Below are 70,822 nucleotides of genomic sequence, written 5' to 3' on the forward strand. Positions count from 1 at the left end.
GTTTGATTTCGTTGTGTGTGTTTGTGTGTGTGTGTGTGTGTGTGTGTGTGTGGGGGCATGCACCTAATTGCAATTAAGTTTATGCTGCCTGCGTACCCAAAGACAACTTTAATTAATTTCCGAGAATTTTTATAGGATTTTCTGCCATGGATGATAGTGCTGTGTGTCTCTCTGTGTGTGTGTGTGTGTGTGTAATTAAAAAGGACGCTAAGTGGATAAATAAATACGAGTGAGGCAGACTACAGTTTTTCCTGCGGGCACACGATGTTTGCATTTTGTCCGTTTATTTGTTTGATTTTATTTATTTCTTTGACTACCGTCTGTTTGCCTTTCATGTTTCTGCTTTTATTTATTTATCTTTATATTTATATATATATATATACGATATACGATATATGTATGTGGCTTTTTTTTGGGTTTTTCTGTATCGTTTAAATGCAATTCATTAGTATTTGGAATACGTCTCTGGTTTGGTTTGTGTTTCAATTAATTTACATTTCTGTCGAACAATTTTCGCAATAGAGTTATATACAGTGCGGGCGAGTCAGTTTGTTCTCTTCTCTTCCGTCTCCTCTTCAATCCAATAAATTTACTTTCGTTTCGCTATCAATTAAATTGTGTATTTTATGTCGCTTTTGCTATAATTTTCGTTTTTTGTTTGGTTTTCTGTTTTCTGTCCTTATGCAATTTATTTTGATATTTTATGAATTTTTGTTTTGTTTTTCTCGCGCATGTTTCGAGCATGTTCGTGAGATAAGAGCACATAAAATAGAGTTTCATAAATTTTCATCGCCATGTAAATTGTTTGCAAATGTCACACAAATATCAAACAGAAATTCCATTTCTATTTTGTTTTAAGTATACAAATTAAATGAATATTGAAATTTTATCAACATTGGAGCGGGACGGCCTATTCAGGTGTTTACTTTCCATCTGCCCATTGAGTTGAGAATTTTTATGAATTTATTGCCAAAGCAAATGAGGTCAAGTGTCGAAGTATTTGCTACAAAATAATAAATACTCAAAAAAATGTCCATATCTAGACAGAGAATGCAGCAGGAAGGAGAGAGAAATGGCTATGTGAGTATGCCTAATTGAAAGGTGCAGCATGTTGCCACATTGCAACTGCTACTGCAATTCGAGTTTGAATTTTTGCCCCAAAAAATAATGACCGAAATTCCTGCACACCGAATGGTTTTAGGATATCGATGCAATTGCACATCGAAGCGCATAAATATTTACGGTCATGCATTTATGCGTAAACCAAACAAAAGAAAAACCGAAACCTACAAAACCAGCAAAAAAAAAATGAAAAAAATAATTCCATGTATGAGAGAAATCAGGCCTAAGACTAGTGGGATGATTGGCGGAGGGGGAAGAGGCTTACGGACTAGTTTTCGCTTAGAGCTGGTAGAACTTACAATTAGCTGCAAAGTTTGGGATGTGGTAGGAGGGGGTAGAGAGATAGATAGATAGGAGAGCGAAAGAGGGATTTACGGATTTATCCTTCATATTCGTACGTTTATTGAGTTATTAGTTAGTAGATAAAACCAACTAGCTTACAACATGCACTCGATTATTATGTGTATTTATCTGATTTAATTTCATTTCATTTCTTTTCATTTAATTCTGCTTTTTAATGCTTATCAAATTGGGTTTGTTTTTCTTTTCCATTGGCAGAGTTCTTTTTGGGATACACTCCTTAGTTTGGCCTCTGTCCGGTGACATGTCATGTCCGATGGCCCACACCGATGAGGATGACACTCAGCAGCAGGGCGAGGATGCTCAGGGCATAGGCCCGTGTGGTGGCTGCCGATGAGGTGACCGCCGAGGCAGATGATTCACCTGGGGAAATATACATAAAAAGTAAAGTAAAGAAAAGCACACACAGACACACACTCCTTTAGGGACTTTTCCCAGACACACATATTTCACTGGGACTCGACTCACCATTTATTATGTTCAACGTTACGGTCGCACTGGGGCTATTCGATGGGCTACATGTGTAATTGCCAGTATCGCGCTTCTTGGCCGACTCGATGATTAATGAGCCAATCTGCAGAGTCCAAAAGAAAGTTCAAGTACGAAAATGTTAAAGAAACTACCAGCAAAAAAAAAAAAAAGGAAGAGAAAAAGCTGGGAGGCACAGGGACGCACGTACTCCAAATATTTGGCAGTCCACTGAACAGAACTAAGTTCTGGCAGGGGGTAGTGGGGTCAGAAAGTTATGGGCCAGGCAATTAGAGAGAAATGCGACAAAACTGAAACTTTTATGAAACAGTATTATAATTTTTTTTGTATGCTGCAGACACGGACTTGACTCAAATGCGAACGCAGACACGTGGCAGTGGCAGCATCAGCATCAGCAGTGGCAGCAGCAGCCAAGAAGCCATTTGAAATTGAGTGTAATTAAATTAAAATCAACAAGGGAGTCATTCTGCCAGGCAGGGAGGACGACGACTGACTACTCGTACTCACCGTGCTCTGTCCCTCGCCTGTGGCCTCCGGCAGATTGGGATCCAATTGCGTGCGATGGCGTCGCGAGTCCGCTGCCAGTTGCTCGGCCCCATGGTACCACATGATGAAGGTGGGCGGCTCCAAGGCGCCACGGACAATGCAGCGTAGGACGACATTGCTGCCAGCCTTTACATAGCGATCTGGTTCGCCCAATATCTCCGTGCGGGGCACTACAAAAAAGATGAGAGACAGAAACAGAAATGATGATGATGATGAGCATAAGCATAAGCATAACTGTGTGTGTGTGGGGAGGAAGTGACAGTGGCAGTGACAGTGGCAGTGGCTGTGGCATAAACTGCTTGCTGCCCCCGCCCCCCACCCCGTCCTAAAATTGTGTCATTCGCGCTAATCTATTGAATTAACAGCTGGGGAGTCACGTAGCACACGTAAATCTGGCACCCAAAGAAAATCCACTTTTCAATTTTTCACTTACTGATTCTTGGTCTCTCTTTCTCTCTCTCTCTCTCTCTCCATCTCTTTCTCTTTTCTCTCTATCCTCATGCCTGGACGGACCTTTTTGGCCAACAGACACGCACATGCATAACAAACTAAGAGTTGTGTCAAACAAAAAGTAGAAAAAGAGACTAGGGCTCTGGCCCGGGCTCTGGGGCGCATAAAAAAGCGCACAGAAACGAACAGAAATGTTGGCGCATATATTTTCACACGACCTGAACGCCTCCGAGCGAGCCCCGCTCCGCTCCGCCGCACACACTCTCGAGGCTGGGCCGGGCGGACGGCGTCTTCATTTGCTTGGGCAAAGCGCGCGTATGGGTAGACGTGAGCTTTGAAATTTGACAAAATCACGTATACGCCGAGTTTTCACTGCTGTTACACAAAAATGTGTGCAAAATGAGTGCGCCGAGAATTTACACAAAATGCCCGACTATGCTCTGGAGTATATATGTATATATCCTGCTGTTAGTCAGTGTTCTATGTGTGTGTGTGTGTGTGTGTGTGGATTTCCCTGGTTGTGTGTAAGAAGCGTGCTGCAGAAACACGCGCCATGCTCTGGTTTGACACCAAAGTGTGTCAGCTTGTCAAAATCGTCATGTTGTTGCATGTTAGTTTTCCAGCTGCTTGACTGGAGAAGCGCGACACGGGAAAAAATGTTTGGCATGTCAAATGCATGCTCGATAGTCGATTAAGGAATACCCTTAACTAGGAAGTGCCATAAAATTGAGAATAAAATGAGGCGGAAGTTATTACAGAGCGAAATTTTTTTAAATATCAAAGATCTAGGCACTTTATGGGATAGCTTGGCTCTAGATGTTGGCCCTGTTGAGTCGAAAATGCTTTCTTTCGTCTGTGTCAGACATATCCTCTTTACTCCACGAGCACGTTTACAGGATACCAAAACTAGAAGCAGTAGCAAGTGCAATGTTATTAGCAAACGCTCTACTTTATCACCCACGCAAGCACCCAGCCAGCCCCAGGAGGCAGCTACACTATGAAAAAAACTATAGTAAATTGTGGCATGCAATGGGGGATAATTATACAGAAGCTGTTGGGAAATTCATTTAATTAACTACATACATCGATAGAGGAGGAGCAGTTGTCCCCACAACTTTAGATATCATTCAGCCAGAACCCAGAACCCTGAGCTCAGAGCCAGTGAATAGAAAAGAAAAGCTGAGGAGACCGATGAAAACCTCAAACTTTTGACCACACTTTTAGCTAATTTCCCAAGTACAAAAGGGACACTGAAGTGGAGTGGAAACGGAAGTGGCAATGGCAATGGCAATGGCTTGGGTTAAGAGTGTCAAGCGGAGAACTGCAGCAACTTAAATTAATTGAGTTTATGGCGAAATGCTTTTAGGGAAATTAGTTGGAGTCCCAGCCCGTCTGTCTTTCCGTCTTTAGGTGCATAAACATCACAGGGAATATTGTCACTTTTGATGGTGAGATAAACTTGCCACCAAAGAAGCAGAAAAATAAAGGAAAAGAAAGAGAGAAAGTAAACCCAAAATTGGCTTTGGCTGCTACAAGATTAGCAGCAAATTAAATAAGCAGACCCGAGACCCAGAGGCCAAAAGGGAGAAACGAGCAGAAACGAGAGCCGAAAACGAGATGAGATGAGCTGAACAGAAAACGAATATCATAAAACCAAATCAAGTTTGTCGTTCAATGATGCAGAAAAAAATATATTCATTCATTCATTTAGGCCACCCAACCCACCAGGCTGTGGCGGGGGCTACCATGGGTGTGAATTCTACTTTGTTTTTTTGGTTGTTTTGGGTTGTAAAATACAGAAATAGAAAGAATCTGTGTGTTCCTTTGCTAAAGTTTAAAAGATTATTGTATAAAGTTTTCAGCAAACTAAACTTTGATGGTATCTGTTCTGCCTTTTTGGCCTATTAACAGGGATTTTGCGCCATTGTCCTGCTGCTGCTACTGCTACTTCTGCTGCTGACCCACAAAAACTTGAGTAAATGAACCAAAACCAAAGAAACTGACATTTTAACCAACAACAAAGCAAACATAGCGACACTCCCCCACTCTCTCTTTTACACACTGTATATCTGTTTCATTCTGGCACACACACATACACAAATACGCATTGGCATAACAAATTGACCGAAAACTACGAGACCATTACCCCAACTTTTTGGCTATGGCTCAGAAATCAAGCAGCAGGCGGTAGGAAGGCCAAAGCCTCAACATAAAAGCCATTGCCAAAGTCTTGGCATCAAAATCATTCAGAAAAAAAAGGGGGCAACGGGATAGGGGCTTAGGAATGGGCTGGGGGTGGGGGGTGGTTTTTGGGTGGCCGAAACGAGGAGCGAGAATCGAGAACATGCAAAGGGAGTTTTAGCCGTTTGCACAGACAAAACGATGCAATAAATACAAATTACATGGCAAAGGCACAAAATCAGCCAAGCAGCGCGACAAAAAAAAACATAGAGAGTGAGAGAGAGAGAGTGGCTGAATAGATCCAGGCAAAAACTGCACAGAGGGGGGTAATGGTGCTGAGAGAGCGATAGAAAGTGAGAGGGGTGAATGAGAGGTGCTGGCGATAATGGTTATGGCCAAAAGAGTGGAAAGCAAGAAAGGGACAGGGCAAGAGAGGAGGCAAACGCAGGGGCAAAATTCAACTTCAAACAAACAAAAGAAAAGATTGGAGCGGGACATGGAAATGGTTGAAGGCCAAATGACTGCAAATAATGGCGGAAATGTTGCGGTGATAGAAGGGGGGAAAATCTGTGAAGCGAAAGCCAGAGAAACAGAGAGACAACGAGGTAGATTGAGTGAATAGGAAGTACGCTAAGACCATTGTGGAAAATCCATGTCAGGGCATGAATAGAAATCCTTTCTGCTTAAATTTGTCGTTAGATTAACGCAAATGTGGTCGCGCATACAAAAATTTCCACAGCAAAAAGAAAACTCGTACAGATATTATTTCCGAGGATACCTGTTGGGTGCCATATATACTTATAGCCTGCCAAAGGCATGCGAGTGTTTAGCATACAAATTAGCTGAGCCGGAAATGCGAAAATCACTTTTTCGCCAACGCCATTATCCAGTCTATTGCCCTTGCCCCCAAAATCCTGCCCACCAAGTTCTCGTATTCTCTTTTTTTTGCTCTTTCAGCCTCGTCTCAGCATGTGGTTGGGTTTCCTTCTTTTTTTCTTTTTCTTTTTTTTTCTGCCTTGCCTTGCCCTGTCTACATAAAACCAAAGTGTTAGTTGGATAAAAGAAAATTCAATTTGTCAGCTCCAAATGTAAATTGACTTTCCACACTTTTTCCCATTCTGTTCTGTCAAGGCTGAGGCCTAAATTGTGCCTAAATTGTCGTTGAATGTGAAATAATAGGGTAATTTTCGAGCCAAGGAATATTTGCCAGTAGAAAAGCAGGAAAAATGTTGCCTGTAGAACAAACATAAGCCACAAAATAAATATATATGTACATACATCCATATGTAGATAGTTATTTGGCATAGTTAGTTTTAAATAAATGTTCGAAAATCCCAAAAATATTTCCACTGATTTTTCATGTGATGAGCATGTCGTAATAGCCTCAAGTTGAATGCGGTTGTTTCCCTGTGTGTCTGTGTGTGCTGCAACTTGCAACATATCGATGCACGATTCCATATCAATTACAGAATCCATTCCGATGCAAGCAGCGTATGGTCTGGTGCCTCGACACTACCATTTACATTGTTCATTTGGCTTTGGCTACAATGTGTGTGTGTGTGTGTGTTTCTTCCGGTATGCAAACATGAAATTTAATTAACTTTTTACCCAACACCACCCCACAGTTTTTGCCCCGTGTGGTTGGTGCCTTAACAGAAAACCCAAAACAAATGGAAAACCAAAAACAGAGAGCCAGACCGACCCGTAGCAACGCACGTAAAAGTTTTCTCGTTAAAAAACTTGACCAAGCAAAGAAATTTGTTCGTTTTTTCTTGATTTCCTTTTTTATTTTTGGTTGTAGCATTTCAATGGACAATGTGGACAGAGAGCAGGCAGCAGGCGCAAGCAGCAGGCAGCCACAATTTGAATGCAATTTAGTGAGTAATTTGAAATGCAGCAACCGCATGAAACATGCAAAGATCTCCGACCCCCATGTGTGACCTCCTCTCTGGATGTCTGTGGCTGCCATAAAGGCTAAAAAGTTTCTGCATTTGCTGCCCCTGCTGCTGCTGCTGTCCGCTTGACCTTTGCCACACTGACACCCAAAAAATTACACACTCCACACACACCCCGGTCGGACTACTTATTCATATTTATATACATATTTCATGCTCATGTTCATGCTCATGTTCATGGTCTTGGCCGTGACTTTACTTACCCACAACTTGCAGCTGGACACGCGCACTGACTTTGGGCTCTGTGGAGACCTGGCACTCGTAGGACCCAGCATCACGGGCCTGTACATATTTTATCTGCAGCGTCCAGTACTTGTCCGGCTGTTTGATGGCCAGAAAACGCTGATCAGCTATGAAGACCGCCCTGGAAAACCAAAGGAAAAGTAGAATTAATATTTAAATATAAATTTAAGATTAAAGTTGCTGTAAGAAATCCATTCTCGTATTGGTTATCTCAAATGGAATTCGCTTAAACGTAGCATTCAACAGAAATGGAATGAAAAAAGAACAATGGATGAAGGAACAGCAGACCCACTTAGTCCCCTCGCTAAGTCCGCTACTAATGGCCACTCAAAAGACACTCCAAGTTATTTAGTTGCTGCATTTAAACAACAACAGTAACAGCAACATCAACTGCAGCCTGCAACAAGAGGCAACAAGCAACAGGGAGAAGAGTTGACAACAAAGTTGCATGTTTCGGTGGCAGCATGCAAATGCTGAAGGGGTTGTGGGAGTCTTGGGGGGAAGCAGTACTACAATAAGTTGCGTTTAATGTCATTGTTGCAATATTTTTCTTCCTGCTTGGGGCAACCCCCTTAAGCCTCTCTCTCACTCTCTTTGGGAAAATTGCCCTCTGCACTTTGCCTAAAGTGCAAAAATGTTTCCGTCATTTGGCTAAAATGCAATGAGAGTTTAGCCCCAACGAAAGCCCCTGCTCCTGCCCCTGCCACACACACACACACACACACATGCGTTGACATTGCTTATTATGTGCCCCCTAAAACCCACTCGACGCAATCTTTTTGGCCAGCACTGCCCCTGCCCCATGCACTAACAAGTTTTGATGCTAAACCCCAGATTAGACCCTTGCGTTTTGCACTCGTAAAACTCGACATTTTATGACTTTTGCCATTTCCTTTGCGCCCCCTAAACTGTGTGCATCCCACCCCCACCCCCACCCTCACCACTAGCAGCTAGTGCCCCTCCCCTAACCAACCATTACCCGTTGTTGCTGTGTATTTCTTATCAAGATTTTGTAGTTACTTTATAATTTTCATTTCATTTTAAAGTTCTCCCAGTGGCGCTTGACTTTCTTCTTAGCAAAGACTTCCAACTCCCTCCTTCTTCGAGCTGCTCCTCCTTTCTGCAACTCCTTCTCCTCCTTGCTCCTTTGCCATATTTTTTGTGCATTTTCCTTTGGTCGGTCCTTATTTTGTGGCATTCTGTGGTCTTCTCCTCCTCTCTGCTCGTTGCTCAAGAGCTGGTACCCTAGTGACCCCCGGATGCCGCATAAGTTTTCATCTGCAATTTATTGTTGCTGCAAAATAATACTCTATGTGTGTGTGTGTGTGCGGGCTCGCATTTCAGATCACAGATGCAAGCCACTTGGACACATGGGTTGCATGCAACCAATACAGTTAATACACTGTTTAATGGAGCCTAATCAAAAGATTGGATTCCTGGGAATTGTAGAAGATTTGGATTTTTATACCCGTACTCAAAAAAGAGTTAAGGGGTATATTAGATTTGTGGTAAAAGTGGATGTGTGTAACGCAGAGAAGGAACATTTTCCGACCCCATAAAGTATATATATTCTTGATCAGCATCAATAGCCGAGTCGATATAGCCATGTCTGTCTGTCCGTTCGTCCGTCTGTCCGTCTCGATGAGCGCCTGGATCTCAGAGACTATAAGAGCTAGCGAAACCAAATTTGGTTTCCAGACTTATGTGATATCACACTGCTACAAGTGTATTGAAATACGCCCCGCCCCCTTCTGCCCACACAAAGGACGAAAATCTGTGGCAGGCAAAATTTTAAAGATACGATAAAACTAAAAACGCAGTATCGTAGAGAATGCCCATATCTACCAGATTGCCAAATCTGAACTAGATCGGATCATAATTATAGCCAGAATGAAGAAATTAATTTTCTGTTGCTTCCCCTGCCCACTCCTGCCAACAATAACGCAACACATTTTCCTTCTCGCTCGCACACTCTGCCGCGTTCAGTGCGCGAGCAACCCCTAGCGGAGGAGATGTAGAATCTAAATGGTACATGTATTATATACATGTTAGATGTAGAATATACATAGTATATGTAGATGTAGATAACAGATGTAGCAAAAAAATGTAAAATGTTTTTTTTTTTTAATTCTAAATAATTATATGCTCAAAAATGTATATGCTGACTGAGTACGGGTATAAGTAGAGTCGCGTCCCCAGAAGCAACTCACACGTTCCTTCTCGTTGAATTTCGGGAAGCTGAAATACATAACTTAATATTCCCCAAAGAAAATTATTTATCTTGACAGCATTTGGATCGGAATCATTCTCAGATTATTTCTACGTAAGAATTTTATCTATTTAAAAGATTTCCCCCTACTTTAATAAGTATTCGCAGCTTTACAGATCTCAAAATTAAACCCCGTAAGAGGTACTCTTAAGGGATTTGTGCCCCAAGGCACCAACCACAATCTTGAGAGCATACCAGAAACTCATTTCATTTCCTTTGGCTGGGAGTTGTCCCTTCCAGTTGCCACTCTCCGGGAATCCCATTAAAAGGAAGCTCATCTCATCTCAACGCATCTCCTGCACACATGCAACAGGGAGACTCTCTCTGTGTGTGTGCGTGTGTGTAGTGTGTCTGTGGCACGCATACCCAGAGATAAGAGATAACAAAGTAGTCAAGCAACACCTGGCTGCAAGGTAATTACCTGAACCTCCTGCCACCCACCCCCACACCGCCACACCGCAAGGTGCTCCTAACCGAAGCACTTCTGTCCCGGCCCAGGCCAGGGCATTCATTGTGTGTGTGAGTGGGGGGCATTGCAGCGGGGATGGGCTATAAATTGAGGAAAGCATATGTCCAGCGGGCAAACAAAAGGCGCCATTGCACGTGACATTTATATGATAGTGTAAACACATCATTTGCGCTATTATACAACACATTCGGTCTCTGGGAAACCCTCTCACTCGCTCTCCATCTCTGGCTAAAAGTTTTTGAAATCTATTCCCATTATGTTTGATATGCCGGGGCTGATGCTGCTACTGCTGCAGAGCCGAAGGACAAACAGTTGGGGTTTTCTTTGAGCGTGCAGAAAGAAAACTTTCTAGATAAATGTGACAGAAGACATTGGAGCAGGAAAGAACTAACACACAGAGACACTGAAACCGGCAGCGGAAGCAGCAAATGCATGAAGATGGACTCTTGGCCCCGAAGCGCGAAGGGGAGTGGAGTGTGGACGGGAGTGTAGTGAAGTGGAGTGGACACTGCCATGACACTGCACCCTGGATGCTGGACTAGTGGGGTGTGTGTGGACTACTGCTGCCGCACTGCAGGAAGCAATCAGTAAGGACACTATCTCGGCTAAATTTCAATGCTCCAATGACTGGCTGTGCCCTCGCCCTCTCAGCCAATGTTTGCTTCCTTCAGCCAGTCATTCATTCAAGCCCCAGCCATTCATCCTTAGACACACACACACACACTCAGACACACTCACTCACTCACTCACTTGGCGGGGGACAGACATTCACTACACTGCCACAGCAACTGCCACAGCAACTGCCACTGCCCCGTCTTATCTAATGTGAAAGGTTCATTGGTTTTACGTTTCTATCAAAGTAATAAGCTGGAAATGTTTGCCTTGCCCACCTTATCCAATACGCTCCCAAAAGGCAAACGTGGCTAAAACAGAAGGGAAAAGCCATGCAGCCATGCAGCCAGCTCCCAGCTCCAGCTCCAGAGTCGGAGACAGCTTGAAGTAAAGTTTTTACTGGATTTCGAGAGGAGAAACAAAAAAAAAAAATGTGCAATGAAATTGCACACTTGCGTTTCCGCTTGGCATGTCATACCCGGAACACGGCAAAGGACACATTCACATATCCACACATACACAAGCCATTCAGGGCAAGGCAAGGCAAGGCAGGGCATCATTGATGTGCAGAGCTACTCTAGTCCGTATCCTCCTCCTCTCACTGAGCTGAGGGCGTATCCTGCTGCTCTCCTGCTGGACACACAGATTGGAATTGAATAGGAAGGCGAAGGCTCTTCGGATGCTGCTGCTGCTGATGCTGCTTGCAGGAGCGAGCACAAAAGTTTGTGCTCTTAATTCATTTTGTTGTAAATTGTTTTCGTCTCAATTGAATCTACACAAATAACACAGGCAACGAAATGTGCAATTCCCCTTGCAGATTGGGAGCTGTATTAGAAGGCTTTAGGGATCTGGTTGTTAGTTTCATCTTGGGAACAAATACACAAACATTTTTAATGCAATGTAACCTCTATTTAAATTCGATATATTCTGATGTTTGATCATTGCCACCCTGTTCAAAGTTGCCGTGTTGTTATCGATATTCGGTTGATTTGACAGCCCACCAACAGCAAACACTTCCATCTCTAGCATCAGGCGACAAAGAAAGCAGGAACAAAATTGCTCCAATTGTGCGATTTCTTATAATAAAAGTGCCTCAAAAGTGCTACTTATTGTCTTTTGCTTTGTGTTGAATTTAGCGCGCCTTTCCGCTCAAGTATTTGCCGTTCTTGCGACCGATTGTGTCTGAAAAATGGAGGATTACAGTCACAATGGTAATACATAAATTAATGCATAAATTTTATGTTCATCTCTTGACTTTTCCCCACTGCAGAATCCAATGCCAATGCCAAAGACGACGACAATCATGTGATCATCGATGAGTACAAAATTTGGAAGAAGAATACACCGTTTATGTACGATGAGATTGTGACACACGTGCTGGAGTGGCCATCCTTGACGGCCCAGTGGCTGCCGGTTGCCACCAGGCAGGATGGCGGCGAATACTCGATGCATCGCCTCATTTTGGGCACACACACAACGCACAACGTGCCGAATCACTTGATGATTGCCAGCGTGCCAATACCCACCGAGGAGGCGCAGACTGATAGGTCGCACTACGACAGCGAGAAGGGCGAGTACGGTGGCTTTGGTTCGGGTTTTGGCAAACTCGAGATGGAGGTCATCATCAACCACGAGGGTGAGGTGAACCGTGCCCGCTACATGCCACAAAACGCTCGCATTATTGCCACCAAATCGCCAAAATGCGATGTCCTCGTGTTTGACTACACAAAGCACCCGACTAAGCCGGGCAGTTCCGGCCAATGTGTGCCAGAGCTGCGCCTGCGCGGCCACACAAAGGAGGGCTTTGGCCTCGCCTGGAATCCCAAAGAGACGGGTAAGCCAGCTCAGCTCAGTGCAAAACCCGCTTGGTAAAATCTTTTCGTTAAATGTGCATCCATTTTTAAGGTTCTTTGTTGTCGGCTTCTGATGATGAAACCATCTGCTTTTGGGACATAAATGCCTCGCCCAAGGCACAACGCGTGATCGATGCCAAGAACATTTTCACCGGACACCACGCTCCGGTTCAGGATGTCGCCTGGCATAATCAGCATGACTCGATCTTTGGTTCCGTGGCCGATGACCGCAAGCTCATGATCTGGGACATACGCAACGGCGACACCACAAAGCCATTGTCTACCACCGATGCCCATGCGGACGTAGTCAATTGTCTGTGCTTCAATCCCATCTCACAGTTCACATTGGTCACTGGATCCGCTGACAAGACAATTGCCCTGTGGGATTTGCGCAATCAGAGCAAGAAATTGCATTCGTTTGAGGGGCACAGGGGCGAGATCACCCAGATTCAATGGTCGCCCGAAAATGAAACTATCATCGCTTCGGCCAGCAGCGATCGCCGCTTGAACGTCTGGGATTTGTCGAAAATTGGCGACGAACAATGCCCCGACGATGCCGAGGATGGACCGCCAGAGCTGCTCTTTATCCACGGCGGACATACAGCCAGGATCAACGACTTGTCGTGGAATCCCAACTTCATGTGTCCCTGGACCATGTGCTCTGTGTCCGATGACAATGTGTTGCAAGTGTGGCAAATGGCTGAAATTATGTTCCTGGACGAAGAGGAGGAGGAGGAGGAGTAGTCCGTTAGCCGTCCGTATTCAAGCAAACAATAAGGCTAACCTAATTAATCCTTTTGCAGTGGCTGTCAGAATAAGATTTGCATCAAATATCCTACAGAATGAGACATTGTCTCTACTTATATCATAATACAACCAAACATACATACATATATGTACTTAATAGATCATATCTCATTTGCTTGTCATTAATTGTAGATTTTCGGAGGCTACAAAATATGATAATTGCTTAATTTGCATTCCAGTTTGACGTTCATTTATCATGATTATGCAGACAATGCATTGTCTCAAACAGAGGCTGACCATCAGCAAATCTCTTAAATATTCTACGATATTTGGCATACGAATAATTGCGCAAATATTTCCATTTCTCTGTAAACAATTATATAACATAACACTTGCGCTGTCTGTCAATCAGGCTAAAACAATAGTACTCTCAGAGTGAGTTGCCCCAGGGGCAATCCCCTGCTATCCCCCTTGTGCATGCGACAGACTGAAAATTGATTTATAATTTCAAATGTAGGGAAATGAATTTTGTTAATTACCTGTCAACGGTCAAGATGTGTCCATCGCGCAGTCGAATCCAGGAAACAGATTTGTTGCCCAGTTGTTTGACCTGTTGAAACGACAGACAGAGAGGAGGGGAGAATGTAAGAGAATCAGTCAATGGCATGGAAATTGAGGAAATGAGATTTAAATATAAATTGGAATAGGAATTAACAGAGCGAACCAAAGGGAGAGAAAATTAAATTAATATATTACATACTGGCAATAAAGGAAATGGCATTCAGTTGGATGTATAAGATCTATAAGACATAACTCCTGCAATGGTTTCAAGCAGATTTAGCATCCCGGTGCATATCTTACAGAACTTTTGATACATCTTCGACTACTTCATGGGAACCGCTGGCAATACATGCTCGCATCTGCAATATAGTCAACCCATTTGACAAACCATCATCTAATCCCCCCATTAAATCAATGGAGTTGCCATACTATATTCGTACTCCGACTCTACGCTCAATTAACAACATTGACAACCCTCAAGTGATTAGGAGGGGGCAACGGGCTGGCTTGTTGCTCAACAAGTGGAAGAGAAATGTCATAGTGCAGCTACCCACACAGACAGGGGTGGGGCAGGAGAGTAAATTAGTGCAACCAAAATGTAGGCAGAATCCGGGCGGTATAGCTGCCTCCCCAATGGCCACAGAAACTACATTGAAATGTAATTAAATACCGAAATGAACATGAGACTCTAGGGCGGGCAGGCAGATGGACAGACAGACAGACAGACCCTGGAGAGCCCTGAGAGGCCACCAGGCATCCGCATGTTTCAGATATTATCGAAATGTGTCGTAGTTAGTAAATCTAAAATGCATTTATACTCGTAGAACCCCTCACGCAGATGCACAGGCAGATAGATACGAGAGGGGGCGAGCGGGAGAGTCATTTGCGAGTGCTTCTCCTATTTGCATTGAAACGATTTTGTCTATTCAACACTTTGGATCGGTGTTCTATATACATGAGCACATATGTATGTACATACATACGTGCGTTTGTATATATGAATCCATTAAATGTTTTAGTTTCTGTCGCCGCCCTGTAATTCTGTTGTAATGGTCTCATTAGGCGCCCAATGCATGTGTCGCATTTAATTGGGAATGAGACTGGTCCCTCCCTCTGCCAGTGCCAGACTACTAATTTAGTTTTGTGGAAAATTCCATTTCCTAGATTACTTTTGATTGCATTTGGCAGATGGAAATGGAGACACATATCAATGTGCCCAGAGAGGAAACCTCTTTAGCCATCGATTGTTCCAACTTCGAGTTTGAAATTAAGGCAATTTGGGAAGGAAGGAAACAGCCTCCAACTCCAACCTTCAGCCCAAAAGCCATTGCACATTCCATTCTCTGTTTCCTGACTGGAACAAAAGTTAAGCTTCGACAATTACAAATAAGCTGCTGCTTGGAATATTTCAAATAAGCCATTTACTGCCTGCCTGCTGCTGCTGCCCCAAAAGGATGTGCTTCACCTGATGTCATCGAATGAGCAGGACAAGTGCCAGGCCAATTTGAAAAGAAGCGAACCAAAGACCAATCTTTGCTCAACTTGTGCGCTGTCCATGTCCTAGTCCTAGTCCTAGTCCTAGTCCACATCCACGTCCTGGGCTAAGAGGAGTCACTCAACTGTGCCACTTAATGCAGCATTTGAACAGAGAATGGAATGAAAGGCGAATGGTGAATGGAAAATGGAGAGCAACGTGAGCCAGAGAAAGAAAGAGCAAACTGGGCGTGTCATCCCGAACGGGGGCTTAAAGTGTAAAGCCAACGACGGGTAATTGACGAAAATTGAGATGCGAGCCTTATACTTTTCATTCCACCACCGGACAGGATGGAAAGTCCTATACTTTTTCATTCCCCTTCCGGACTGTAGCTGAAGCTGATGGCAGCAATGGCAGCGATGGTGGATGGAGAGAGACAGAGACCATCTGTCTAGCCTGTCGTTTGTTAAATTCTGTGGCAAGCACTTAATTGACCATGACAACAAGAAATTAACATTGCTCGGCTGGAAAATTACAGCCAAGCGAAAGCATACTCATCATCATGCATTAAATGTTTCAGGAATTTCGCTTCTCTTTTGTTCTTTGCCTACAGGAATTTCTATTTCATTTCATTTTGCCACGTTTGTGTACTGAAATTGATGTTTTATGCTAGGGAATTTCCATCGCTAGGGGCGTAATAATTAGATACACAAAGAGAATACGGAGATACAGTGAAAGATCTACTGAGGGACAGCTTAAAGAGTATTTGTCTGAGTAGCTAATTGGTGCAGAAAGGTGGAATATATACATCGTATTGGTTTGCTCTCTTCATTTTGTTGTGATTTTCCAGCACTTTTTACTGCTGCAATAAAAGATCTTCTGGAGGAGAAGCAGAACCTTAACTATCTCATTCTTTTAGTCTATATTTTCGTAGGTTAATAGAAATTCAAGTCTGTACTTGTTCCCTGATAAGAGCTTACACTGTTCTATCCCCCAAGGGATTAAACAACACTTTAATCCTTAGTTCAAAGCTTAAAGCCACTAAATAATTAGTAAAATATTTCCATTGGCAAAAGAGTCACGTAAAGCCGGTTGACCCCGATACACGACACCAACCCACACGGACACTTCTGTCGAGCCGAAAGGCAGAGCCGAGCCGATGCTATAAAACTAATTTGTTGAAATTTAATTTTCAGTTTTCGTTTATGCTAAATAAAATATTTACAACTTGTAAGCAAACAATTTGCTGGCTGCGTGCCTGAGGTCACCTCTGACCTGTGCCCCCGACAGGTATTGCTGTGGGTCTTTAAACACCTGGCCAAACAATGCGGCGGCAGAGGGTGAGAAATCGCCCGAGAGTCTTGGCCACGTTTGTGTTTGGCATTTGTTTTTCAGCCTTGCGTTAAATACACACGCTGCGGTCACACCTCGTCCTGCTTCTGGTCGTGGCTGTGGTCCTCCTTCTGGTCCTGCGGCGCCCACTAACAAATATTTACGCAATAAAATTTAATGTGTTTTCTATTAGGAAAGAGTCCTGGCCGTGGTCCTGGTTGTGGTCCTCTCCAAGCGTTGATGAGGGCCGCCCACCATAATAATAATAATTACAAATAAAAACACGCACGCATACACATACACTCGTGGAATATATGTAGAAACCCCAAACCGATTTCGAAACACGCAACGTAATATATTCGTATTCGTAATAAAAGGAAAAATAAACCAGAAATTATGAAATTTATTTGGATCTTAGCCAGAAAAATGGGGAATAGAGGGGAATAGCGGGAGACACTCACCCGACAAGGGAGATACGCGTGTGTACCGATCTGAGTGGTCACATTGGAGGTGGCATAGCCATCTAGATATGGTTCCACCAGGGCGGCTGTCGCCGACAGGGCGGCCGCCTCCGGCAGCAGCGAGGACACTTGAGCAAGGCTGGAGAATGCGGTCGCCGAGTATGCGGATGAGGCTGATGATGGGTCGCTGCTTCCATCGAAACTGATGGCGGTGGCTGATGCTGATGCTGATGCTGCTCTTGTCTCCTGCGCTCCTGTGGCCTCTGCGGACGTCTGTGTGTTCGAGGCTGAAATTGATTTGGGCAGAGAGAGAGAAGAAGATTGAGTTTGAGTTTGAGTTTGAGAGTGAGAGTGGCTATGGTGCGAAACGAGTAAGAGAAAAGTGGTTTTCTTGTTAATCGAAATGACAATTTTGGGCTTCGATTTCGCCCGAGCACATGTCACGTACACATGGATGCCATTGATGCGGGTGCTTAGGTGGGGTTGGGCGGTTCGGTGTGACAGTTGATTGGGCATTAAAGCAGCAGGGAAACATTTAACTTAAATTTACATGGTTAAGGGTGCGAAAAGTCTTTACTTTTGTGGCATTTATTTCGATTTGGTATTTAAATTCTCCTACAAAATGTATTTTATGTGTATACAAAACAGCACAGCAGCTGCTCTTTTATTTTGTCAGTACTTAAATTACTCTCAGAGACAGTCTCGGGACGCGTATTTCTTACACAAATGCAAGCGGGATAAAGAAGACGAGAGAAGAACGGAAATAGTCGGACGCGTTGCTATTGTGCGAGTGGGATGGACAGAGAAGAGCTTTGAAGCTAAGCGCAATTAAACTTGCACTTGTGGGAGCGATCAACAGTTGGAAGCTCTCTTTCCACAAGCTTGCACTTTCAGCAGAGTACAACAGTCAGAGAGAGACATACAGTATGTATGCAGTTAGCTGCGATAAGTTGAGTCTTTGCACTCTCTTAGAACAACTCTGACAAAGAGAAACGATATTTCGCTTGCACTTGAACAGTTGGAGGCGGTCTTTTCACTGCGCTCTCTGAGAGAAGTTCCATTAAAGATAAGCGGTGCGAGTTGCTCTCTTAGAACAGCTTCATACAAGCGCTATCTCGCTTACACTAGTGATTACGTTTAGCAGCTCAATTATTCGTTATTTTTCGCTCTCTTTAGCACATTTAACAGTGGCTTTAAGAAGTCTGCACTAAGGTATGGTATAAATATACATATATCTTTAAGCAATTCCAAGTTTTCACTTCAGTATCAGTCACTAAATTATTTCCCCGAAATGCTTTCACTTCACTTATCGAGCTTCGTGCCCCCTTTCAAATGCAACCATCAGAGGCAGCAGCAGCAACACCAACAACAAGTTAACGACATTTAATGACAATGTGGCAAATGAGTGTATAACGGTTCTCGTCGAGCAAAGAGGAAACCCCACTACGGAGCACACAAAACCGCCAAGTCAGGCACAGATGAAGAAGCAGGAGGACAGCCACATCGAGTGGGTGACCTCCGTGGCTGCTTTACTCCTGCAACTGATGGGCCATCCTGTGGCTTCCTTTTAAACACACACACCAAGCACCCACAACCACCCATACCCACCCACAGATACAGTGCCACTCATAAGCGCACACACACACACACACACACACATTTGTCTGTTTGGCAAATGTCAGTTTTTCGGTTTCAAATTAATCAATGACGTTTAAGTGGCTGCCGAGAGAGACGTTGTCGTCGCCATCATGATTTTCGCACTGCTGCAAAGTTTTTTAATGAATGCCGTTCATTAAAATTGATTGTTGTTTGCGGGGGGTGCCACCACTTCAACACTCCCAACCACACCCCGCCACACCGCACCCTACAAAGCGACAGCCGCAGAGAACGAGGGACCATCGAGCAGACTCGATGATTTGGCAATACGCGGAAGGTCCAGGTCCAGGTCCACTAAAACGCGTGCTATTTGCTGAATTGCCAATTAACTGGCAATTTCGGCTAAAGCCAACCAAGGCAGACCAGAGCCCAGGAGCACTCCCCTCTGCTGTCATACACTGAACGAAAAATCTGCTTTTATTCTTGTGTGTTTCCAATTAAAATTCTGGTTTCAAATTCTGTCTTTAGGTTTTCGCCCAGTGTATCCACCCATATCCATTCAAACCAATTGATTTTTTTCCGTCTGCCTCTCGGTCTGGAGCCTTTATTTCTGGCCGATGACTGCACAACATTTTCGGTATAAAATTAATTTCAGGGGGCCCAGAGGAAGACGAGGAAAATGGTTTCAGAATTTTTGACTTTGACATAATTGTGCCTGTCGCTGACAGTTTGATATTCCTCTTCGCCGTTTGGGCATTCTCTGGATTAAGGCCCCAACCCCCCAAATTTGATGGATAGATAGTATGATAGATGGGTGCAATGCGATTTGCTGCTACTGCTGCTGCTGCCGGTGACCCCGAAACGCATTGAATTGGAAATGCAATTTAAATTGAAGAAAAAACCGATTCTATGAGCCTGAAAAAAACTGCGAGAAAAAGTGGGGTCTAGTTATGTAAATGAAAGCCAGAAAAAATGGGAGTTTAAACTGGTTACTCCACTCAGGTGAGACATGGGAAATTTTGTTGGAAAAATTCGCTGAACACAAAAGCTGGCTAAACTTTTGGTCCATGCACAATTGAATGATGGCCAATACGGCAGCGATACAACATGAATGGGAATGAATGAATGAACGACACAACGACAGGATACAGGATAGACAAAATCCTATCAAAGGTACGACAACATATCCCCGCCAAAGCCATGGAGGGGCATGGACAATCATTTCGGGGCCGAATTTGTGCTCCAATTAAAACGACGAATGTAGCGTAAAATGATTTCGAGTTTGACAACTTGTACGTCAATTTAATTGGTGCGAGTGCGAGAGCTTCTGATGCCTGCCACAGGGACATACCCCGAGCGGAACGGAGCGGAGCGGAGCGCAATGGCAGGCAGCAGAAAGGTGGAAGTTTCGGGCGTACGATACGAGAACGCGTATGCATAGCTGAAATCAGCAAGCATTTCATCTATGCCTATTTTTTGCCTTTTTGCCATGAGTCGCTCTGTTGCTGACAAGGCCAACAGCAAAGGCATGGCAATGTCGAATTCGATGGTGGAAACACGCCATCAACAACAACAACAAAAAAATAGAAAAGCAAGCAGGAAAAAAGGGAAATAGAAGCGAGGCGACGGCATCGTAATTGACAAAAGGTTTCACTGGCATTCAATGCCAGTGCCAGGCTCGTTGTCGTCCTCTGACAAATACAGCACGCGCTCTTCCTACTGTCTATGCAACACCCTTCAGCTATGCTTGGGGGCACCGACCAGAGCCTCCCCAAATAGGAAGAGCGACACACGCAGAACGCACACACACACACACACACACACACACACACACACACACACACACACACACACACGCACAATCAACGCAATCGACACGCAAAAATTGTAGAGGAGCGCTGAAAAGATCAAAGCCGTTCAATTGTCAGCGACGACAGCTGCAGAGAGGACCTCCGGATGGATGGTGGAGAGAGGTCCGGAAGAGCGAGGCTCCACCGCCAGTTCGTGATTTGTCAAAGCAGCGATGATGCCCTGAAGGATGTCGCATGCCATTTTCTTCTCCTGCCTCCTCCCACCATTTGTCAGCCAAATTTTTAGCTCCAACTTTCAACCAAATATAAAGCAGATGTCGAAAAGTTGCTTAGTTTGCATTTCCACACGACAACTGCTGATTAACATGGAACCAACTCAGATAAAAGCCCGAGCAAAAATTAAATATAAAAATGACTGAAAATTTGATCAAAGCAACCTTTTCTCCAAAGGAACTTTCTCCTTTAAGCTCCTGTCAAAACAGAATGAAGTAAGTTCATTCGTTGTCTAGCATTAACACAAACACACTGTCAAAATTCAAAGTCTGGAATAAATTTCTCTAACGGGTCAAAGGTGAGTGCTTAAAAGTGCATAGGTGATGGCTATAATTCGTTTGTTATAGCTTAACGAATCGAAGATGTGTAGCCCCTGCTGTGGACCTTGCTGTGGACCCTGTTGCAGTCCTTGCTGTGGCCCGTGCGGCCCTTGTGGCCCATGTTGCAATGACTGCTGTGGACCTTGCTGTGGCCCATCGTGCTGTGGTCCTTGCTGCAGCCCCTGCTGTGGACCATGTTGTGGACCCTGCTGTAGCCCATGCTGTGGACCCTGTTGCAGCCCCTGTTGCAGCCCCTGCTGTAGCCCCTGCTGTGGTCCATCTTGTGGTCCTTGTTGCAGCCCCTGCTGTGGACCATGCTGTGGACCCTGCTGTGGACCTTGCTGCGGGCCCTGTGGCAGCTCCTGCTGCAGCCCCTGCTGTGGACCATGCTGTGGCCCCTGCTGTGGCCCTTGCTGCGGCCCGTGCTGCGGCCCCTGCTGTGGACCCTGCTGCGGACCCTGCTGTGGCCCGTGTGGCCCCTGCGGACCAAAGTGCAAGTGAGGATCGCCAGCGAACAGGTGGCACAGACACAAATGACACCATAAGTTCGTCAAAGCCCGTTAGAGAATCCCCGATGTCAACTCTCCAGCAAAGTCAATGAAAATACATGGAAAATCAACCAAAACCCGACAGAAGTTTTCTTGCGGGGGAATCCCTGGGGGACATGTTAATAAAGACACAGATTAGACGACACGACACAAGGGGGCACCAGGTAAAAGTTGGTCATTTCAAAGTTATGCGCATTACGGGGCAGGCAGGGGAAAACTTTTGCCTCGTATACGAAAAATTAATTAAAATATCAATTTCATGCAACATGACAGAAACAGGAACACGCACAGAGCGACAGAGACAGAGAGAGAGAGAGAGACAGAGAGAGAGAGAGATACAGAAGACAAACAAACACACGAAGAACTTATCTAACAAGATGGCAACGAAATCTCATTTGGAGATGATTCTTTTTGGGGTCCAAGTCCAACCCAGAGCCCGAGGGCAACCAACGATCCGGAAGTTATTTACAGACGGCGGCAGCTGACACAACTTTGCATACTTTAATTAAACATTTTACATTTTACGAGTACGAGTTCCAATTGGGGCCGCACAAAGTAAATTCCTGTTAAATGTCGCAAACTGTTGCCAGCAACTTTCCACACATGCGGCGGCAGTTTTCCGGCTGGCTCCAGTTTTCCCCAACAGTTTCCCAACAGTGGCTTAATCATTTCACTCGAAATATTTAAAGAGCCTGCGGCCCTTAGTCGTTCTCTTGTTTCTCGCTTGAACTTTTGCTGGGCAATGTGAACTTAATTAGGGTTAATTAATGCTAGAAAAAACATGCAAACGCCACACATAGTCACCGACATAGACATATTGACTGAGGGCAAATTGGCATACTTCTAGCTCTAGTTCTGTGTGTGGGTAGGAAGGCGAAGGTGCACTGAGAGAAGAGTACAGTTTATAATGATGGAATGAATATACTCTAAAATTGAAGGGGAGAAGTCAGAGGGATTTTCTGTCCATTTTCTAATCTTTTATTTTAAATTGCCTTAAATTCTCATTCATTTCCAACCAATTTCAAATAATTTCAGCCATCTTTTTGGCGTATTTCCCCGCAGTGTATCATCGGCTCAAGCCAAAGTCCTTGACGTGGCTGAGGCTAACAGGAAATGAGTTTTCAAAGGCCGGAAGGCAGCAATTATGCGAGTCGCTTTGTGTGCCATTCCATCTCCCAACTCCCCGACTCCCTGACTCGTGTGTGGGACTGCTAATTGGGCTGGGAATCGACCAAGACAACGGACCAATACCCGTACCCGTACCCGTACCAGTACCAGTAATTGTAGATGATATTTCATATATGTGTTGGAATGTTACGATGTCCCTTCAAATGGAAACCAAATTGAAGGGTCAACCTTGAGAAGGATACTGTTAGGCTGATCGGAAATATATAAAGCAACTCCAGCAGAGCCTTAACAACAAGAAATTTGCATATCTCTTTCTCGCTCTCTCTCTCTCTCTCTTCTCTGTGTGCCGCCCTGTGACCCTCACCCTTTTTTCTGATGACGGAAAGTGGGAAGTTCTCTCCCGAGTTTGTGTACATTGTGAATGTTGACGTCATGTAACGTGGCAAATCCAATTTGGCCACGCCCCAGAGCCAAAGGGAGAGCAGCAGCAAGAGGCAGGTGGAAGAGTGGCTTGCCTGTCGCCTGGTCTGTTCACTCAATCTCAATAAGTCAAGGGAAAATTTTATTTTAGGACCGAAAAGCCGAGACGAGAGGGTGGAGGAGGATGGCAGAAGAAAAATGACTTTTGGCAAATTCGTTTTCGTTTTCGGCCAAGTGCAGTGCAGAAAACTGCATGCAGCATACTTTGAGGCGAAGCCAAAGAAAATTCAATGAAAAGTAATAGAAGGGAAAGGAAAGGGAAAGGTGTGTGTGTGTGTGTGTGTGCTGTGGTAGATGCTGTGGAGATTCATCTCATATGCATGTAAATATTTGCCTATAGATGACTTTGGCAAAGGCACCTTTTGGGTCAACTTCTCTTGTTGTTTGCCTTCAGTTTACTGGCTGTTGAATTTAATACGGCTCAGAGTCCTCTGAACCGCATTAGATCCGTCCCAGAGACTTAATTAAATGCGCTTTTTGGGCAAATGCAACAAAAATCATGGACCAGTGCCAGTGAATAATATCTAAACAATTTTTGAATTATAACTCGGTTATTGCGGGGTTTCTGCTTTTCAGGTTTTTCCACAGTTGTCAGTAAATATTTGATATGTGAGCTTTTCCGCAGCTTGTGCAGCATTTAATTATGCCTCAAATAAACATGGCGACCGATATTTGGTTTCACTATTGCAATAATATTTTTCCCAACGGCTCTGATGGCTCTGGTCTGATTTTGACCCTCTCTCTCTCTCCCGCTGTCTCGTTTTTAATGCATAAATAAATATTTGCCATCAAATACAAAAATGAAATGGAAAAAACCGCAGACCCAACACATATATTCGTTCACGGAGAAAGGGAAAAAACCAACAGCAGTGACAGGCATTAGATGTCGCTTAATAAACCCTAATAGTCTGTGGTCGCCTGTCAGTGTGTCTGTCATTCGGGAGCAGCGTCCACCCGTATCTATCAATTATGGCAGGAATTATGCTGTTAGATTAGATATATATTTTTGGCGGATAAACTAAACTAAAACTGTCAGAGATGACCGCAACTGTAAGCATCGGTGCTCGCCATTGACAAATGCTTTTTGTGGTCGTTTCAGTTGCATTTGTCGGTTTGACATTTACAGACCCGTGGACCCATCAAAATAGAGTTCAAAAAATTTTGAACAGAATTTTATAAAAAATTCTTTTGTTTTTTGGACTAATACTAATTGAAATTTACAATTACAATAATTTCATAACTAATTTTTTCCCCTCTAGCAGCTCTAATTTGATTTTTAGCGGAAAATTCGATTGACTAATTGATTCGATTGACAGGTTGTGTAATTAGTTTTCTGATTATTTCACAGAACGTTTTGACACGGTTATTGATTTTTACAAAATATTTTGAGGTCTGTTATATCATCTCTGAGAGGAATTTTCTTTGTACTTTAGTTACACCCAACGATGGATGCCATGCATATAATGCATGGAACACCTTTGAGCCAGATCTAATACGAAGAAAGATCGAAAGCTGGACAGTAGTCGAAGCTAGACAGATTGTAGATAGATTGTGGCATTGATTGTAGGCCCAATAATGTCCAATAATGCATCTCCGCCTAAATAAATAATATAAACCAAAGAAGCCCTTTAAATCTTTTCTTATCTCGGCATGGTGTTTTCATTTTATCATCGGAAAAGCTTGCCCAATCAGTTGCAAATTCATTAAAAATAAGTTTGGTTACACTAATGAGATAATATAATAATATTTAATATAATAAATATGTTGTCAGCACGACAAAAGTACGTTCCAAAAGTATTCATAGCTGAAGAAATCAAAAGCTAAGCATTTTAAAGAAAATGCATCTATATTTTGGTTCCACTTGTTTTGTGGCATTGATTGTAGGAAATGGATCTGTACATGTAATTGGATTACATAACAACCTAGAAGTCCTTAAAATCTTTATCTCGGCATGGTGTGTCAATTTGTGATCGGAAAAGCTTACCTAATTGATTGGAAATTCATGAAAAATAAAATTGGCTACACTCCTCCAGTGTTCCTATATAAGAAGACACAAAAACACTTTAGCATTTCAATTTGAAACCAAGTCGTCAAAAGTTCGTTAAAGCTAAAGGCATCTGGAGCAGAAACCTTCGAAGAACATGGACCTGGTGCCTAGAAATTTGATTTATTTGGTGGCGGCATTGATGTTGATGGACCCCTACTTGGAAAAGTCCATGTTGAGAAATGCAAAGGCAACTTAGCATCTCGGCTATAGTACTAATTGGTATCGATAATAAATAGCGCATCGTTTGTGTGCTCATGCCCCAAACGTAGCGGGTATTAAATATTTTGTGTAAAAGTGCATAAGGGGATCGGATCAGCTCTCAATTACCTAATTTTCCGTACTGAATTTCCATACATTATTTATGATTATGCTTAACGCAAATCACAAATGAATTATGAAAAAATTGCCAACTAATTTCATAATACAATAATTTCACGAGCAGCATAGCAATTAGTTAGATTAAAAAAATGCCCTGCGGATTCAATGGGAATGGAGATGGCTTATTCGTGCGGAATCAGAATTTTCGCAATTTGTTTAACTAAAAATTCCTCATACAATAAGTGCTAGTGTGTGTATGGATGTGTGGAAATACCGTTCCCGGCTCAGCAACTGTGTGGTGGTGTGTAATTAATGTAATCTACACCAACCCACCCACACACACCCAATATAGACATTTAAGGAAAATAGAGTGGGAGCACAGAGTGGAAACAGCTTGAAATATTTCCGGGGGCTTTCCACTACCTGTGGAAGCCAGCTATGGTTCATCCATCATTAGTTGGACACAAAAAAGAAAGGATTTTATGATGTGGTAATGGCAAAATACTCGTAAAAAATTCCATGCATCTCTCTCTCTCTCTCTCTCTATCCATGAAGTGAGAGGGGAAAATGTAAGTGCTGTGCGTGGGATGTATATGTGTGTGTTTTTTTATTTTTTATGTTTTATGCCTTTTGAGCAAACAAGTTGGCGTATTTTTGAGCTAAGCTCGCAGACATAAACTGTCGGCCACCCATACAAAACTAAGCCACAACTTCCGCAACGTGTCATTCAAGCCACCCACATCATTACGACCTATCTCCACACACACACACACACACACACACATAGACTTACACGTCCACGTACGTGCTAAGTTGTTATGGGCTCCGCAGCAATGTACGTAACTCTCTGCCCTGTCGCATAACTTAGTTTGTTTTTTTTTTTTTTGCTTCGCTTAATACAGTTCTACGGACACTGAACATAGGATGGGTGGTGGGGGGGGTGGGATTTGCACTTCCCTGGCAAATACTTTAAAACGCATAAAAATTCCAACACGTCGTAACCTCAGTGCTTTTAACAGCTTCTCTTTGGCTCTAGTCCGGGGGCTTAACTTATCCTTAAACCAAAGAACATAACCCCTGAACACCTCACTCCCCACCAGGAGTCAGCAATCAACTGCACTTCCCTTGCCACACCACACCACACCATACCACAGATGATGAGAGCGAGAGAGGGAGACTCCTCTCGCTTTGTTGCAAGTCATGCACATCAAGTGGAGTTGTTGCCACTGCAACAACAACAACTGGCTTCGGCTGGTGGTGGTGCTGCTGTCTGACGTTGGCGGTGCGCCCCACGTCTGTTCCGCTGCAGTTAACCTGCAAAGTAGCGCAATTTGTTGATAGCAGGTAAAATTTCATTTGCGCCGCCCACTTTTTATTTTATACGAGTATACCTATGGCTGTATGTATATTTTGCACTGGCTTTTTCCATCTGTGATGCCTTTTTTTATGTTGCCTCTCTGTAATGCCATCTAATGATGTTGCCACCGATGGCGGATGGGGCTGAGGTGGCATAAGATGCATGTGCAAAATGTGGCGCATCCTAAACACGTTTTGCATGAATAATAAACGTAATTGTGTCGCAGGTCGCAAATGAAGTTAAATTAAATTTTAAATTGAATCGCTCCACGGGGAGGCATGAATAACAAATGATAAGCCCTGAATATATATAGATTCCATTATAGTTCTTGTATCTTTTGGCAGATTAATATCACTTTGTCGCAATCTGTGCAATTTACCAATAAAAACTCTCGAATCTCAGCCTGGTTCAAAGTGCTTTAAGCTGTAGGTAAAAGCGTCAACGCCTCTTCTTTCGCTCGCCCTGCCAGTACAAACCTATCTCTGTGTTTGTTTGTGTGGCTGCTGCTGCTGGCTGGTGCCTTTTAACTTTTGCATAAAAACAACGCAGCCAGCAGCCAGCAGCAGCAGTTAGTGCCAGAGAATGGATGCAGAATAAGGACGAAGCCAGAACCAGGACCAGAGCCAGAGCCAGAACCCGAGCCGGTACCCGCGCCAGAACCAAGTGCAGAGTCAGGCCGAGTCAGGCCGAGTAAAGGATGCAACTTTCAGCTGCTAAACGAAAATATAAAACACTTAACTCGACGGCAGGCGGCGGCGACACTCGCTCCCTACACGAAACGAGCCAGATCCTGCTGCACCTTGCTCTTGCTGTGCGGCAGTGTGCCACTGGCAACAATTTGATGGCACTCTCTCGCTCTATCTCCCCGTCTACTCCTGTGGCACTGGGCAAACAAACAAGTGAAACCGGCAGACAGCCAACGGCAGAGACCGAGCGAGCCCCCCTGCAGAATTGGGTCACTTTTTGGCAGCCAAAAACAGTGAAACAGGAAGTGCAGAAAATTTGCCCTAAAAATAACATTTATGTGCGACTTCCTCACTTGATTACGATTATGGGTATTACGATATGAAAGAAGGGGGGGCTACATATTTGATTATGTGCTAAAGAGAGGGGAATGAGCACACTGTGCCCCACTGTGCGGGCTTTCTTTTTGGTTTCTGGGTTTCGCTAGAATTTCCCCCATTGAAAGCGCAGCTTACAATGACCATGGAGGCAGGAGACTGGCAGACTGGCAGGCTGGCAGGCAGGACTTTAATAAATAACAGCTGAAGTTTAAATTGCCGTTAGCATAAATTATGAGCAGTTAGAGATGTTGCAGGCAGGCAACGCGCCGCCATTTTGGCGGCTGCACAGCTTCTTTCCTTTCGCCTTTTTGCCTTTCATTTCCCTTTTCTTTTATTTCGCCTCCTTTGGTTTTTTTTTGGCAAGCATCTTTTTGAATAGCCAAAAGAACTAGTTCCACTGTATATCATATACATACATACATATATATATTTGTACGTATGATATTATTTTTTTTTGTGTTGGCCAGCCACAGAACTGTGAAGAACTGTGAAGAACTTTCCGCGCACGAGGCAAAGTGAGATTTCAATTTGGCCTGGCGTTCGCCCGCTTTTTATGGCCGACGGAGGAAACATTGCCCCAAACTCATAAAGCATTTCCGGCACTCATGAATCGGTTTCGGCGGGGCTCTTGGGGCTTTTGTCCTCACCCCGCCGGTCCCCTATACCAAAAATATTGTGATGTTTGGAGCTAAAGTTGTTTGCTTTTCTTCTCGCTAACCCTCCACCCCCAAACCCGAGAAAGAGCCGAAAGAAAAGCCTTAGAAAATGGAACGCCGTCTGGCTGCTTCCGGCTTCCTGCATCTCCACGGCTTGCCATGCCATTATAGAGCCACCTTCATTCCCCTCGTTCTCATGGCTAGAAGAGCCTGGCGTTTTTGTCTCACTTTTCTCCACAGCATAGCCGCAAGTACATATTTCCCCCAGCAATTGTTTGCCAGCGAATAAAAGAAAAGCCTCAGCTCTACTATACTTTACCCTTAACCAGACATAAAGCGGGGTTTCAGTATGCACTCTCTTTCGCTGGGGCGCTGGGGTGCTGTGGTGCTGGGGGGTTCCAGTAGCATTGCCAGTGCCATGCCGGGGATTCCATGCAATGCACCGGCCATGACAGGCCACAGGGCGCACATTCTAGTCAAGGGGATTTTTGGCATATTTCTGTTAGTGTAAGTGTGTGTGTGTGTGCGTGCATTCCACCATGCACGAAAAAAAAACATTTGAATGCCAAGTATTCATAGCAGCCACAGTGAAAGGATATGAATATCAACGATGGTTAGTGATGGTTAAGGCCTTCTTTCGGCTATCCATCATGCAACGTTTTAAGCGCAGACACAATTGAATCAATGGCAAACACTTAATTTAATGAATATTGAAATCAGTTATACTCTCAACGAGATTTACTTGAATGACAAATGCAGGCAACTGTAAAACAGCGTCAACCTACACAATAGATAGAGGCCCCCCCACACACACAGAAACACCCTAGCAGGGATCGCACTCGTACACAATGTCAAATGGTTGACAGGACACAAAATGAAAACAAAATAGGAAGTGTAGATTAGCATTGATTGAGGATTGGATACTCTTTCTATCAGAATTGCGGATTTGAATCACATTTAGATGAATGAAAAGATTGGGACTGTGATATAATAATTACATTTCAGCAGAAAAATCTCTGCGTATTCCTCACCAGATCCAAATGGTATTGCATTCCATTCTCTAATATCCAATCAGCATTCTCAAATATGCAAAGACCCCTTTTTCCGTAAAGAGTATTCAAGGGAAAAAAAATGCAAATCTGTGGATGGTATTTCGTTTTTGTTTTCGATTGCAATCATCGACAGGAACAGTGGCACAATAAATATAACAATTGAAACGGCAAATACTTCGAATAGGAATGGACTTTTCCCCCATACGTATACATGTATGTAATGGACGTAGTATATGCACCAAATGAAAATCTCTAATAAAAAACGACATTTCCATTACTGCGATTAAATCGTCAGGACAAAGGGCACACAAACACACAGAGTGACAGACAGACAGAGAGAGAGAGAGAGAGAGAGAGAGAGAGATGGAAATAGAGATTCTCATAGATAGAAAACAGAGACTGAAGGCAATTCCGGCACTGTGGTCTTGCGCTGTCGAGTAGCAAAGGATGAGAGTCGTTGTCCTGTGATAGGATTCAGAGTTGCCTGCCATTATTTCAATTGTTGTTGTATATATTCATTGGATTCCCCCCACTCCTCCCTCCATTCGATATTATGAACGTTTTATGTACATTGCAGAGAGGAAAGAGTTTCCTCTGTGAGGCTGGACCATAAAATATTTTCCCGCCGCCGCATTTCATATCAATTTTTACGGCTGACAATATTAGTCCGAAATAATTATCAATCTTTATGGCCCCCCGAAAAGCCGAAATGGTCAACAATAAAATGCCAGCGTAGATCTGCGATAACGAATGTCCTCCCAGCCATGGGATAGGCTAGGATAGAATGTTTCTATAGAAGGATGCACCCAAAAAAAAAAGAGAATGTCCTGGAACACATGTGTGTCTGTGCACACGGGCTGATAAAATTAGCAATTCGAAACCATTTGGCTACGGTAGGGCAGAGCGCTGATAGAGAGAGAGAGAGAGAGAAGAATGGTGGGGGGTGGGAGAGAGAACAGGAAGGAAACCTGATATTAGCAGCAGATATATTCATGTGGCCTGCTGTCAGGCGGAAAGTCAGTGGCGGGCAACCAGCGGGGCAACGAGGCGTATGGGTGATGTGATGCCCTCGCTCTTTTGTGGTCTCCATGCCGCCGCCGCCTGGTTTTTGGGGGCGAAGCGTGTCGAAGCATCTCAGTTGGAAAATGGGTGACAATTCATGACAGAGCATGAGCATTTGCGCGTAATTTGCATATACCGACCCCGACCGTACGAGTATTCGTTCGTTCGTTTCGATGGTCCAATGGTTGCATGGTTACTGCTGCCCCCTGCTGCCCCCCTGCTGCCCCCCTGCTGCCACCCTGCATGATGCCACAAAATTCTCTGGCGAATTTTGGCCGCCCGTTTTCGGCTTTGACTTGACTGCACTTAGCCCTCATAGTACACACTCATTCTCCTGCTGGCACAATGTGCTTAAAATTCCCTTTTCTATGCATTTTCCACACAGCAACCAACAACAACAAAAATGTGCAGGAAAAATGGTCGAAAAATATAACACCAAAAACTGGAAAGGCAACTTCTCTCTCTCTCTCTCTCTCTCTCTCACACACACAAATTTTGAATGCAAATGACACCCAATGGAGAGATAGGGACCAGAATAGCAGAATAGCAGTGGGCAAGGAAAGTGGTTTTAGAGTCTGCAGATTAAAAGTGAAATTAGTTTTTTCCTCTAATAAGCCAATCCCTAGGACCACGGGCCTGGTGCCCCGAAATCAGTTAGTGGCTGAATGAATTTCAATTAGGGCAAAATGAAAGCCAAAACTATTCCATTTGCAAAGTCTTTGGAGATTTCAGAGTGCCGCCGTACAGATAATGTGCCTGGAGGGTTGCCAGTTTGAAGATAATTAAATTTTTAGCAATCCCACAGAATTCCAGGGTTGAGGTTGACGGCAAATATTACAATGATTGCCAAATATCTCGTGTATTTCGGTTCTAAACTTTTCAAAATTTCAACTTATTAAATATTTTTTAAATTTTCAGAAACGAATAATTTGCGAGTTATTTTTTCTTGCTGCGCTTGAGTTGTTTTTCTTTCTTCTGTAGGGCCTTCTTCCATTTTTTCCAGTACTTTTGTATCTTGGAGGCCGCACGATTCATTGTAAAGTTCATGATGCGATTCTGGCGAGCGCGACGCTCCTGGTCCTCGCGCTTCACCACCACCTCCTTGTACACCCGCTCAATCTGGCGATGCCCGACTAGAAAGGCGTCCAGCTCCTTTTTGGCTTTGGTATATTGATCGCTGAGATCCAAGTTCTCGACCATTTTGTCGCGTATACTGTGATCGTACTTCTTGATGAGGCCTTGAAGTTGGAGCAGAAGTTTGTTTCTGGCGCAAGAGGATCGGGGGTTATTAAGGCCAAGATCTATGCGTGCGACACTCACTTTTCCTCGCGTGCCTCCATCTCCATAGCTCGATTCTGTTTGGTTGTCTGCTCATAGATATGGCGATCTTTCTCCAGCTCTGCCTCGAGCTCCAACTGCTTTTCCAGGCTTGCCTTTTGATTCTTCTTTACGATCCGAGTGCACTTGTCACTGGGGGATAGATAGACAGAGATCTGTAAGTTACTGATACAGATATCTTGATCGGAGCTGCCCTCACATTTCATTTTGTATTCGTTCGTTTTTCTCGCGCTTTTTCTTGGCCAACATGTCCTCATACTTCTTGAGATACGCCTCCTTGGCGGCCATTTTCCACTTGAGTGTCATCTTCTGCGAGTGGATTTTCTTCTTGAGGATATCAACATTAGTTTTGATGGTCTCATTCTCCAGATACATGGCATGCAGCTTCCGCTCCTGGGCAATGACATCCGCCGATGTGCGATACAAACGCTCTTTGGCCAAATCGAAGAGCATCTCGAAGGCCACCAGCAGCTTCTTCTCGTCCTCCCTCATATTGTTGTAGTACGTGGGGAACAGCTTGTACATCTGATTGTTCCGCTGGAAGTAGTCGATGATCTTGATCATGCCATGGTCCATCAGGGGAGGACGTTTCTCCTTCAGTATGAATTCACGGCGACGCACAAAGGAATCGACTAGATTGACAGCATGCTCGTATTTGGTGCCCCGGAGGATCTTGGCCATAAAAGTGGGATTATCCAAGAGTTTCGGCAATATCATTGAGATCTTAACGCGTTCTATCGACTCGGCCACCACATCAATTACACAGCCAATTTGTATGAGCCGCACACTAGAGAAATCTATGGATATTCATGGCTATATATCGTGTATTATCTGGTATTCCGTTTACCTACCATGAAGTGCCATCTTTATGGCATTCACCTTCTCCTCCGGCTTCTTCTTGCCACGCAACATCTCCGTCATACTCATCTTGGCCTCTTGTTTCTTTTTGTATTACTTTTCCCGCATGTAAAATATGTATTCCGATTCCCCCAAAGTGTGTGTCTGCTCCCTTGGCAGTGTGTTTGAATTCTGAATTGAAAAGCACAGAGACTCTGCCGTTTGACTCTGATCTCCCTGAACGATGATGCCAATTTATGGACATGAATTCTCGTATTTACATAGAAACGAAAAAAAAGAAACAGCACCGAACCGAACCATTACCCACATCTATCTCTGGCCAAAGTTCGTTTTGTTGAGCTCAAAACTTAGTCAAGTGGCAGAGCTCTCTGGTCCCGTATCCACGGATGACATTACATCGCGAAACGGGTCGCGACGGGACGGGACGGGACTGCTGCCGCTGCGGGCAAAGTTTCTAAACAAATGCCTGGGAATTTGTGACTACAAATGCAGCGCTTTCCGCTTCAGTGCCCTCTTTATACTTCCCGGTCCCGGTCCAGCTTCAGGTTGTTTTTTTTTCGTCACTTTTGTGTTGTGTTTCATGTTGCCAGAAATATTTATGGCCACCAATATTTTTGGCCATGCAAAAGACGCACAGAGCAGTGCGCCGCAGAGCAAATGGCAAACAACTTGCAGCAGAGAGTCGCAGACGATGCACCTAAATAAACAAATGCATGAGGGGCATGGGGCTGCAGTTCTGTAGGGGGGTGGTGTATTTTTGGGGAACAATACTGTAGCGTCGCCGTAATTTGTATGCACAATGCGAACAGCCTCAGTCGTCTCCGCCTCCGCCTGCAGATTCACATCCTCACACTCCCAGCCAACGACTGAATCCGAATTGAGCAGCATGCGCCAGTGAACTCTTTCGGTTTTATCTTTATTCGCCATGTTCTTTGTGTTTTAATACCCTAAATGGAGGGGAGGGTATGCGAGAGTAGTGAAGAAGTTGGTGCAGGATTGGAGAAGGAGAAAAATGTTGTAGGAAATTTGCTGATCTGCGCCAGAGCACTTTGGAGATTTTTCTGTTGCTAGAATATGCCCTAATAAAATATATTTAACTTAAATTTGTTCAGGCTATCGGCTATCAGCATTATATTGCTCTCATGGAGATATGCTGTCATCTCAGGTGAGCGCTTTCACAAAGATTAATTTCTGCACAATATCTGTAGCGTATTTTTGTACTTCATTTTTCATCTAAGGGGTACCAATCAATTCGTTACCTTGTTGTGCTGTTTCCAATCCATTTTTTGTGTCACATTCTGCTGTTCTTGTTGCTGTTGCTGTGCGCTTATTGCATTTGTCTCGATTCGTTTGGCTCGCACAAAAACAAATTGCCGGAAGTATGCAAATGTATGATGCAGCTTATCAGATATTGTTTGAGAGCCTCTGCTCTGTCTCTTTCTCTCCCTCTCTCTGCCTCTCCCACTCTATCTTCATCCGTTTGTGTCTCTGTCTGAATGGGTGGGCGGGGTGTCTGTGTTTCAGATACTGGGTTACTGGGCGTGGCACTTGGCACAACTCTCATTTGCCTTGCAAAAAGTCGCGCAAGAGACACTTGGCCAAAAAAAATAAGGGGGAAGGGGTGGGAAAATTGGAATTGAACTGTCAGCTGCAGTCTCGGGCGCAGGAATGGAAATTGATATTGAATTATATTTTCAGCTTATGCTAAAGATCCATCAGATGACACCAACAGCGAGACAGTCGAGATGAAATTTAATTAAAATATTTAATTTGCCAAACCAGATAAGTCTTTTGAGGGAAGTTCTTGCCAATTTTGGTGTGTTTTTCTATTCATAGATCTCTTAAGTTTCCTGGAACCACTTCTTTTCTATGTATAGATTTTCCTTTGATAGATTTTCTTTGCCATTTGGCTCCATCGCTTCGATCTCTCTAGTCTGCGTTTTTGACGACTTTTATTTCATGACCAAATTAAACCATTGGCGACTGCCGCTTGATGTCATTTATCATCGCTCGAACTTTTTGACATTTATGCACTGTGACAAGCAGCAGGTCCCAACAGTGAAAAAATCGCCAGGACTCGGCTCTCTCCAGACTTCGTCCAGTATCTGTGTCCGAGTTGCTGCTGCTTCTGCTGCTGCTGTTGATGGTGTTTACGGGCAGCCCTCACAAAAGTTTCCTTTTCGGACAGTTGACATATTTTCTCTTAGCTCTGCTACATGACTATTTGATATTTCCATATTTCTTTAGACACACTCTCCCGCACCAAACGGAGAAGCGAGCAACACCCACAGGACTTGCCCTGTATTGATAAATGATTGTGATGGATTTTTATTGCTCAGGGCTGTCGTGCCCCTTCTTTGGGGTTTGCTGTTCTGCAGGACCTGGTCCATGGTTCTAGGGTGGTTTGGGTCTGGGCCACATGTATGACACGCTGTTGGCCGCCTGCTTATCAACAGTTTAGCGGCTTGTGTGCCTGACAGGTGAATAAAAGCAGCTGTCAACACTTTTTTATCCCTGTCTGTGTAGTCCTGTAGCCCCCTCTCTCTATGTCTGTGTGTGTTCGTGGATTGTGGGTAACTGAAAGTCCATTAATATTGATATAGAATATATTGATTTTCCTTGTTGTTTTCCCTTCCTTTTTGCCAGCAACAGCAGCTGAGTAGGGAAATGATTGAGGCAGGACACATCATGCCTCATGTGTGTGTCAGTGGATCAGAAGATTAATGTTTCTGCCTGTCTGTTCTAGGGGGGTGGCGGGGATTTCCATCCCAACTCCTGAATGAGTTGTCTGGGAACCTCTCTTGAATCGAGTTGTCGTAGCTCAAATGCTGACAATTAGCTTTTGCCAATTTTCTGGCCAGAGAGAGCAAAAGCACTTGGGCATTGATTTGCCTTTTTGGTAAGCTTATTAAATATAAATTGCTTGGCCATCCATCAAATGTTCCGACAGAAAGACAGAGAGAAAGACAGGAAGTCAGCAAGAGAAAGAGAAACAGCGAAAGAGAAAGAAGGAAAGTGGCAGTCAAAGTGGAGAAATTGGCTAAATCCGAATGCATTTAACGGTCACAAAATCAATTCAATGGCTCCATTTAAGGCATTTGGGGCGTGGCAACTGCACTTTACACTGCCCACCCATTCGCACTGCTTTTGCCTTGCCATACAAAATGTTATGTATAATTTATTGATACACTCAGCTGGCAATAAAAATTGATGGCAGAAACACATTTACACACGCAACCAACAGAAGGCAGAAGCAGAAAAGCGGGTTAGGGTGGGGCGAGGTTTCGCGGGGAGTTGGCCATAATTTTTCATTTCATTGTTTTGTGGGGAGTCGTGGGAAAATACGCGGCAGCGGATAAACCAAAACAAAATGCAGCCCAAAAGTAGCAAAAGGCAACAACCAACAGAAAAAAAAGAAGAAAAGCGAAGAAAAATTCCAGAAAATCCCTGACGGAAAGGGAAGTGAATTTTTGTGATATTTATTTGCAGAGAGCAAAAAAAAGGAAGAACACTATGGTGCAGAGAAAAAAGAAGAGCAGTTCAGAGAAAAGAAAACAAAAAAAAAGAAGGACCAGAATCACTTCGGAGGAGCTGCAAAAAAAGAGAAGTAGCACAACCGAGAAGCGAACTGCAATAAAATCAAGCAGACAAAACAGACGAAAATGAAAGCACAAAAATAATGTCCCCGGCAGGAAAATGGGCGAAAAAAAAGGAAAGTGAAAAGTTTTCGCCCGAGGAGAAAACTAAAACCAGAAACCAAAGGCACAGCCCAACGCTGTTGATTTTATTTTTATTGCCATAATTTATATATATGCACAGATCCGTTCCGTTAAGAAGAGCAGAGCGTGGAAAGTGGCAAAAAGTGGGGCATATATGTTTGTATGTATGTATGTGTGTATGTGCAGTGCACATTAAACCACAAGCTGAGGATAGTGGCAAAGTGCGGGTCCATGGATTTATACCACACTTTAAGGCAAATGAACGGACAACTTATATTCTTTTTCCTTTCTTCTGTTTTCTTTTTGCACAGCTGCAAATCATTTTTAAATGCTAACAAATTTCCAGCAAAAGTTATGAAAAGTGTGGAGAATAGAGGAAAAGCAAAGCACAGCAAATGGAAAATAAATCAATCTTACACTCAAAAGTCGGTCGCACCGAGGAAGAGCAATGAAGTAAGAGACAGAGAGAGTGAGATAAAGAGAGAGGGAAATTCAATAAAGTTTAAGAATGTTGAAAATATTATAGCATACCTATGGGCGCTAACTGCAGCTGCAGCTTCAGCTGTGTGTGTGTGTGTGGCCAAGTTTTTCTATACCATACAAATAGCCAAGCTGTACGGAGAATTTTACAGAATTTTTAATGGCTTCTCCTAGCATACTTCACACCCTTACCTTCCCCCCCCATTCTTCTCATCATTTTCCAACATAAAGTTTTCCCTTTTCATACTCCAGTTTTGCACTGCCTTTGCCTTGGCTTCCACTCGCACTGTACAGTGCCGTGCCGTGCCGTGCTGTGCTGTGGCATTGCCCGATCATTTACAATTCCACATTTTGCAGCACTCTGTGAATTATGCTTTTCATGTTTGGCTTTTTCCCCAGTTTTTCCTTTCGTTTCGTTTCGTTTTCTTCTTATTTTTCTTGGTGGTTTCTACTTAGGTTTCCGCTCTGCTAGCACGGCGGTGCCCCATTTGTGAGCCTGAGGCCTTCGGGTCGACAGCCGTAAGTACGCTAATAGCTTCTTATGACAGCAATAAGGGAAATCATGCGAAAATTCAATTTTATGTCTTACTTCCAACGAAATGACAGAGCAGATGAATGGCTTTTCAACAAGAAATGCCACCAAATCAGAGCATGTCCCAAGATAATATCTATCGGCTTTAATTAATTGATTCTGTATATGGACAAACAGCATCTGCCTTTAAATAAATCCCCAATAATGGATGAAATTCTGATTTAAATTCTGCCTCTCTCATTGTGTGCCAGAGCATTCCTCCACAAAAGAATTGAATTTGTATGAAAATGCCAGCATAAATCGTATTTATTTTTTGCCCTCTATTGTTTCTTCACTTCGGTGTGTATGTCAGTCAGTGATATGTACGTGTGGATGTCAGACACATACGAGTGTGTGCTTGCCGATCAACGTCAGCCACAGCCACAGGGACAGCAACAGCGACAGAGGCAGAGACTGCATAAAAATTTTAAAATTGTAAGCTTTATTGGGGCAGACCAATGTCCATACATTTAATAAGAGTCTTTCAGGTGGGCATCATCCATTCATGCCCAACGGCTAAGTGAGTGATTCTGTTTTGACATCAAGTGCCGCAGAATTCCCAACAATTGCAACAAATTAAAGAAGAGTGGAAATGGAATCCGGACTGTTGTCCGCGTGTGTTAACAAAACCACTTTATGCAGTTCATTGAAATCATTTTCCTCACCGTTTTTATTTGCACAGTTTTTTCTGTACTTTTTTTGCTGCTGCTACTGCTGCTGGTGCTGCTCCTTCAGAGCAATTACCAGGACGCGGACACACACACACAGATCCAGACACACACAGATCATAATTGTTGTCGCTGGCAGTTGTAAATTTGTAAATTGCTTCACAGGAGAAGGAGGAGGATGAGCAGGAGGAGGCCAGGCCTCTGAGGTGGGTATATCCTGGGGCATCGGGCAACATCTGTTCCAGCCAGGCACTCATTCATTTTTAATGTATGCAACTGCAATTGAGCCCCACCCCCCCCAAGCTGAAGAGCAAATGTCGTGCAACTTTTCCATGCCACACCGTTCCACCACCCACCACCCATCACCCACATATCGTATGGTATTGGCTGCTGCTGTTCAGCCTTTGGCATTGCTTGCACAAGCGGATATTGAGATATTGAGCCATTGAGTCGCTAATTGGCGATAGCTTCCCTGGGGTATGGATGTATTTCTTTCGTTTTTAGTCTTTAATTTAAAGGAAATACTCACCAATTGTCATGCAGAGTATGCCGCCAAGGAGCAGCTGCGTCAACTGTGGCCCATGGACGGACCAGGGGCCCGTTTCGAGGGTATGCATTTTGCTGCGACTTCGATTCCTCCACAGGCGCATGCCGTTCAGCGGCAGAGTCAACACACTCGGATGGGGGGCTCTCTTCCTCCCTCGGGGGCAAAAATGTTCACTTACGCGGAAATAATGCACAGCTCGGCACTTTCACTGGCGGATGACGGCGGATGTGGCTGTTGGTGGTGATGGAGTGCAGAAGGCGGCCCGGGCCGCACCAGAGATATGTGAACGCATTTAACACCTCCGCCCGCGAGTTGCGGAGTATCTCCGTATACTGCTGAAACAGCGGAACAGGCAACGCGGCGTATACGCAACGCCGGGCATAAACAGCAGAGCAGAGCAGAGATTTCACTCGAGAATTTCGCAAACGTTCACAAATTTCACCTTCGACTGAGCTCTTCCACGCTGACAGTTTGTCAAATAATAGTTTTACGCTCACTCCTGCTCTTTTCTTCGTTTTATTTATATATATTTTTTGGATATTTGCGGACGGTTTTGGTTTGATTTCTCCCTGTTGTTTTATGGGCAATTTTATGGCGCTAGTTGTTCATAAATTGTTTTTATTTAATATTTCTTTTTGGTGTTCGGACTTTTGTTCATTTCGACAGGCAGTTTGCATCTAATGTGATTTCTGCTCTTTGTGTGCTCCTCCGTTGCGAATGGCAACATCTGTCTCTTCTTTCGAATCGTATCGAGTCCAGAGAGGCTTGGGGTTTATCTGAAATGAAAAAAAAGGCAATCGAGGGTTTTTAATGTGTCTGTTAATAGAGAATCGATTTATTTTCGTCGATTGCTAAATGCCAAGTGATTTACTATGCCTGCCCCTCGCTATCTCTTCACTCTCTCTCTATCCTTTCTCTTTGTGTGTGTGTAAGTGTGTGCCCTCCAGCACATACGAGTATGTGTATTGTGATTGTAGATAATTGCTTTTGGCCGGGTTCGAAATTCGTGTTTAGTTTTGCGCTCAATTAATTATCTCAAGTTTCGCCATTTGCCGGCTTAGTTGGCCAACCCGGGAATTGGCATTGGCCCCAGGGCCAATTGGTCCTGCAATTTGTATTCAATGCGGCAAATAACTCCTTCTACCACACCCTCGAAACATCTCCAATACTTGTCAATTAATTAGGGAAACCAGACGCACCTCCACTCCATTGCCAGTACACAGATTTCAATGGGTTACCACTTTAGTTTTGGAACAAGTATTTAAAGAGGGGTCTATCTCCTCCTGCGGTTACTGTCGAACCCTTTTCAATAGCTAACTTAACTTTAAATTGGTCGCAATCTTCTCTTGAAGAACTTTCCCCTTCCATACGTATTTCACTTTTGATTTACTTGGGTAATTTTTCATAGATTTTTTGTTCGTGTCGGCAGCAGCTGGCGGCGCCGCCAAAGTGGCACACGACTGACGCTCGCTCTGTCTTTTGCGCCAAAACGAGGGAGCACAAAAAAAAGACAAACACAAATTTATCTTCATAATTTTCCACACGTTACTGGCAACTCATCTGCATAAGCACGCACACTCACACACACTCACACGGCCACATGTGGGGCCATGCAACGCTGCAAAACTGTCACCGAAAGTGAAAGGCGGAGGCAGTAATGCTGAAAGTACACTCCGAGCCATCCCTCCCTCCCTCTGCCGAATGTAGGCCACTGGCAGCACACAATGTTGACTTTAACGTGGCCCTCGCTTTTCGAAATTTATGCAGCTGACGGGCTACTCAGAAAAAGAGAGAGTGAGAGAGAGAAAGAGGCAGCATCCAAACTGGCAGCCGTTTTAAAGGCTTAGAGCAGCAGCAGCAGCCTGCATCCTGATGAAGGGTCCGGGTCCGACTGGTGTGCTCTAATAATATTTTTTTTTTGGTTTGCCGTAAGCCTCGGGAGTTGAAAGATTTATGCGGGTGGAACCAAACCCAAAAAATGATAGAACTCAGAAGAGTGGAGGGGCCGCCTTCGGGGCCTTGTAATTAAAAAGTTTGTCTAAACAATTCTCTAATTAAATATTATTCGTCTGGAATTGCTGTTGAGAACACACAGCTTTCGGTTAGGTTTGGTTTGGTTCTGCCTTCATGTGAATATTAATGACTTGACATTTTAGAGGAGGTGAAACTTTCTCTTGGGGGGTTGGGCAGAAACTTGCCCACAAATGTTGCTCAATTTTCGGTTGGTGCTGCCATTAAAACAGGAAACAGCAGCAGCAGCAGCAGCAGCAGCGGGGGTCTCCTGAACCCTTTAATGGCTTAATGACGAAACCACCAAGTACATAGTTGAGCGACCAAATTGAGCAGCACTCACTTATTCCAGGCGACTGGAGCTGGAGTTGAATACTTTACAGGAAGTGACAGAGGGGGCACTGGGAGAAGAGGTGTTGTGGCAGCCGTTAGTAATGTAAATTAAATGGCATTTGAAAGTTTATTTGGCACCAGTCACCAGTCAACAGCAGTTTATTTGTCATCTCATTACCCATTGATCTGATGCCTGAATGTGGGAGGGACTCTGCGAGCATTCAATTATTGTAATTGCCTGGAGGGTGATTTCATTTCATTTCTAAGAGTAAAAACCTTGTTCCGTTCCCCTCAATTCAATTTTGAGACTAGACTGATACTTATTCAAAGTAGTTTACACCATTTACTAGGGGACTAACTATGTATAAAAGTAAATTTGCTACAGCTTGTGGCACTACATCATTCTCTCCGCTATGCCCATCCAGTCAGCCAGCCATAGCCATCCATCCATCCATTCATCTATCCTGGGGGTCTGTGGGTCTGCGGGTCTCGGGGGAAATTTATCTAAATGTTGTTTCAAAACTTCAACTTGTGCGCCTCCTCTCAGGGCTCCACTCGTTCTCTGCTGCTCTACGGCTACTGCCGCCTCATGGCTCTGTTTAGTTCCCTTTCTCTCTGGCTCTGGCTGTGGATTCTTTTTTCGCACTCTCTCTGAATCAGTTTTTGGTCCGGGGTACTGGGATTGGCCTCTCCTCGAAGTTGACACAACTAAAGACATTACACAACAGATTACGTATACGTAATACGTACGTACGTTGTACGAGAGGAGTCGGCTCAAGGCAGCGGCACAGGCACAGGCAGAGAATTTTCCCATTAAAGTGTGCTGCTGCTGTACAACAAATTTTTATTGTATTGCCTAGCGTCTGAGTGTGTGTGCGTGTGCGTGTGGTGGGGCACTACACCCCATTTTTTAGCTACTCTTTTCGAGCTCTGAATTAATGTCTGTTGCCCCCAGCAGGCGGCGGCAAGGCCCCTTTCATTTGCTGAAGTCCTGGCCCCCGAGATGTTTATCTTAACATCTATAAAAACATCTACTACATCGGGATGTATGTGTGTGTGTGTGGGCCATGTTCATGCGATGTCCATGCCCCTGGCACGTGCAGCTCTCATCATGATGTAGTCTAGTCAAAATAGTTTTCTCCCCCCCATCGTCACTCCGATTTCTGGCAGTTTCTCAGTCTGTCAGCGGCTCCGTGTGGAGTGGCGTTGAGTGGAGGCTTCACTGTTGCTTTTAAAAGCTTAAGCTGGAGCACACAGAAACACTTTCCCCACATTCTTAATGAATGCTTTTGCTCCTCTACTGCTTGTTTTCCACCACAAACAAGATGCTGGCTGCTCCCTGCTGCCCCAAAATGTATGCTACACTTTGTGTGTTTAAGCTGTGGAAATGTATTTCTTCGGTTGGGAAATTGATTCCTGGGCACAACTATTGCTCAACTAAGTTATATATTTCTTATTGCAAATGTATCCAAAATTTTAGACATGAGAAAGCAAAGCAAAGCTCTTCATTTCTTCGGTTTATAGCTTTTTAACACACACACACACACACACAGAACATACTCCGTCTGCGACCATCGCAAGTGATTTTTTGCTTTGTTTTCAAGCCGAAAATAATATGTGAAGGGTCGCACAGTCAAGCTATGGGTAAGGGGATACCCCAAGTGGAAACGGAAACTATTACACCGGGCAGCGAAAAAGTCTATAAAAGCAAATGTTGCCGCCCCTTCAACGCCTTGGCGAACACGGGGCCCCAGCACGGCTGCAAAAGGCCGAGCCGGGCAATAGCAAATAGCGAAAAATAAAGTCGGCTATAAAAATCACAGGTTTATATACTATTTTCTGTAGCACGAATGGCCAGTTGCAACAGCAGCAGGAGCAGTAGCGGCAGCAGCGGCAGCGGCCGTGTTTGTTCCACATCACAGTTCCAAAATTGTTGTTGGGAAGCACTTTAAACAGCAATTGAGTGGCAGCCCCATGCCCAGGAAAAGGAAGGCAAGAAAAACTTGCCAAAAATTTTGTGAGAGAAAGCACTCGATTACGTCAGCATCTGAGTCTGGCAGCGTGTCACTCGCCATCAGCCTTCGTTGTCGTCGTTCCGCGTACTATGGAAAGTTAATCGGGAAAAGTGGAAAAGACAGTTGAAAGTTTAATCTTCAATTGAAACTTTCGACATTGCTCCACAGCGAAAATAAGCAAGCTCCCAAAACGATAAACTGAAACCAAAACAAAATTATAAATAAACCTAAATTAGATGTGTACGAATTTGGAGAATATTTGCTGGAAATTGTTGGCTTTCTTGGGGGCCGTTTAGCCACCCACAGTGCCTTGGCGCGTGGCTCCTTTGATGGCACATCATAAATCAGAAGATACTCTCCCCCATTGCCCACACACAAGACTGCCATAAACTTTGATCTGTTAATAAATTGCATACACTTAATCATCTCTCAGGTAGCTAGCAAAGTTTGCCCAACCAATTTATATAGTAGGTACAAGGTGTCTGTATATATAAGTTTCCAGAAATATTCCCAGTCATTTATTCGCATGCCAATCTGTGCAAAACTTAAGCAAACAGTGCGGAGTTCGGAGCTAAGAATTATTACTGGGTAGCTGACTAAAAATTAAGTTTATGGCTCAGGCTGACAGATTACTCATACGCAGCGTCTGTGTGTGTGTACGTCCACTTTGAATGCATTATGGCAAGTGAATCCACACTTGTTTTTGGGTGCCAAACCAGCCCGCCCAAAGCCCCAATGCAATTAACACATACACCCAAGCCACTTAGCGAGAGCCTCTCGCTCGTGAGAGTGTGAGTGTGAGAGAGGTAATCGCTGCAGCGCACTGTGGGTAAAATTTTGGACCCAAATTGGGGATCCACTTAAATGCAACATCGAGCCGAGCATCGCCATCGCATCGCCATCGGATGGGTGGTTGGGTCTGGGTCAAAAGTAAACCCACCAGCAAATTAGGTAAACTAATCAATGCAAGTGCATTTGTTCTGTGTGTGTGTGTGTGTGTGTGTGTCGGATGTCGAGTGGGATTTTCCAGGTGGGGTTCGATGTCAATTTTTGCTTCCCTTTGCACATTACTTTGCTCATTTCTCTCTCTTGCTCTTTGTCTGTCTGCCTGTCTGTTGCATGCAGCTTAAGCTTTATTTGTCTGTGTGTGGCACCGCATGAAACAAAGGCAAATATAGATCAACACACACACACACACACACTGCAGTGTGCTGATGCTGCCAATTTTCGCATTAATAAATCTTTTGTTTGGCTAATAAATTTCTAAACAGCAAACGTTTCAAGCATTTTCTTCCGGCTTTCTCCCTTTTCTCAGTTGTTTTAATTTATGTGTTTGCCATAGATTCCTTCGTTCATTTCAAGCTACCAGTCCTGTCTATCATAGATGGGAGTCTTGTGTGCCTTTTGTTCTTATCCCATTTAAGTTCAAGGTTTAACCGTAGTGATGGGCGTGGTGTAATCTAATCAAGCAATTCCATTGGGGTAGTCCCCTGGTTTTCCTCTAATTGAGTAAGAAAAGCAACAGGAAATTTACATAAAAATCAACAGCGCAACAGCACAGAGCTATGGGGTGGATGGGGATACTCGAATCGATGTGACGGCAGACAGAAGTTCAATCATGTAAATGAGTATGTCAAACAGGTTGGACTCCCCTTGGCAGGATATACACGACGGAGTACTTGCCTGTCAGGCTTGCTGTATGTCCTTGACCTCACATGGAGGACATGTGTCAGCCAGTACACCATCCAAAAACTACACCTAGTGCCTGCCTCAATGTGAAAGCCTTTTTCGGTGGGAGGGGAGTGGGTGGCATATGCCATATAAAATATTTAATAAGCTTTGACCTTTCCTAATGACACACTTATACATATACATATACGACCGTCCGTGTCCGTGCGCCTTGTCGATCTCAATTACTGTGCGTTAGAGCCCAAAAAGCAAATCAATTGGCCAGCCAGCAGCAAAGGGCACAAACCAAATCCCAATCGAAATTCATGTAAATTTTGGGGCCGAGACTAACTATTTATGTGCGTGTGTGTGTGCGTGTAGGTATCTATTTGCGTCATATATATTTTTGAATATTTTATGATATAACCAAACTCGTTGTCAATGCTGTTTAGCCTTTTGTCAGAAACCCTCGACGTACCCTCCTCCACAGACCCTTTTCCCTTTTATTTTTTTGTTCAAAATAAAAGTTTAGCTTTTCACACGTGCCACACACACCACACCACCACACCACCACACCCCTTGCCTTTTCGTGCCACACAAGCTGTCAACTCTTTACACAAATTATTAAAACATTTTCCCACGAGTGTCAACACATTCGCCGCTTCGTCAGCTGGTCCGCCAGGGACTGAGACATGCCCCGCCGCATAGATACGGGGGGACGCTGGCACAAACCGCAATGAGAGCTCTTTAATATTTAAAGAAACTTGAAAAATGCAAAAGACAAAGGGATAAGCAGCAACAGGAAAGAGCAGCAGCAGCAGCAGCAGCAGCATCAGCAGTGGCAGCAGCGGTGGCAGGGACTTCCACAAAAGTTCAACCGTTTCGCGGTTAAGTGTGACAATATTTTTTGTTCCCCAAGTGTCAAAGGGGCGACAAGGGGCTTCCCAGGGTGGTTAAATCTTTTCTGTCGATGGGTTAGCGGCAGTGTAATGGATACAGGGCGGAGGATTAAGGATGGGCTGGCGGTGGCCCCATAATAAAAGATAAAGACTGCCAAAAGCAGGCCGGAAGGTCGCTCAGCTGTGTGTGGACATGTGTGTGTGTGCCTCTTTCTTTTGTAAGTATGTGTGGGAGTGCCACTCTCTTTCACTCTGCGCGTAAGTATGTCTGTGTATTTAGGTCGCTCCTGGGGGGCAGACAGCTTCATTAAGATAAACCAATAGCTGCTAAATTGTTAACATTAGGCATACATAATGAATTACACAGCCAGCGAGCACCAGCAGGGCCTCTCTTTTGGGCCTGCAAAATTTAAGTTGCTTACAGCAACAGAAGATGTAGTAATTTAGCCAGGGAGGGTCCCAGTCCCGGATCCCTTTTCCCATGTCCCACGGTTTCCAGCCCCAACCCTTAGAGCTGGTTATCTATGTGCTTCGAGCGCTGCTGCTGCTTCCCTTTTTCTGGGGCATGGTGGCGCCTGCTTCTGGCTCCTCGGTTTAGTCATTCGTTTCGCTTGTTAACAGGAGGGACACGGTACACAGGAGGCATTTGCCACACCGGTGGCAACTTTTTGGTGGCAAGATTGTGGCTCTCATGACTGGCATATTCTGCAGGCAGGTTTCTCCTTTCGCTCCTTTCCTTTTGCTCATTTTGCTTCAGGTATTCATAATTTAATACCAACTTGGCGTCATTTCGCATCGTTTAGCCCAATTTTCAAAGCATTTGCACAAACAGCCGTTTAATGAATTTGACTCGATTTGGGAAAATCTTTAAAGGAAATTCAATGCCGTGGAAACTCTAGACCTGTCTTGCGATACTCCCTCTCTCTCTCTCTTACATATCTCTCGTTTCATCAGCATTTCTTACGTGAACCGGGGGCAGGGTAATCGTTTCCTCTTGTGTCTTGTCGCATGTTCATTTGCAGTTTTCGGCTGGGGCTGTGCCTTCAACTTTTGCCACCGTGTGGCCTCCAGAGGTCATGTATGCCCCTCCCACTCTCTCTCTCTCTCTCTGTGTGTCTTCTCGCTTTCACTTTGTTCATCGCTTAGACAATTTCTGTGCTCTGGCCTTCGCCACTCTGCTGGCCTCCCTCCTCTCTGCTGCTTCCGTTTCTGGCTCTGACTCTCTGGTTCTCTGTTTCTATGGTTTTGTGTGCTGTTTTGTTGCCTGACTTTTTACATAATTTTGTCGCTTGGCTGGCTTTGTCCTGCGTCTGTGCTTGGGTCCCCAGCCCCACCAGGCTACAGGCTACAGCTACAGCCACTGCTGTCATCCTGTTCGTGTTATCCTGTATGTGTTATTGGCATTGTTGTTGGCGGCATTCTGTGACATTCGTTGTGGCCATTTTAGCTTGTAATTCACTTAAAACCGCACACAATGACAGAATGTAGCAGCAGAAGCTTCCTCTGTGTTCCTACAAAAACAGAAGCTTTAAATTATGTTATTAAATTTGTTTTCCAAGGAATTTGTTGACCCTCCGACAGCGGCCGACAGCGGCAGCGAACACTCGTGCTTTTCCTTCTCTGCTCTAAACTTTGATAAAGTTTTGGCTTTCGCTTCTCTGTCAGGCACTTGACACAAATCTAAGGCATGTCCCTGTCCCTGTCCCTGCCCCTGGCATAGTTGTGTCCCATTTTAATTAAAGGCAGAACCTCCCTTTCCTTAAGGCAGCTTAAGGCAGCTTCTGCCTAATCGAATTGTGAAGTCAGGAACAGAGGGAGAGTGAAAGTGAGAGTGAGAGAGTCGCCACTACACACGCGCTCCATCGGTTTAGAGGCGATGATTTCGCTTGATTGCTTCGATTGTTTGCCATTTAGTAGCGCTGTCCTAAGTGCTTCTTGAATTCTTTGGCAAAGAAATTGAAAAATAACACGCAAATTTCAGCTTTGAGCTCAGTTCAACTTTAATTGGAGGAGCGGCAGGACCAGCCCAGCCCAGCCCAGCCCAGCTCTGCCCTGTTCTGTTCTGTCCTGCCATGACATGAAAGCTTCACATTATTTAATAAAAAACTTGCTCCTCTCTTGCGCGGCGACGAACAATGTAGAGAATGGTGGAGAAACGAGGCTCAGGGCGCTATTAAATATTGACGCGCCCGCACAAAGGCGGCTAAATGCCACAAAAGAACTCATAATGGCGACTTTGTTGCCACTCTAATGCCATTTTATGTGCTTTATTAAGGCCAAGAAGCGTCGGCCTCGGCCTCAAGGCGGCCAAGACAATGGCCCTAGAGGCATTCACTCGAGACATATACATACATACATAAAAGATAACATCAAACGGAAATTTGTGTCAGGTGAAGCATTAAAATTACCAATTACCTTACAATGCAAACTCGTTATGCCACAAAGACGGCATTAACCAGAAGACGCATTACAAGGACGGGGCAGGCAGGACACTGTAGAAATCTCAATTAGGATTTAGCAAAATAGTTATTCCAATTATGTGGGACAATTGAAGGGATTCTGGTTGAATCAAAGTTAAGTAAAGTGTAGGAAATCTCAGTCGGAAAATGACACCTGAATAATCTCAAAAGATGGGGGAAATTTCATGATTTATTGCACAAAAAGAAGCATCATATCTGCTCGGGTTAGGATAGGTGAAAAATCTCTTTCTTTTGGCTATTTTCGAACATACTTTTATGTTATTCGTAGATTTAACCAACGAAAGTGACAGCATAAAAACGAAAGAAACCCCAAAAAAGAAAGCCCCACTTTATGACTCACTTTTTCTGGATTTTTCCCCAGCGCAAAACTTTATCTGTGACCCCCTATAAACAGCAGCAGCATCCTCCTACTGCAGATATAGATACGAATATATGAACATTATGGTTCGTACGGTCAATTTATTACGTTCGCGCCTCGGATGCCCCATGCATGGCTGCATATTAAAAAGCAGATTTAATTAACTTTGGCCAAACTTTTATTAATATTGAACGCTCTTTTCCTCCAGCGCTGCGTCTTTCCTCCTCTGACTGCCAGAAAAAAGGGCGTTAAATGCGCTAAGCAAGTTTAAGCCGTAATAATAAAAAGTAGCGCAAGCGAAAGGGAAAATAAATAAATAAATAAAAGACATACCATCAGCGGGCATTACGTACACAATTTACTTTATTGCATAAACTGATTATAGTTTTAATGCCGCCCAGGACCAGAGCCAGAGCCAGAGAGACCGATACAAGTGATGGAACCCATGCAACGTCGGCCATTCCCAGGGAGACGTTCGACAGTCGGGAAAACTTTAATATCCTGACGTTATTATCATTATTAAACTGTGAATGGTATAATAAACGAACAGAGTAACCGCAGACACAGCGACACAGCGAGGACTTCGAAGTCGCAGGAAACAGTGGGTTGAAATAGAAGGAAAACAGGAAACAATCTTTACCTCAGAATATATTAAATACTCAGAGAAATTAAAGCATTTAAATAATCTCTGACTTCGAATCATTTAAAAAATATACTCCTAAAACTATTTCAAGCCCAAAAAGTTATTTTCGCTTTAAAAAAAACAAATATATTGCCACAATTTAAATACTTAAGAACTTGGCAGATTAAACGTAAGAATAGTGCATTTTTTTTACAGATTTTTGTTGTAGACAAGGAAAATTACATAAAACATATTTATGCCATGCTTAATAGATTTCCGACCACTGTACACACAGTGCCTGCAAATGTTGTGTTTACCGGCAACTTCCGGCTTGAGTGCAACGCTCAGAAGGTAAAAGACAATACGTCCGCCCGTAATCGATGTACGACGGGGAGTTATGAGCGCGTAATAATCTATTGAAATGCGTTTTATTGCGCATACGCCGCATGGGCTCCAAGCTCTTAGTAGTCCTCCTGCAGGGCTGCACTTAATGGCCGGCACGAGTCACACTCCCACAGAAACTGGCAGGCAGGCAGACCTTTAAATGGTGAAAAGATTTCAAGTTGTCTGGCAGTGGGAAAGTTGTCTGCCACAGAGAGAGAGAGAGAGAGAGAGGAAGAGAGTGTCGGAGAAAGTCGTGCACTGTTGCACGCTAATTTCCCATGGCTTGAGTGCTCTGTTAGGATTATACGCGTCTGAGCCTCTGGCCTGAATGTCGGAATGGAAACTTTTTGGCCACAATTCCTTTGGCATTGATTTCATTCAGCTTTGCAGCTCATTTCTCGTCGAGTCAACATGTTCGCCTGGTCACTAATTAGTCGTTAATGATGCATTTCCCCTCCCAGATTGCATGTCTCGATTATTTCGTTTCATTTCATTTCGCTTTGGTTTCGTTTCGTTTCGCACACACGCAAGCACCCACTTTTCCCGCCGGGTTTAATCTTGTATCTGGAAATCCATCGAGACACGCAATATTGAAGCCCTGCAAAAAGTCAGCGCGGAAAATCTCCTCACTCCGCACGCCATGAGTTGTGAAATTTTCCACTTCCGTGATTCGGTTATCCTTATTTACCTGTAAAGAGATAAAACGAAAGCACAGGTTGAGTGAGAGGCAGCGGCAGGCAGCAGGTAGCGGCAGGCAGAGCTGATTAAAATATTTGTGTATGTGGCATTTCAATTTGCTTTGCATATAATTATTATTGTATTACGCATACGCCCCATGGGGCGCCACATGTGATACAACTTTCGGCGGCATCTCCCACTGAACAAAAAATTAACATAAATCCAAGGAAAATATTTGCTTTGCCCCACAGCCTTATGGCATTCCGTATTTAAAGCATATTTTTGGCAGTAGCAGCAGCAGGATGCCTTTGCTCTGCCACTTGCGGCCAATAATTTGCATTCACAAAATATTGCGCCTTCTTTGTGGGTGTTTTAATTTTGCCAAAAAAAACCCCAGGATATATATCATCCAGACACAGATGATTTTCTTGGTATTTGAAGTGGTTTTGTGTGGTCTAAAGAAGCTGCTTTGATTGATTTCATTATGCTTTAAATATGAATTTAAATCATAAATTCACAGCATGGGAGAGAGAGAGAGAGAGAAGTGAGCAGTGAGCAGTGAGCAGTGAGCAATAAGCAATGAATTGTGAAATATGAAAATGTGCATCGTAAATTGGTAGAATATTGTATTTTCCACATTATTTATGATTGCATTTCCAATTCTCCCTAGTGGACACCAAAACCAGACCAGGAAAATTGACATCTGGACTTTGGGGGCTGTCATTAATTTGCTTCGTTAATGTGAAAGGCAAACAAAGTGGAAATTGCGTTCGCTCATTATTTTACATTGTAATTAAATTTATCTCATGGCATCCCACAAATATTTCTGATTACCCTGCACACACCCGCACCATTCCATCGCCCAACCTCCGACAATTTGTTGTTACATAATTACAAGAAATAACACCGCAGGACATCATCGGTACGGGAGTATAAACAAGGCATTAAACTGGAAAACATAAATCAACCATCAAATAAAATACAAAATAAAAAGGAGGAGGAAAGCGCACAAAGTCAATGGGATTTTAACTCCAATCAAGATGTCGTGTTGTGTCGAGCGGGGGATTTCGTTTTCACTAATTAATGCACAGAGTCCATTGCTAATTCATGCACTATCCCCCCACAGCTCCATCATTGACAAGCACACAAAAAAAGATTGTATCTGTCCGTCATTCAGTTGGAAACTTCATTCATTTAGAAGTTACAAATGTAAGTACGTGTGTGTGTTATTATCTTTGTGTATCTCTGTGTGTATCTATGCACCTGTCCGTGAAACGTACACAAACACCCTGCTCACATACTGCTCTGTTCACTGAACACCAAGCTAATTGATTACAACAAATTTCAATTCGTGTTTAATTAAATTAAAATTTTGATTTTATCACAACGATGCCCCCGCCGGCAGCATATTGCAAAGAGTGCCAATGCTTCTCGCATGTGTGGCGTTGAGTTTATTAAAGCTTTAATATTCATGGAAGGAAAATCAGAAAGGCAAGGTAAAGAAGAACGAGGAGAAATAAAGAGTGTAATTAACGCCCACACCTAATTAATGATAATCTTTTGTCATAGGCCTGATTAACATTTGTGTCTGTGTGTTTGTGCGTGTAGTGTAGCTAACAGATTAATTAATGTTTCATAGAAGGAAAAGCAAACAGAAAAAAAATATATAAGGGAAGGCTGGCAATGGAGGTCGAAGCTACGGATACTCTAGGAGAAAACTATTAAGGAAACTATATGATTTATTTATCTAATTGGGATAGGATTTGACAAAGACCAATATCTATTTACAGCAGCAGCTTGATATGGTTATACAATCTTTCCCTAACACGCAAGACTATAAAAGCAAATACTTCCTTTTCTTAATTACAAACATCTACCCTTAATCCAAATACCCTCGTAAGTAGTGCATACAATGAGCAGAAACAAAACAGGGCGACTATTTAAATATTTATTTCACTCATTTGTTTTGCAGGCACACACACATCGCTTTCCCATTCCCATTCTCTACATTCTCCATTCAAGTGTGCGTGTGCGTGTGCGTGGAGACAGAAATTACCTTTTGCACACAAATTGCATTTGCGTGTCAACCGCAGTGCGTCAAAAGAGGGAGACTCCGCATCCCATTCCTTTCTTGAAAGTGGGCGGGTGGTGGCTATGGGCGTGCCACTCGTGTGTCGGCCCTTCGAAGCGTGCGTAAGTCGGCAACATGTAAACGCGTATTAATTAAGGCAAAACAAAGCGCCGCCGCTCAAGACGCAGACGTTGCAGACGATGAAGAAGAAGACCTCGAAGACGATGACATGCAAAGGGAGTGGCAGCATACATACTACAGTCGAAGGCGGAGTGGGAGGGGATGTCAAGATCCTGTTACGCCCACCGGCGTGGCGTCAAGGCTGCTTGCCACTTGAATGTAGGAAACGGCGGGCGATGCCAAGTCCTTATAATGCGCCAGACGTAATACATTTAATTTCTTTCCATTTATTATTCGTGTGGTTCCCTTTGACTGATTCTTTTGAACATTGAACATTTATACATTTTAATTACTTCTCTCCTTTCACTTTATTTACACGCTTTAAGAGCAGCAGCATCAGCAGAGGCAGCGGCAGCTACCATCAATGCACCTGATGCTGTCAGGGATGGGCTGCCGAGAACATCGCTTTTCCTGCTCTGTCAGGCCACCTGTCAACAGAGTCCAGAAGTGTCCATCTCTTGTTTGCAGCAGAGCTCTGTCTGGATATTAGGGGAGTACGGATTTGCATGTGAGTTCCATGGGAGTTTCATTCTAGGAACCAATTAAGCGAGAGAACGAACCCTTAAAGCAAATGCGCGTGTTGGGACGGACGTACAACAATTTCAATTTTCGTGCCATTTCCACTTCCATTTTAATTGCAATTCGTGTTGTAATTTCGGTGGCAGGCAGAGACTTGACGCCGCTTGGCCACTTCATTGGTCATTATGGTCAGGCGGCCGTAAACAAATCCGTAAACAAACTGGACTGCCACCTGTCGACACCTTGCACACCCATTTCTTTTTTCTGCGGTTTTTTTTTTGCACAGAAATTACAGGTTTTTAGGGCAAACCACAGAACAGCAGGCGGTGGCGGTTGTAACACGAAAAGTAACAAGTTCCAGAAAAAGGCGGACGGAAAAGCCGCACGACAGCAACAACCACAACGGAGAGGAAAACAAAAGGAAAACAAGAGGAAAAACTGAGAGAAAAATCATTCATTATCATGTCACGTCAATCGAAAAACAATCTAATGACTGCACATGATTTCTATCTCAAATAGGTTGGAGCTGAACAAACCGTAAGCTGGGGAAATTGCCTCCCCCACACAAAGACCCCGACACAGATACACACTGAAATGAGCACTCGGAAAAGTGGCTGAAAAGTTTGTGGGTGAAACGTTTATTATGCATTAGCCATGCTTAAACGGTTAAATCAACTGTAAATCACCCACCGCCACATGCCGCACGCCAAATAAGGTCAATGAGAAAGGTCCCACGGTCAACTGGCAGCCAAATCAAGTGTGAACCAAGTGAGAGATTTGATAAATGGCAGCGATAATACTCGTGTGTGTGTTTATCAGGGAAGTTGGGTAACATTTTGTGGGCAAGGATTTTCCAGTTGATACTCGTGTGGGGAAAAGTGAACATTCAAATCGGGGTTCCCATAGCTTACACTTTCAAATCAGTTTCATATCTATCAATAGTTACCCTGCCTTGTACTCGTTTAAAATTTCAACAAAATGAAAAGTATTATCTTGGAGGATCAGTTTATCATCCCGAAGTATCCACTGCTGCCCGTGCCACTCATCAAATATGAAACCATACACAATTTGGACTGCACCAGGGATCTGAGGGTCAGTCTGCCACAAATTATAGTGAAAGTGAATGATGTTGCAGGCGGCGATGGCCCCAAGGAGCCAACTGCTGGCACTCGCCTGTTTCAGAGCATTGGCGTGGAAGCGGAGTCCTCGGAGCCAGAGGAAATTAAATACAAATGGAGCTCGCCTCGGTTGATGATCCTCTGCGAGGATGGGGACATCAATTGTGCCATGCACTATCTGCTGGAGTCCATTCACGATCCCTTTGCTGCCAATGCGGTGGCCACGCTGCTGCTGCAAGAGTCCATGCTGGAGGAGTTTACCGAACGACTGCAGGATCACTTGGTGGAGCTGCGTCCCGAGATAGCCAATCATCCGGTGTATCTGAAAACTTTGGCCAGAGTGGAACAGCTGAAGGCCAGAACGATTGTGTCCCCGTCGGAGCACGTTCCACGGAATGCCTCGCCCACGATGGTCTTTGATTTCAGTCACAATTACTTTGGGGATGGACCCACTGGGGTCATCACCCTGCACACCTTTCGCACCTTCAAGGACGCCCTCCAGGTGCAGGCGCGTGAGCCGCTGGCCTTCACTTCGGTGAGCATTTGGAATGAGAAACTGGGAGCCGCCTACGAGCTGGTCGCACGCCTCAATTTCGATATATTTCTGCTCAACTGCTTCTACGTCAATCTGGATCCCATTGGGCTGGCGTTTGTGGGCAATATGAACTCAGCGAAGGTCTCCCAGGACTACCACTACGAATCGCTGACTTTCCAGAAGAAGCGCAAGGTGATTGTCCACCCAGCGGCTACCACCTGGGGCCAGAGGGCCAAGGAGTTGCAGCCGCCACAGCCGCGATCTTTCAATGTGGTTATACTGTAGAGACCACGGCCCCCTTCCCTCGGGGGGTCACTCAACTCTGAAAAGTTTCGCTAGCTAAGTTTCCTCCGCCACCGCCCCCCCAAAAAAGAAGACGACTAATTGAGTTTCCGGCTGCTTGGGCAGCAGCTCCATTAGCAATTTGATTGCCCAAATAAGTTTCCAGGGAAATTCAACAGGCGGCCCGGCTCGGCTCGACTCGGCTCCCTCTTTAGGAGAAATAATCAATGGAAAATTATCGTTGTGTGTGTCTCTTTTTGGGGGTTGGCGGTCCCTCTTTGGTGTTGTTAAAATTAAAAATTCCTTTTGCGAAGTAATTTACGTAACGTGCCAATAATCTCAAAAATGAATTTACCATTCCCACAGCTCAAACTTGTGCCCCTGCTCCGCCGTGCAGTCCTGTATCTCTTTGCTTGCCAAAAAACAACAAAGAAAAGTTCGTGTTGGCAACATAATGTGGTGGGGCAGGAACCAACTCAGGGGTTCTAGAAGGTGTAGCCTCCTCGGGAGTGGAAATAGCAGGAGCCCCTGGAGCCTCTGTCAGAGAGAGAGTGGAGTAGCACTAGCCCTCAGGCGGAGGCACAGCAGGAAGAGCACAAGGAATTTCCAAAATGCCATAATTACTCCACTTGCCACTTGCCACCGCCTCCACTCCACCCACTCGGCTCAGATAGACGTCGACCTGCTGGCTGGCAGTGGTGCTGTGCTGTTGGTGGAGTGGTTTGAGGGCCATGGGGCGGTCATATTAGTGGCACATATTCGGCTTGTTGGCTGGCCAAATAATACCGCTATAAATGGGAAGAACAGGAAGAGGAAGGACAGCAGGCGGTAGTGGGGCCAGTCCCCGGCCAACCCCGTCCCACCAACTTTATAATGTACTTCCGTTTGCTTTCATTCACATGGCAGCGGCATATCAAAATATTTGACATTTGCATAAATAACGCGCGCGATGCGATCCGGGGCCCGGAGTTGAAAGGCAAATAAGGCCCGACCGGCCCGGCCCCCATATGTGTAAAGTATCACGACTCTTGCCCCTGTCCCTGCCCTGCCACACAAATATCATGCCTGAAATTGGGCAAATTTAAAAAAGAGAAAAGGAAGAGAGAGGGCAGCAGCAGCAGAAATATGCAACGCAGGCAGCCAGAACAAAACCGTGGAATGTCCGCTGAAAACGAACCACTACGATGGTTGGGTGGTTGGTGTGCTGGTTGTGGTGCTGTAGCATGCCACTAAAGCAAAGCCAACTCACTAAATAAACAAAATCATAAACCAACAAGCGAGAGAAATATGGGCAGCTTTGCTTAGGGCTCCAAATGTGTTGATACTCTCATCCTGATGGAGAGATTGGGACTCAAATGGTTCAATACGCAGCAGGATTTATAATGTCATAACAAAAGATATAAAGATATATATATGTATATGAATAGAGTTAGCATTTGGTCAAATGATTAAACGAAAAAGGCTACCCAAATAAACAGAGAATTTTTGTTCCATTTTTGTTGCATAGCCTTATATCCCCCCAGTAACAACTCCATTCCCATATGAATCATACCCTTTCGTAAGGGCATTCACACACACACACACACACGCATACAAAAAAGAGAGGAAAAAACGCCAGCGCGAAATGAAGTTTATTTATCCAGCGAATGGGCAAAAATTAGAGGCGGCTGCATGCAAATTGGCAATTAGGAAATCCTTTATTTTATTTTATGAACTTTTTTTTTTGCCGTAGTGAGTGCCGATTTCATTTTCTTGGTTTTCATGTTGGTTTCATGGCTGATGGGAGATGGCGGCGGCTCGTTGACTGGTTGGGTTTTCAAAATGCAAATAAATGAGAGTCCCTCCCTCCTCCTGCTGGCGCCCTTCTTGCCTCATGGCTTCCTTCCCCACCCGCAACTTCAGTGGCGGTGTTGAAGCCCCATTTAGGGCTTTTATTTGTTGTGGTGTGTGTGTTTTGGGGTGGTGGGAGGCTCCATTTCTCGCGCTTTTATTTGGCATTTTATTTTGGCAACGTATTTAATTTCATTGCAGGTCGTTGCTTGCCTTGGCTTGTATTTATTTTTAACATATGAATGGAAATGAATTTGGTTAAGTGGAAGGTTAACTTTGGAAGCGGCCGAATGTACTCCCAATTTAAAAATATTATTACGGCACAGGTTGAATGTGGCACTTATTATTTTAGGGGATTAGTTGATCAAAACAAAGCAATCGTGCAGCTAATGAGCTCTTTCAAATAACAGAATATATAAAAAAATACTCCCCAAATGGAGAGTGTAAAAGAAATACTAAGCGGTCAAGATAAAAAGCAGGATATCTCTTGAAAAATAAATCCACAAGCGATAAATTTCAGACGGGCAGCAGCACGTCCAGGGAGAAAAAACTCTTGAGACGCGTTGGCTGGGAAACATTTCATTTCGTTTCGTTTCGCTTTGCTTTGCTTCGATTTTGTTTCGTAATTGCAAAGGTGAGGGCGGAACGAAAGCAACGAAAGAAAGAAATACCAAACAAAGAAAAGCAGACAGCAGAGGAAGAGCGAAGCCCAAAGTGAAGTGGAAATCTCAGTTAAGTTGAAAGATTACATCCTGTTTGGGAATGGGAATCGGGCGATGGGCGATGGGGTCCTGGGAACCTTAACTAAAAGTCAATTCCCAAATCAACAGTGGGAGATGACTGTGGGGAAAAGTAGCTTATTTCAATCGACAATGTTTAAATTGTGCAAATCCTTTTATTTTAACGATTCTCAAATGTTCGTTCTTCCTGTTTGGCTCTCTCTTTTTGCTTTGGCAGGGCAAGGCAACCATTGTTTTGGGGCATTGTTTCATGCAAGTTTGATATCCAAATCAACTGCAGCTCTGCCTTTAATCCGGCTGAGGGTTCGCTCGGTCCGTCCGTCCGTCCTCTATTCAGTTGTCAAAATAAAAGACCTCGCAACCTGTTGCTACAGAGGATTACTCGTGCGTTGAATAGTACCACCACCACCACCACCAGCACGACCAAGCCCACAAGGTTTCACTCTAAATCCCCCGCTCTAAACACATAGAAAGAGAGAAAGTTTTCACTTTGATATTTGATTTTCAGGGCCCAGGAAAAATCACTCGAATGGAAAAAGGTTCAAATTACCGCGAGTTTTTAGCTGTTTTTCTTCAGTTTTCCTTTCTCAATTTCCCCCCGCCCCCATTTTCGTTGGCTGCACTTTACCTTTCGGCTTTTTGAGTTTTATGCCAAATGCTGGTCTAAAAAAAATCCCTGACCCACTCAGCGGAGCCTGCTGCTGCTGCTGTTTTCTGTTTCTCTGTTTTTTTGACAAAATACGAGTACGTCTGCAAATTGAGGCAGTGGAATTACTTGATCCATAAGGGGATTTAGAAATCCATTTCAGTGCCATGGCAACCTACTTCAATTTTTCCCCTTTTTAAAGTGAAGGTTTTTCCTTTAAATATCGATTTAATTAATTTGAAAGAACATTTCAGTCTCAATTAAATATTAACCAGGCTGACTGGCATATTTACGAATGTTGAATGTGGCATATGGAATATGGGATGTGAGTGCTTCCGCCTTTTTGCCCAGTGCCACTGCCACAGCAGAGGGTTCTGTCTGTGGCTTAGGGGAGCAGGTCATATCGCATGACAGCCATTAGGAATATTGATTTCCATATCGCAACATTAACAAAAGTCAGAAGGCAGCAGTAGCAGCAGCAGCAGCAAACGAAAAGTGCTCATTCTCAAGCTGGCAAAAAACAGCTCAAATGAGAGAGAGTACAGCAGACAGGATACAAACACTCACACAGACTCACAGACGGGCATACACACATCGAAATGCGCTGACGTAATGTGAAAATTATGCGTTGTAATTTACGCCAGCCAGAAGGAAAAGCGGAAGACGACGCACTAAAACAGTTCAAGCAGCAGAACAGAAGCGAGGGAAGAACCCAAGGAGCATGGGAAAAGCAGCAAACGAAAGACAACGATAGACAACGAAACAAACGAAGAAAAAACATGCAAGATATTTAAAAGCAGAACGAATATATAGACAGGCATTCACACACAGATACACATGTTTAGATGTGGCTGTATGTGTGTGTGTTTGTGTGTTTTTATGCAGATGTGGACATGAAAAATTGGAACACTTTAACAGTCAAAGCAGAGCGACACACAGGCTCCCCATTTCCCTACCCCTCTGCGCACTCTATCACTGTTGTTGTTTTTTGGCACTTTTTCACCATCTTCTGTTTCATCTTACACTTTTTTTGCTTTTGGGTGGATCCCTCCGAAAGGAAGTTGTAAAAATAAAACATGGCACGTTTGCAAGTAACAAAAAAAAAAGCAGGAAAATGTAAGGCATGGAAAAATGCCACCAAAAAAATACCCGATTGGTAGATGGAATGTGTGGAACACGACAGAAGAAATACTTTATTCGAGGAAATATATTTTGGGACTATCCGATGGAATTTTTTAGGGGATCGTAATAAAACTTCTTTAAGCGATAGATAGAACTGATAGAACGAATTTGAAAACCCTAGATCTTCTGCTCCTCTTCCAGTTTGATCCCCTTTTCATTTCTTTTTGTTCTACTGTCACATAAATCCCTTACCCACTCACAATTAAAGGGTATAGCAATACAAAAACAATAGAAGGAAAACCCACCAGCAGCAGCAGAGAAACGAGAGTGAAAAATAACTACATGAAAATTTGTGGTCGCTGAGGAATTCGACTGGGAAACGGAGACACTCCTCCTTCGTGGGAGATGTTGGAAATTTGTGGGCACTAAACGTGGCATGTGGCATTGGCATAGGCAGCAGCAGCAACACAACCTGCGTGTGTAAATGCTTCGAAATAAATTTGTGTCGCCTGCAACGTTAGCAGAAAAATGAAAATGAAAATAAAAATGTGTGTAACAACAGCAAGAACAAGCTTTGGGGGAGAGAAGAAGCAAAGCCTCATAAATGTTTACACCTTGTCTGGGTAGACTTTTAGGCTCAAATGGAGCATGGTCTGGGGATGAGAATGGGAATGGGGCACACAAACGTGTCAATGATGAGGCCGCTGCTGCTGTGGGGGATGGGAGGACGAAGACACGGCTGATAAACGTCGTTGTAATAATGATAATGGCTGACGGTGCATCCTGTTGCACAGTGGAACGGAAATGTGACAGTCCATAGAAGCTAATGAACTCGTCGAGGTGTGAGATATAACTCACAGAGAGGTGTGTACTGTACTCCACTTCCTGTTGAACCCTGGGAGTGGGACGACTTCCCACTCGGGTTACAGTATGCCGTTCATCAACTGTTTGGTGTGGTCTTCCCACTGTTTTGCTATGCTTTTACGCCCCCATATTTGAATCATTGCCTTTCGCCTGCTTTCGCCCATGCTTTTTTCAACAACAAAACTTTTTCTCCTATTATGTGGCTGTATCGTACAGATACAATGGACAGCCAGAGAGACATTTAAAATTTTCGTCGAGTTGAGTACATAATTTGCTTAATGGTGATTTATTGTCTGCCTTCTGGGCTGCGCTACTCGGTGGCGCCTCGCCCCTAACAAATGGTATTCCCTTTTTTTGGGGCAGAATAAGTTCTTTATGTTCCACACATCTCTCTCTGCCTCTCAGTGTGTGGCACAAATTCGTTTTTTCCAACTTTTTTTTTTGTCGTTTTGTGGCCGCGGCTTTTCAATTGGTTCGGTTTTTCCCCCCGTCGAACTTAAGCTAATTTTTTTCGGGGCGAATTTGTTTATTGTTTCACTTTTTTACGGCATAGCTTTCGTTCTGCATCATTTTGCAGAGTTTTTTTGCTGTATATATAAAAATATATATATATGTATATATTTAATTTAAGTGGTTTTTGTTGCCATTTAATGAGCTTAACTAATTTGCAGTTTTGTTCGACAACTAAATATGTTGCAACTTTTTTGCAGGCAACGAAATTTAATGAGTTTTAGGCCATTCAGGTGGAAAATTAATGTTTTCTCTTCAACATTGTGAATAGAATTTATAGATGATCTAATAATAAACATTGTATTTAAAATTTCGTATAGACTTTTCGTTTTGTCACTGGGAACAATCGAATTTATTATCAAAGATTAACAAATTCCATTATTATTGAACAATTTGATTGCTCATTTGGTGGCTTATTAACAAGAAAAATCCACACGAAAAATGCCAGAAAAATGAAATTAAATTTGCGGAATCTGTCAACTGCTGTGGCCACAATTAAAGCAAAGGAAACAGAGCTCACAAAATGAATTTTCGGCAGAACGCCGCTGAAAATGAAATTAATATTAAACAATGCGTGACATTTTTTTTTGTGTTCAACAAAAGCACAAAGCGAACGGAGGTGCCACGGGAGGAGTGCTCCTCCAACCGCAACTCGTTAAAATTGTATGCCACAAATGGCTGCATACTCGTGTGTGTGTGTGGCAAGAGCAAACAAGCAACAACAAGCCGAAAACCATGAAACCATTCCCCGAAAAAGTTAAACAAGCGACAACTGCAAACAGAGCAAAGGAGAAATGAAAATAATACAAAACAATGGTGAAAAAAACAAAAAATGAAAAATTCAACTCAGCAAATGGCTGGAGATAAAGTTTGTGCCTTAGAATGTGTTTTAAGGTAGAACAAATATTAGGAATATTTCACGTAAACACAGGGAAAAACAATCAAAAGAATCGGCCGCCATTGAAATTGTGGAAACTATTATATTTAATGCAGAGTTTACAAAAAACAAATTCATTATTTTCCTTGATTCTCTATGTAAAAGAACATCTTTAGAAATTATCACGTATACTCAGGTTTATTATTTATTAATCAACATGAAATGGATATGCCTTCATTCCAGCTAATAAAAATATTATATGTTATGACATGCTGCATCAAGTTTATTATATTAACAATGCAAATGAGTGAGTTTCCTGAAAATAATATACAAGTCAGTGTCAAATTCCATACCCATTCATTGCCTTCCTGAAACACTTTCGAAATGCGTGACAAATAAAATATTTAAATACATTTTCAGTGCCACAAACATTTTGACATATTTCGCACTGACAAAGTGCCACAAAAAGTTGCAAATTGTGGTCATTGTGTGGTGGGTTGGGGGAAACTCACAAAAAAAGAATAAATATATAGAATAATTTCCACACAAAACGACTGGCCGGAGCTCTACCCCACGATGACTTCGCATGAGGGGGCGCCTGAGTTGAGGTTTTAAGTTCAGCAAAAAGTTTGTGAAGCCCCCCATATGAATGTGCATAAAAAACTAAACCATGAGATGATGATGTTGATCATCATCATCGTGTGGACATCAGAGTTTTTACAGCATTTGAAAACGGAAGTGATTTCATCAAATATTCATATTAACTAATTGGATTTGATGCCATTTTGCCATATGTCCTGTGTGTCGGAGTGTCCTTCAGAGCGGATATTGCCACTCGATCTGCAACGGACTGCACCTTCCGCTCCAGCCAGGGCGCAGTAATTTAATACACAATGTTTATTTTAAATTAAAAATTTATTTACACACATGTCACCCGTAACTGAAGGACATACTCGTACTCGTACCATCCCATCGCAGCAGCGGTGGAGGGTTCTCTTCGGTTGAGTGTTTTTCTATGACGCTCTTCCATTTGCTTACCTAAAATAAAAAGAGAGAAAATAGATATTAGGAAATGTTTTTTATATCATCACAAAGATAAGACTGCTATAAAACTAACAAAGTTGTTAACAAAACTTGTTGGAAAATGGCCATAATTCTGGAACAGTCTCCCCTGCCAGCGCCTGTCTGTTATTGCCTTTGAATTGCTTAAGTTTAGCTCTTTCTCAGTGAACAAAACCTCTCGCTTTGAGTAAGTTTTTACTTGGGGAAGAACTGAGGGGTAGAACTTTAATTTCTCAGCCTTTTCATTAGCATTCAAGGCGTGGAGCACAGCAGAGAAAAGATGAATAAAATAACAGCCAAAGAAAAAAAAAAAGAGGCAGCGGCAGCGGCTGAAGAAAAACAACGCGAAAATGTGTCAGTTAAAGGGAAGTATACACAACATGTGGGTGAAGCGCGATGAACTCCATGGAAAGAACTTGACTGCCGCCAACGACTCAACTCTTTTGGGCCGCCCCCTCACTCTTCACTCTCAACTCTCCTCTCGAATGCCCTCTCTGCATTGCAATTACTTGCACGCGCCAAACAAAAATGAAAGAAAACGTGGCGAATATTGCGAAATATTACAAAAATAATACAGACACATATATACTATATATATATATAAATATATATATGAAAATTGTGCTGTGTGCCAGTAGCAGGAAGAAAGGAAGGAGATGAATAAGCAGAGGGGGAAGAGGGTTTTTAAGGGTATGAAAAAGGCGGGGATGGCAAAAAGATGTCGACGGCACAAAAAAAGAGCTACAAAATAGCATAGAAAATTAATAATCGCGCAATTTTTGCGCCAGTAAACAATGAGAAAGTCTTGGCTCGTTAGTTTCCTCATTATTCTGAATTTTCCAACTTGCTCTTCCTCTTCCCCTATTTTGCAATTTCTGTAGACTTTTCTTTGTGCCCTGCCGTTTTTCCAGCTGCAGTCTAAATCGCTGAAAAGGACAAAAACGCAACAGCGAAGGAGAGATGGAGATGGTAAATGGAACAACGGCGGCAAACGAGCCTTGAGGTACTCATAGTTGTTGTTGTTGTTTGTTGTTGGACTTTTCGCTGAAATTGGGTTGAGTTCTCGGGGGCCGGAGACAACTGTCTGACAAGATGAAGAACAACGCGATTCCACGGTAAAATAATAATGAAAAATGCGATTTAATATCATTTTTCATAACAACACAAATTTTGCACAGACTTTGTGCCATTTTTCTGTCTGTTCTCCTTTTCTTCGTTTACCGACTGAAGTGGAGTGCAAATGAAGTGTTGGTTGTGGAATCTGGTGGAATCTCGGTTACTTAATGGATTTCAGGTTTGCCATTGTTCTCTGAGGCAGATCTCTAGCAAGCTTTGAGGAAGAAAATTGGTGAAATCTGCGTTTGTTCTATGAAGAGAAACATTGAGGAATAAGTAAAGCTTACTTGGTCTTCTTTCGTTTAATGTCATAATCTTGTGACAAGAGAATGCGTAAGAGGAGCTTGCCTACAGTGATAGCTAGACTAACTCCACAATAATTAAGCCCATCGATTGAACGCCAAAACGAGACACAATTTAAAGAGCAGTCATGCAAATGATACTGTACTTACAGTCGGCCAAAAGCCCTCCCCATTGAAGCAGCTGCTGGCCAAACACAGCAGACTAAAACAAAATCAAATCAAGGGGCCAGCAAAAGGGCCAAACAGCCAACAAGTTTGCCCAGCGAGTGTCAAGACTCGATGCTGGCAACGCGACAACGACAACGAAACGACAACTAAATTATTAATGCACAATGAACTTGAACCACGGACCAGTCCAGACAGGCGGCAAATCAGCAAATATGGCCAACAGACAACAACAAAAAGTTGGTTAAAAATCTGAGTATATATGCGAATGATGCAAATGACTTTAACTGGAGAGAGAGAGAAAGAGAGATTGTGGGAGTAGGGCACAAGGACAAAGGCAAATACGGGCTAAAAAAAAATTATAATACGTGAACAAATTGCTCTTGCGTCCTGTGGCTCTCTCTCTCTCTCTCTCTCTCTCTCTTTTCCTCCCTTTTATACAATTCCCCCATTTGTTTGTCATTTCATTTTGCATTTTAAATCAACATTTCTTTAGTTAAATTCCATGCTTTGTGTGTGTGTGTTTTTTTTTTGTTGGTTTTTGTGATTCGATGGCATAATTTTGATATGCATTAAAAACTTTTCAACTTATTTATACAATTTTTCATGGGAATTTCACCTTTTGAAGTACGAAAGCCAAACGAATGCGTAATGATTTTTTCATTGCTGTTAAATAAACAATTAGGGGGGCTGGGAAGGGGCGAATTTTGGTGAAAGTTTTGCCAGCCAAGGGAAAAATATACGAGTACTTGAGCACAACCTCTCGTAGCAGGTGGAGCACTGGGGGCGCCGCCAAAACTTTCGTTTCGTTGCGTGTATGGGTCTAATCAAATTCTGTCATTTAATTTGGGCAACTTTCCAGCACATAAAGGTTAAATGTTGGTTAAAGCGGCGGCAGCAAATCCCTTTGGGGTGACCATTAGGCTGGGATTTTAATGGAGGAGAAAAGGTATCATTTCACCTTTTGTGAATTTAAGGGATAGCCGAAATTAGTTAGGTTTTAAATAAACATGCTGTAAATTTAATACAAATTTCCCAAAACACCAAAAAGATATTCCCAATGAGATTTATACCAGCAAATTCCAAATTCCAATAATAATCATTCAACAAATACTCGTATTCCCGCCGGCCAATAAATCATAAGAGTAGTCCCATTATAAATCCCATTTAATACCCCGCACCAAAAATAACCAATTTATATTCAATTATCAATAACCATATAGAGGGGGTGGTGGTGGTGGTGGAGTTTTGTATGCCTCAATACCTCCATCGTAAGCTGCTTAACTATTTTAATTTTCCACGTGATTGTCGGGGGCAAACGGGTTGGGTTCATGGTTTTACCATCTGCCATATGCGTGCTTGGATTGGCCTCACCTTTTTTTTTTTTTCAATAAATTCCTCTGGCTTGCAGCTCACAAAAAGATATCCGAAACACGTGACAGATTTGCTTGGATTACATACGCATTATACACACAGATACACACACGGATACGCCGCACAGGACACACAGAGAGCCACACAAATATACTCGTACATATGTATATGGGGATATGGGTGGAAGGAAATGTCTGTGGATTTACTTGAACTTGTGGCTTTCTTGTTTCTTGTTGTTATTTGTTGTGTTGGCGCGGCAAAAAAGATACCAAACTTTTATTCAGATGACACTTGCTCGAATGCCTCAACCGATTAGCGGCATGGGCAACATCTTAATCACTGATTAAATTGAGCGTAAGCCACGAGGCGGAACACACAACCGACACACGATAGATAGTCCTAGCCGTAGCTCGCAGTCCGTAGCAGGATGTCGTACGTAGCTCGTGGGCAGAATGCACTACAGTACGTAGAGTAGCCGCAATAAAATGATTCCGCACTTGGCCCTTGGACACAACTGAAGCCCACGACAACGGCATTCAAAGTGGCGATGGATGGCTGGCACCAGCCACGATGCCCCCGCCAGAAACCCGAGCTCGTGTCCACCCAAAAACGAAGCCGAGCGCCCCCAAAAGCCGAACAGCACGGCAATTGGCAGTAGTCCAAGCAAAGAGAAAGCGAGCCATCTAAGAGAGTCTGCAGCGTTTTGGGTGGGACTCTGGACGGACATGCGCTGTGGCCCATACACCAATGCCACCAACAGAGAGCTCTTCCAATGCCCCACAACTCTGCTCATTTGCCAGTGTCCCAAAGTTGTCCCAAGCTCCAAAACAGCAACAGCTGTTCCCCCAAAAATGAAGCCAATGAAGCAGGGCTACAAGAGAAACCCCTCCAAAAACAAAAACAAAAAACAAAAAAACAAAAAGGAAAACATAAAAAGAAAAGTGCTGTCGTTGTCCTCGTTGTCGGCTTTTGCTGTGACGCACTCTTCTCGGTCTCTCTCTCTCTGAGAGAGAGAGTCCTGTGGCGTGTGTCTTAGGTCAGAAACTGTGGCATCTGTGTCTGCCTGTGTGCGAGAGGAGTATCTGTGCGTGCGTGTGTGTGTGTGACTGTGTGAGGAACGAATCCTTCGTCCCGGTGTTGGCAGAATTTTTAATTATGATAAATGCCCATTCATAAAAATGAATGGCATACATTTGCGTTGCGTGTTTATTTTTATAAGATATCTCCCCTGCATAATTATTATTGCTATTATTATATATTTCTCTTATTTATTTCCGTTTTCTTCTGTCCCCCACCCCCTTCTCCGACACTATCTTCCCCCTTCTTTCGGCACGTCTTTCTTCCTTCTTTTGGCAATTTTTTAGCCCCATCTTTGTGTGGCCTTCGCCTCTCCATTCTCTCAGTGTGCACTTGACAGGCCAAGATTTATGCGACTGCAGTTGGTTGGTGATTGTTAAGGGCGGGTGGGGGTAGAAAGAGGTATGATTTCAGGGTGGTTGAGAGGCGCTTCAGTTCGGTGGTTGATGATCGACTGCCGGCTGCAGGTGTTGATGGCCCCAGATGTGCCTCAATCACCATCACCGTCAGTTAATAAAATCAGAGCACGACATTTGATGAATTGTTGCTGATTTTTGCACAGCCCTTAAAGGGCCAAATCGTTTAGCCCGGCAATTAAACAGCAAGGCACGTGGGGATGAACATGAATAAACGCTGAGATTTATGCCATTATCCCCCGCCCCGCCCCGCCCCACTATTGTGTGGGATAACTCAAACAAAATTCGATGCGAGGGGAGAGTTGGAATCCAGAGTACAGCCGTGTGTCCGACCACTCGACAAAACCAAATTGACCAAAGTTAATTTAACCACTGTAAACAAGCCGAGAGTTGAGAGCCTGTGAGCCTGAGAGAGATCCTGAGTGCCAGAGCACCACCCAAGCACTTCAAATGCTTCGCTGGCCACGAGAACATCAATGGTACCAACAACAAGACCAAAAAAAAGCAAGAATGAAGGAAGGACGGACGGATGGAGAAGCAGCCGTACATATACGGTAGGGACTGTAGTGAAAATCAATTGAAGCGCCAACAAACGCTTCAATCAATTTTACTTTGGCAAACATTGAGTGCAAAATAAATCACAGCCTCGACTCGGAGAGACTCGAGACTCGAGACGATGGAAGATGGTCTGGTCTGGACTGGCGGTAGAGGGATTGGGGATTGAGGATTGGGGATTCAGCTGCAGTCCATGGGAATGCAGCCAGCCTGCCTGCATGCCACCCATGCCTCTGTGGCACATCCTTGTGTTTATCTTATTTATGCAAAGCTGTGGCAAACACCAACAATAACCAGTGAAAACAGGGAAAGGAATGGGAAAAGGAAAAGGATGGTAAACGCGAGGCAGCAGCTAAAAAATGAATGAATTCAATGAAATGCGGCTAAAAGTAAACCAGAGGATGCACAGGCAACAAACCGATTGGCAATGGCTGTGTGTGTGGAGAGGACATCATGCTACTTGGAGGCACATCCAAACATCTCAAACGAAATGAATAATTTATAGACGCATTTCCAGAGCAGTGGGCAGAGAAGGGAAAAGAAAGGAAGGGGAAAGGAAAGGAAAGGAAGGGGAGAGCACTTGTCGCGTAAGCCAACTGCAGTATGTTACTTACAGATACACGCACCATTCGCCACATTCCGACGGAAGTAAGCCCAGCAGCAGCAGGACACACACAGAGAGAGAGAGGGAGCAGAGAGCGACACACACACACACATGCTATTCAAGGCAAAGTAAAAATGCCAATGCCAATGCAAATGTAAATGGCAACCTGAAGTGCTTGGGATTCTTTTGCATTTATTCTCATTGCCCCCCACAAGTATGCCACATCACATGTACATATGTATGTACATCGTATCGTTCAACGTACTCGCAATTTCGACACAAATAAATTCATTTCACTTTGCAAAAGAATATCGTATTTGGTAACCAAAATTTTCTGTGCATTTAGTATTTATTCAAACGAAAAATGCATAATTTTGTTGGGGCAAATCTTTCATGAAAACTTGTAGCACGGAAAACTGTACATAGTATTTTTATTTTTAATATTTTTATCATTATAGAAATCTTAAATATAAGTGACAATATGCCTCGCCCATCGCTGCACAATATTTGAAGAGGAAAAAGTTATTTTTATTTTGCGATTATCCTTCAGGCAGCGTTCCAAATGCGATTATCAGGATATCAAAATTCGTTTTACACAATTTATATACGAGAAATATCTGCCATCTCTTTGGCTGTCCCTGTCGCTGTCTCTCACTCTCCCCCCACTTCCCCCAATGCCGAGCAAAAAGTTTAAATAAATGACTGCACAAAACTTTGCTAATCTCCCAGAAAATATATAAAAGTAAGAGGAAATATACGCCAAACATGAAAACGAAAATTCTCTGTTGGCCAGAAAAACCGACAACAGTTGACTTTGACTGCTGGTTAAGCCGCAGAAAATATTCGTCAATTTTTGAAATGCGAGATCCAGAGAGGAATCAGCGCCAAAACAAGTTTCTTGTTCGTGTTGTGTTGCGTTGCGTTGCGTTGCGGCAATGGCAAAAATATTAATTTAACTTTGAGCATTAGACGGGCAATGACACTTGAATGGAGAACCTGTGCGACGCTCCCACAACAAACCACACCACACCACACGCCCTGAACCACATCTCTCGTTAGATCCTGGCCACAACAGGCGTCAACTGCTGGTTTCCCTGCCCATCTTCCTCGGTGTGGATGTGTCTGTCGTCTATTTGCCTATGCGAAATTTGATGCGATGTCTGCCTCCGCTGATGGTCGTGGTGTGCGGTGCTCGTGTCGCTGACGTTGTTCTGTGCGGTCATTATCGTAAATTTTTATGCTAAATACAATTTGTTGTGGGCACCCCGAAATACAGAGCGAAACACCAAAAGAAATCCACAATTATCTGTGGCACAACGAATTGGAAATGCTCTCGTCGATGGAAATTCGAATCATAAATCGTAAAGTTATCGCTGTAAATGACTTCTATTGTGTTGTTTTTTGGTTGCCCAAGTATTAAATAATACTCTGTTTTTAAGCTGCCTGTCAACCTTAGTGACGCGACAGTCGTCAATACCTTCTCCGCCTAAAGAATATCTGGAATGCCAGCAACATTTGTGACAGCTGTCGCCAGGGCTACAGCAGACAGGACAACATAATCATCTCCGTGCCATGTTTTGGGGAGCGGCTTGACCCCCCTAGCCCCATTTGTCGAAGACAAATTGAACCATTTGAAGACAGATTTGTGCGTTTAATAGGTACAGGGGCCGAACAACTTCTCGTTGCGGGAGAGGAAGGTCAACAGCTCCGGCGGATGCATGCGTCCGTCGGTGCCCATGAAGGCGTCCAGCTTGTCAATTGCGTAGAACATGTGGTCGTGGAACTTCTTGGCCTTCAGTTTCACATAGTCGATATCCTTGAGGGCCCGACGCTTCTGCTGCTGGTAGTCCAGCTTGGTGACCAGCCTGTCCAGGTAGCACTCCATCAGCTTTCGCTCAGAGTCGAAGTAATTGTTGCACTCGCCGCCATCGACCTTCACCTGCTCCACGAAGTGGAAGCGCTGCTTGCAAATGGCCTGCTCTCGCTCCAGGGTACGCTTGAAGGAGTCCAGCTCGTTGAGGCGCTTCTGCAGGCGATCGGCATGCTCCATCTCCCGGCAAACGCTGGCACGCATGTCCTTTATGTTTTTGTCCGTGGCCACGCGGCACAGCTGGAGCTCCGCCAACTGCTGGCGCAGCTTGTGGGTGTTGCGCTGCAGCTCCAAGATATCGGGATTGGTGTTGAACGCCAGCAGCTCCACGTCCATGCTCACGCAGGGATCGATGTCCGGGCAATCGGGTATGCGGGACTCCAGCTGACGATCCACCTCTCCCACGCGCCCTTTAATGCGATTCACCTCTGCCAGAATGTCCTCCAGCTGCATTTCCTCATCCATTGTGGGCGGTGACGACTGCTCGCTGGCCTGCTCCTCCTCCACCTCCTCCTTGGCAAGC

At 43.9% G+C, this 70,822-nt stretch overlaps 6 protein-coding genes across 6 annotated transcripts in view; 3 read left to right on the forward strand and 3 right to left on the reverse strand.

Moving 5' to 3' along the window:
- Positions 1-237: 237 nt before the first annotated feature.
- LOC111072016 (hemicentin-2) lies at positions 238-39,710 on the reverse strand. Its single transcript, XM_022363598.2, has 7 exons — positions 39,000-39,710; positions 17,125-17,411; positions 13,836-13,906; positions 7,307-7,467; positions 2,479-2,687; positions 1,951-2,056; positions 238-1,845 (listed from the first exon to the last, which is right to left on the reverse strand). The coding sequence occupies exons 1-7, from the start codon at positions 39,118-39,120 to the stop codon at positions 1,730-1,732; spliced, it is 1,071 nt and encodes a 356-aa protein (XP_022219290.2). The 5' UTR covers positions 39,121-39,710; the 3' UTR covers positions 238-1,729.
- LOC111071996 (chromatin assembly factor 1 p55 subunit-like) lies at positions 11,703-13,509 on the forward strand. The gene is made up of 3 exons (XM_022363576.2): positions 11,703-11,907; positions 11,967-12,530; positions 12,602-13,509. Exons 1-3 carry the CDS (start codon positions 11,886-11,888, stop codon positions 13,291-13,293), a joined length of 1,278 nt encoding a protein of 425 aa, XP_022219268.1. The 5' UTR covers positions 11,703-11,885; the 3' UTR covers positions 13,294-13,509.
- LOC121404758 (cuticle protein 16.5-like) lies at positions 20,993-21,749 on the forward strand. Its single transcript, XM_041595015.1, has 2 exons — positions 20,993-21,102; positions 21,152-21,749. Exon 2 carries the CDS (start codon positions 21,252-21,254, stop codon positions 21,723-21,725), a length of 474 nt encoding a protein of 157 aa, XP_041450949.1. The 5' UTR covers positions 20,993-21,102; positions 21,152-21,251; the 3' UTR covers positions 21,726-21,749.
- On the reverse strand, positions 31,657-33,207 carry LOC111072006 (dynein regulatory complex protein 9). The gene is made up of 4 exons (XM_022363587.2): positions 33,026-33,207; positions 32,374-32,971; positions 32,157-32,306; positions 31,657-32,100 (listed from the first exon to the last, which is right to left on the reverse strand). Exons 1-4 carry the CDS (start codon positions 33,099-33,101, stop codon positions 31,773-31,775), a joined length of 1,152 nt encoding a protein of 383 aa, XP_022219279.1. The 5' UTR covers positions 33,102-33,207; the 3' UTR covers positions 31,657-31,772.
- Positions 39,711-52,817: 13,107 nt separating the features above from the next.
- LOC111074909 lies at positions 52,818-55,492 on the forward strand. The gene is given in 2 exon segments (XM_041594941.1): positions 52,818-52,874; positions 54,177-55,492. Coding segments are annotated over 2 exon segments (1,053 nt in total). The 3' UTR covers positions 55,173-55,492.
- Positions 55,493-69,805: 14,313 nt separating this feature from the next.
- LOC111073049 overlaps positions 69,806-70,822 on the reverse strand; it is a 1,377-nt gene continuing 360 nt past the window's right edge. Inside the window, exon 1 of the mRNA XM_022365180.2 lies at positions 69,806-70,822. This exon is cut by the window's right edge and continues 360 nt beyond it. Coding sequence (XP_022220872.2) covers positions 70,081-70,822 — 742 coding nt within the window. The 3' untranslated portion in view covers positions 69,806-70,080.

The sequence above is a fragment of the Drosophila obscura genome, unplaced genomic scaffold, assembly GCF_018151105.1.
Source record: "Drosophila obscura isolate BZ-5 IFL unplaced genomic scaffold, ASM1815110v1 contig_4, whole genome shotgun sequence".
NCBI lineage: Eukaryota > Metazoa > Arthropoda > Insecta > Diptera > Drosophilidae > Drosophila > Drosophila obscura.

Bases quoted from the DNA above. Each gene is read 5' to 3' on its own strand.
- LOC111071996 (XM_022363576.2), top strand. From the start codon at position 11,886: ATGGAGGATTACAGTCACAATG. The intron at 11,908-11,966 runs GTAATACATAAA...TCCCCACTGCAG, and splicing joins GGAGGATTACAGTCACAATG to AATCCAATGCCAATGCCAAA. The intron at 12,531-12,601 runs GTAAGCCAGCTC...TCCATTTTTAAG, and splicing joins CTGGAATCCCAAAGAGACGG to GTTCTTTGTTGTCGGCTTCT.
- LOC121404758 (XM_041595015.1), top strand. From the start codon at position 21,252: ATGACTGCTGTGGACCTTGCTGTGGCCCATCGTGCTGTGGTCCTTGCT.
- LOC111072006 (XM_022363587.2), bottom strand. From the start codon at position 33,101: ATGAGTATGACGGAGATGTTGCGTGGCAAGAAGAAGCCGGAGGAGAAG. The intron at 32,972-33,025 runs GTAGGTAAACGG...GAATATCCATAG, and splicing joins CATAAAGATGGCACTTCATG to ATTTCTCTAGTGTGCGGCTC. The intron at 32,307-32,373 runs GTGAGGGCAGCT...TCTATCCCCCAG, and splicing joins GAACGAATACAAAATGAAAT to TGACAAGTGCACTCGGATCG.
- LOC111072016 (XM_022363598.2), bottom strand. From the start codon at position 39,120: ATGCGCCTGTGGAGGAATCGAAGTCGCAGCAAAATGCATACCCTCGAA. The intron at 17,412-38,999 runs GTGAGTATTTCC...AATCAATTTCAG, and splicing joins CATACTCTGCATGACAATTG to CCTCGAACACACAGACGTCC. The intron at 7,468-13,835 runs GTAATTAACAAA...TTGGTTTTCCAG, and splicing joins CACATCTTGACCGTTGACAG to GGCGGTCTTCATAGCTGATC.